The sequence below is a fragment of the Myotis yumanensis genome, unplaced genomic scaffold (assembly GCF_028538775.1).
Source record: "Myotis yumanensis isolate MYYU_CA2020_CCGP unplaced genomic scaffold, mMyoYum1.0.hap1 SCAF_2, whole genome shotgun sequence".
Taxonomy (NCBI): domain Eukaryota; kingdom Metazoa; phylum Chordata; class Mammalia; order Chiroptera; family Vespertilionidae; genus Myotis; species Myotis yumanensis.
The window spans coordinates 63,552,165-63,609,467 of NW_027223753.1; the positions used below are offsets into that span (position 1 = coordinate 63,552,165).

Below are 57,303 nucleotides of genomic sequence, written 5' to 3' on the forward strand. Positions count from 1 at the left end.
TATATATATATTTTAAAGTGATTGTTGCTGTGGCTGGTGACTCGGTTAGAGCGTTGTCCCATACACCAAGAGAGAGTGGGTTCAATTCCAGGTCACATACCTAGGCTGTAGGTTTGGTCCCAGGTTGAGGGTGCATACAGGAAGCAACTGATCAATGTTTCTTTCACACATAGATGTCTCTTTCTCTCTCTCGCTCTCTCTCCTCCTCCCTCTCTTCCTTCCTTTCTAAAATCAATAAACATATCCTCGGGCAAGGATTTTCTTTTTAAGTGGTTATTACCTCTGAGAAGTGGGATTGGTGTAGATGGCAGGGAAGAACATGTTTATTTTTTATTTTCTATCTGCCTGAATTATTTAAAAATTTTATTCAGGTACATGCACTAAAATTCAATTGCTTTTAATCCTAAAAAACATTAGGGCTGGCAGCTGATGTGTAACACTGTAGGAAGATCTCAGGAGATTATAAAAAGCAGTTATAAGAACTCAACAATGATTTGAACTAAAAAGCGACTTAAAAAAAGGCATAAACTTATTGGGTATTACTGAATACCGCAAGAATCGATTAAAGAGGTTTTATAGTTATAACTCGGTGATTTGGACAATGTTTAGTATTTTCTATTTAAAATGGCAAAGATTAACTTTAAAACTATTCTTATCCAAAGTAATATAACAAATAAATGTGGCCCTTAAAGTATATCGGATTCTGGACAATTCAACTTTGTACAAAAAAAAAGAAGTTATTATGTATATTTATGAATAACATATGATGGTCCAATACTTTAACACATTTGTTTAAAAATAATGGCATTAAAATAAGTAATCCTTAAAATTATTATGGTAATAGTATGACACCAAGGTTATAATATTTTAATGAAAGTTTTACATTTCTGGAACAACTTATTGCATACACTGTACATGATATAGCAAACAAGAGGAAGAAGACTGAAACAGCCTTCCTACAAATTATTTAAAGTACATTTCTTTTGACTATTTACTCAGAACATATTCCTGTCACATATTCTTTTGGTATTCTTCTAGATTGTTATACAAAAGCTTAAAAACTTAAAATTTCACATAAAAATAGTTATTTATCTGGGTATTTAAAAAAACAATTAAGTATTCAAATTAAATAAAAAGGTGCTCTATTTACCAATGTGTATTGCAAAGAAATAGTTAAATAAAATATTTAGAAAAACATCAAGAAGTCAGGTTTCCTAATGGCTGCTACATGTTTAAGTTGGTAATTCAAATTTTATTTATAATTTTAAAATTATACATTCCGTAGGTATAAAAGTTTTAAAAAATACATTCCAATTTAATAAAACAAAAGGCTTTTAAATGTACATTTTCAAACACTGCTGTGATCGCTATAATGACTACCCTGTAGATAAACTTAAATAAGTTAATTTTTAAAAATCAGTAACATGTAGTATATGGGCAAGATTTTTTAGAAACAAATGAGGGTAATTATAAAGTCAATGTTATAAATGTACTATTACAAATAAATATGATTTATGCATAATTAATTTTTTAAAGCAGAACTTAAATATGCATAGAGTAGGTGAACATTTTTATAATCTAAGTCACCAGTGCAGAAATCTGGGCACTTAATCCTTTCAGTTAGAGGATTTCAATTTAAAAGATGACTTCTCACTGGGGATACTGTGACTTTCTGTGAACCAAATATAGTCTATTTCTACTCAGCTGCATCTAGTACTTTGGTTCATGTGTTTCTATGCAATTCCTCCTTTGACTTAAATGTTCTTTCCCTGAAAACAACATTCTTAAGCTAATGATTTTGGCCTCATGACATTTATTTTAAAGATACATGTGATTCTGCAACCAATCCTCCCCCCCCCCCATTAATACCTACACATATATGCACTTATAAATATATACATATGTTCAGGATTATAAAAATATTTAATTTCCATAAGCTTAAATAATTACTGTTAATACAGAATACATTAATATTTGTATACTTTTACTTTCATTTACAAAAAGGTTCTTATATAGCAGCATTTGCATTGCAAATGAAATGTGATCAAGTGGTGTTGCAGTGTACATGGACTCATACTGCAAATCCAACTGAGCAGCTGCAATATTCCTCTAAAAGGAACATCTGTTTCAGCTACAGAAGAGCAGTTCCTATGAAGTACAAAAATCGTGAGGGGCTAATAACCTGTGAATGCTGTAAGTGCATTTAACGTTATCTCCAAAGAATTGGCAAGATTTATTAAAATATACCCAAGAAGTCCAAGTTATCTTTACCCCAAGTAAAATTTCCTAATAAGATAAGTAAAAATTATATTAGCGAATATGTGTTTTTAATTGAATCACATTAACTTATTAGAAATTAACTGAAGGCTTCAAGAATTAAAAAAAAATAAAATAAAAACTTCCCTTGTGAGAAAGATTTGAAACTTTAAACATTATGAAAAAACAAAAATTCTCAAACACTCATACTAAGCTTGTTTTTGTTGAGCTCACGCTCCAGATTTCCAATCAATGTATCAATACTTTCCTGTAGATCTTTGAGATTGACTTTGCGATCCACTGTAGACTCAATTGTCTGCATGGTCAAATACGTCTGAAATGTGCACTCTTCGGACAAGGGAATTGGCTGTTTAATCATTATATCGGGTCCATACATTTTGCTGCAATTTTCTCCATCTTCTGAAGGGACATCATCATAATCCACATCATTTAAATTTTCTTTTGTATTTAAAAAGTAGTTTTCTCCACAGCTGCTCCAGTCTCCTGCATAACGATTGCTAAGTGGACTGTCTAACCTGGTTTGCCGTGGCCTAAGTACTCTTGATGAATCGGTACCACTCAAATTTAACATCTGAGGTCGTTCCTTCTTCTTCCTCAAATAATTCAGAGAAGACTTCTGTTCTGGTGATTCTTTGACAGTTAAACGCTGCACTAGAAACAAATAATAAATGTGCTTTGGTGATAGTAATCCAGCTGGCCTTTAAAAAACAGAGCTAAGGATAAGCCACTTAGTAACTACAAACATGCATTAAAACAAAAACATGCACACTATCAAAGAAAGCATTCCATAATTATTTTTTCTATCACCAGACATAATCAAGATTAGGGACAGCGCTAGTAGAATGTACAGTGGAGCTAGTTCATGCCATATCATAACATCCCCAAACAAATCAATTTCCAATGTTGATTAACTTCTGTTAATTATTATCTAGCCATAATTCAAACAGTAGCTAAGCTGGTAGCTTCTTCTAATTAAAAGCTACAGCAAAAAGCAGGCAAGGCATGTTGATGTACAAACAAAACAAAACAAAAAGTTCCTTCGTCTGCAAATGTCTAAATAAGGCAAGGCATCTAAAGTGCTCACTCTGAAAGTTCTGACCTTTGTTTCTTTGCAATTCTATTAGCAGCAGTGTCATAATTTACGTTACCAAGCAGCCCCAATTTCACTTTGATAAAATGCACGAATACTAGACTTGACTACGTGTTACCTGAGTTTGATTATACGGCATTAGCTACTAAGAGTCTTCATTTATGGCCTGAAAATAGTACAGATATTTTATTTTCCCATTCTGGTTAGGCATCTAACAATCTCAAGTAACATTCCTCACAGTAAGATTAAATTCTCCTAAGGGTATGCATTCTGCTTGCTGTACAGATTACCACAGAGACACACATTATTCCATAACAAACCATTTAGTCTTTTGTATATATTGAACAGAACATTTGTCTGGGGCTCTTCTGTATGTAAAACAAACTTAATTTAAATATTGAAGCATAGCTGTTAAAACCTGTCCATACCTCTCTTTCGGCTTGTTTATTCTCGGTTAATAACTACCTCTCTATCTATATTTCCCTTCTCTAAGGTAAAGGGAACATATCATCATCAACAATGCAGCAACTTTCACTCTCCAAAGTGTGAAGTTGCTGCATTCCTATGGTACAAAATGCTTGCTTCCTGTTGTATGAAATAAAATAATTGAAAAACAATACAAACAGGCATATGGTTCTAGTTTTCCAGAATTACAGTGATATTACAGTATTTTTCAGAAGTCACATAATATTCTTACTTGGATTTTATTAAAATACTTGGTTACTGTGTATAGATACGTTCTTTAACATTTCTGTTTATCTGCATTTTTATTATGGTTATTATATATCATTATGAATAGCTAAAAGCTCTTTACCTAAAATTTTCCATGAAACTAAAGGTCTGGTATTAAAATTGATCTTTGATAACAGTATTAATAAAGAATGTCCCATGCCATTAACTGATGTAATGGCAGAATGGACATCTGAATTTTTCCACTGTTTAATTATTCATATTGCTTTTTCTTCTCTAGCTTCTTATCTCCACTAAGTCTCCTTGCTTATCTCTCATTTTCTGTGCTATTCCTGTTCTTACTGCTTAAGTGCCATGCCTGTTGTTTTCGTCAGCCTATTACAGTATTCTGCTTATCTTGAGGTCACCTGGTTTGTGATCCAAACCAAAGTAAAACATTTTTGACTCTGTGGCTGAGCTTGTGTTACTTTTCTGACATTCACCTGCAAACCCTATATTTATTTTACTAATCAAGTCCTTATTCAAACATTATTTTTGTATATTTTCTTGGGAAATATTTAAGAAACTGATTATAATAATAGTCATATCTTTTAGACTAAAAATTCAATTTCTGAAAAATCAACCTCACTAGGTTCTTAAATTACTGATGGTGGAATGGTTTCCTATTAATTATGCAGAGAAAATGGCTAATTGTATTTATTTTTTTTATTTCAGAGAGAGGAAGGGAGAGGGAGAGATAGAAACATCAATGATGAGAGAGAATCACTGATCAGCTGCCTCCCTCATACCCCCTACTGGGGATCAAGCAGGAAACTAGGCCATGTGCCCTGACCCGGAATTGAGCTGGGACCTCCTGATTCATAGGTTGATGCTCAACCACCGAGTCACACTGACTGGGCAAAAATGGCTAATTTTAACCACCCCAAAAAAGTTCTAGTTTTCCCAGCACTGCTGACTACCCACTTCAACAGAATAAAAATTATTTATTTTTGTCTTTTAGTATATTTTTATTGATTTTAGAGAGGAAGGGAGGAGGGAGAGATAGAAACATCAATGATTAGAGAGAATCACTGATCGGCTGCATCCTGCAGGCCCCACACTTAGGATGGAGCCCGCAATCCAGGCATATGCCCTGACTGGGAATCAAACCATGACCTTCTGGTTCATAGGTTGATGCTCAACCACTGAGCAACGCTGGCTGGGCAACAGAATAAAATTTGGGGCAACAGAATAAAATTTAAAATGCAGTCTATATGGTGCTGGAAACGTTTCACAATGTAATGATAAGTACTATGAAACTTTTCTTATCCTATTTTCTACCAATAGGTTTATATCTTTAATCACCACTTTATTAGCCTTTTATCTACAGTGCAATTGCCTAATTTAACAAAATACATTGTCTAATTAGTGCCAAGCACTGTGTTAGGACTTGGGAATACAAGTCCCTGACCTCATGAAGCTTTGTCTAGTGAGAAAAATTAAACAAAAAGGATTAGGGAAAAATCAATAGCTTTTCCAAAAAAACCTGTCCCAAATCTACTCATCATAGAATATGCGATATAGCAAATAGCTGGTCTAGAGTTACACTCTGTCTAAAGCTATTTCCCCACCTGTAAAGTGAAAGAGTGGCCTATCAATAATTTTCAATATTCTTCTTAAAACAGCAAATGTATTTTTTAAAAGCAACATTTTTAAAAATCTACTATATTAAAGAAAAGAGGTAAAGAAGACTGTTTTGGTCAAAAAGGGAAGTGTGTTTCCATTCTGTTCCCCAACATGTTACCAATCTGTCCGTGAAGCTGCTGCTTCCAAAGAATTGTGGAGCTTTGGCAGAAGGAAAGCTGAAAACCACTGGCGGGATGATCTAACCTTCCAATGCCCATCGGCCAGGGTTCTAATGGATCACTCTGAAGACAAGTTTATCAAATGGAAAGCTCAGAGGAAATTATAATCTTGCCCAAAATGGAAAAAACAAACAAGCCCACAAAACAAAAAGTTAAGAAAGCAAAAAGGAAGGGTGGAACCAACTCTTCTTACCTCTGGAGTAGGGGAGATTCCAAAAAGACAAATAAAATATGCATAGCAAGGAGAGCGCAACCCTTCTATTGAAGGTATGATGGGCATTCACCAAGTTCACATGCTGTGACCCAGTCTCTATGTCACCATCAATTTTCTCAGGCTCAGCAACTGTCTTACATCTACTTGACTTCTCCTTTTTCTTGAATCCAAAAGTAATGATTTAGAGGGCAAAGCTAACTGCTGTTTCCTCTCATCTTTCTACCCTGTTCTGTCCTTTGTCTAAGATGGTATAACTAAAGAAAAATAAAAGATTATAGAAAAGGGAGCAGTTATTGCTAAATCCAACAACACAAATCTCTGCAATAAGGTATTAATACACTAGGAGTCAGTTGTTTAAGGATAGCATTGAAATACAGTGAATCTGAAAACTACACCTGTTTTTTTTTTCTATAACGGAGGATATAATTTAATTTTTACTTCTACACCCAGAACTAAGTTAGCTATTACAAAATAATGAAATGACATTAACCTCTGGTACAGAATTAATGATAAAGGACTCAGGTACTGATAGTAATTTAATGATATCTCCAAGCAAGCAAGTTTACATGTGCGATTAGAATGATAAGACAGCCTGACCTGCTTGGCTCAGTAGTTAAGCATCAACCTATGAACCTGGAGGTTACTATTCGATTCCTGGTCAGGGCATATGCCCAGGTTGTGGGCTTGATCCCTAGTGTAGGGTGTGTAGAAAGCAGCCGATCAATGATTCTTTCTAATCATTGATGTTTCTACATCTCTACCCCTCTTCCTTCCTCTCTGAAATCAATAAAAAAATATATATTTTTAAAAAGAATAAGATAGCTCTTATCCAAATTCCTGATGTTTATTATAATTAAAGCAGTTTTAGGAAAAGCTAAGAAACCCACATTTAAAACTTTAACCTGAATGATTCCTTATTTTAGGCACCAAATGTAGTATTCAGACCAATTGTACAGAAAATCTTGACTCAGAATTTTAAAATAACAACACATACTAATTCAGTTAAAATGTCAATTAGAAATTATTTTTAGGTCTGTGTTTAAAAGAAAGCAAAAGTTTTAACTTTCCAAGTTTAAGAGCTGAAAATTTTAGCTTAAATTTTAATTCACTTTTAAAAATTAGATGCAATTTAAAAGACTGAATCAGCATTCCTTTGTACTTTAATCTCTTCTTCTCATCTATATACAGTAGGTCCTGGGGTTATGTGGGAGATCCGGAAATCCATTCCTATGGCACTACGTAATGCGATTTTCGCTGTAAGTAGGAACCCACCTACATAAGCACCTATGTCACTCACATGGAGCACATACACAGCAGTAATGAAGTGAAACAGTAAAAAAAAAAAAATTAAAAGAAAGATAAAATAAATAATAAAAAACATAAAACACATATGTAGATACGTTGAAAAGACGGAACTTTTTTTAAATAAATAAATGGGAGATGGCGACGTGACCACAAAACAATGTATGAGTCCGACATAACCCGAGGACTGTCTGTATATAAAAGTCCAGCAACCATTAAGGCGGAACGATCAGAACAACCCTTCGCTATGATGCACACTGACCACCAGGGGCAGACGCTCAACACAGGAGCTGCCCCCTGGTGGTCAGTGTGCTCCCACAGTGGGAGTGCCGCTCAGCTGACCAGGATGAGCAGCTGCTCCCGCAGCGGGCTGATCCCCACAGGCCACACCCCACCAGTGCACAAATTTGTGCACCGGGGCTCTAGTTTGTCTATAAGAGAGTAACAGTGCACATTTACTGAGAGCTAACTTTATGCTAAACACTCTCTTCATTGCCTTAGATGCTTTATCTCAATCTTCACAACCCTGAGGTAGACACTATTTACAGAGAAGCAAACAGGTCTCAGGAAAATAAAGTATTTGCCTCAGCCCACACTGTGAGTGAGTGCCACAATCCAAATCTGGATCCAAGCCTGACTCCAGGGCCAAACACTTTCACCACTGTGCCTTCCACTAGGCATCTAATTACTGTGCAGTGTTGGGAAGTGAAGCAAGGGTTACTTCAGGATAAGAAAATTTTGGAACTTAAATACAGGATTCTTTATGGAACATCTAATTAAATACATATTCCTTTTAGCTCTGCAACTACACAAGAGATACATGAGGACAATAACTGTCAGCATTTTGTTATTGACTGCTTCAAGAGATGGATAAGAAAGCTAAAAAGATCAGAGATAATTGTCAATTCAAGCCTGGATAATTTGAAGAATGACCATAAATGCAGTGAAGATGTCAAGAAGAAGAATTGATTTAAGGAGAAAAATAAATTCTCCTTCATACCAGTTGAACTAAAAATGAGAAAAGAAATTAATATTTACTTGAGTAGCTATTATGTGCCAAGAACTGGGCTGAGCACTTACATACATAATTTTTAACTTAATCCTCCTATAAATCCTATAAACATACTAAATCCATATGACAAACAGTGATGCTGAGACTCTAAGATATTAAGGAACTTGCCCAAAGGTCAGACAGCTAATAAGTGACACAGCCAGATTCAAATCCAGATTGAACCAAATCCAAAATGTGTACATTGATCTATATGTCTATCATTATCAGCAAGAGCAGACATATTAAATTGAGAAATCTAAAGGGCAGGTATCAATTCATAAATATTTCCAAAAGCAAAATCTAAAAAAGGTGTTCTTTAATCACATAGGAGTATATTTAATCATCAACGAATTAAAATATCCTATTATTAAAAGAGAAAAATATTTCCATAGACTCATTTACCTGGCCAGAGCTGAAGTAAGTAATGAAGAACTTCAATGTGTTTTTTAAAGTCCAAAGCACTTGCAAGTTCTTCTGAATCGGTAAAGACTCTGTTGTTGTGGTTGGAAGTCTCTTGCCTCTGACTTAATAATACTGGTCCGAAGCACACAGCCAAGTTCTGGCAGGTCATCTTATTCACTTCATGGTAAGAAGCCACCAATTTCAAATGATCCAACAACATCTTTAGGGTTGCCTAAATGAAATCAAATTACATTTCACCTAATATAGTTACACAAGGGGAAATTCAAGAGCACACTGTATAGCAGAAAATATAGACAGGCATCCTGTTACTCTTAAAAGGTTATTTCATGAACAAGCAAGACAAACACTCATAGACACAGACAACAAAATGGTGGATAGCAGAGGGAAAAGAGAGTAGGGGAAGGTAGTAATGGGTAAAGGGGGTCAAATATACTGTGACAGAAGAATATTGGACGGTGGGTGCTGAACATACAATGCAATATGCATACATTAGTAATGTATTATAGGACTGTACACTTGAAATCTATGTATTTTTATTAACCAATGTCACCCCAATAAATTTAATTTAAAAAATAGAACCCCCCAAAAAATAAAAATAAATAAAAGGTTATTTCAAAGACTTGCTTATAAGTTGGATGTTTGGAACTTGAAACATTTTATTATAGAAATGTTATACAAAATCCTTAGGTTCCAATAACATAATTGGATCCATTAAGTGGTTAAAATATATACTCTTTATAAAATGTTCATGAATGAATTCCAAATTTCAGCTGGAATCCCTGGGTAAATATATCAGCAGCATTTTCCTCTCTTCCCTCCTCTAAAATGACAATAGCAAAAAGGCTATGATGGAAATGGGATTAGAGTAGGAGTGTTCATTTTTAAGTACAGATAAATCCTGCAGTCAAAAGTAGGGTACTATCTAGGAAGCTGAGCATTTCGGAATGTGGCCAGGTTCTTCTGTGATCTAGATTAGGAAAATGACCAATGTGCTTCTTAACTAATCAATATTTTAAGTGACAAACCATGGAAAAGGGAAGAGTGGTATAGTTAGAAATCAAAGCAAATTTATTGAAAAAAACGTTTTTAATCTTTGAAGAAAATAATCTCATAAAGGCAATTTGCTCAAGAAATGGAATGGTTATTTAGGTTTAGGCAATAATGAAAAGGAATTATGTTTTTTTGAAGTAGTGGCATATAATCAATCACTTAACAAATAAAATGAGTGTGTGATGTCTTCTTCATAATTGTACTGAAGAAATAAATTCCAACTAACACTGTAATTTAAAAAATAACAGAAAAAAAGAGAAAACAAAGTTATATACTATTTCTGGAGCTCTAAGTTACAGAAGGTCATTAGTAACCTTACAAGAACAAGTCTACACAGAGGGGGGAGGAAGCCAGATTACAATGTGTTGAGTAATAAATGAGTGCTAAAGAAACGATGACAGCTGAAAGAAACAGGCTAGAAAGGGTCAGTGGGGGAAAAAGGGGACATCTGCAATACTTTCAAAAATAAAGATAAAATAAAAAAAGAAGCCATTAGTAAAGGAAGAGCTAAAACTCATGAGTGCCACAAACGTCAAAATATCTAAAAAATTATTTGCAGCTCTGGAGCTAAGTATATAATTCATTACCTGGCTTTCAGGGAAAATGTACACTAGTTATGCTTACCTTCTCAACATCAGGCAGGCAATCCAACAGGTCCACAGTGTACTTAGAGTCACTTGGATCATTCTCACAACTGTTTGATGACATTTTCAGGGGATTTTTAGCCATTGCATCTAGCACAGCCTCATAAAGCTGCTTTGTTATCAGCGGAGAAGGAAGTTCTCTTAAATAATCCTTAAGAACACCTTCAGAAAACAAACCAGAGACAAGTAGCAATTGGTCTTCAAAGTGAAATAAAAACTGTGGTGATTTTTTTTAATTCAAGTATTATACAGCCAACTTTTAATATTCTGAAAATAATAAAAGCAATAATTTTTAAGAGTATTATAACAAAACAGTAGCTTTTATAGTCTTATTAATTGCTTCATTAACTGACATTTTGTTTGAAAGCATGCTAAAAATGCACATATAATTTCCAATTATCATACATATTAGGTTTGTTGCTCATAAAATAAGTCGTTTGATACATATACCCTATTGATTCTGCCCCTCATAAAAAGCTACTCTAAGTGCATGTAAAAAAAAGCAAGACATTAATATTAATCCTAAATTATTCCAATTATATGAATTTTGAATTTCTAGACTTTCAATTGATAGTGAAAGAGTACCAATGACCCAAAGCCCTTGCAAATAACTGAACTATACAGGACATATGTCTTAAACATAAGTACTGGAGAGTTGGATTAACCCTAACGCTACACTGTGGGAGAAGAAAACCATTCCTAAAACTGAACAAATGAAGCCAAAAGCCAAGACCAGAAAGCATCAGACTTGTCACAATAATAGGAAAGACGTCGATTTCAAAGGCATCACAATTGGTTATGAACTAAGAGATATCACCTGAAGAAGAGGAAACAGGAAAGGGTAATGAATGGTTGTTACATACCAGCAAGCGAGGTAAGATACTCACTAAAGACTGGAATGTGATCACAAGGGAAAATAGGAAACATTGCTGACACCAAAAACCCAAATATAATAGACGATATTGATTCAGAACATTCTCTGAGCTTAGAATCTATTTTGAAAGCTGAGTTGGAACTTCAACATGGTCATATAGAAAGCTTCCCATCTGATACTCTTTTAAATTTTGATAGTAATATGTTTCATTAGTTTCTTATGCATCCCTCCAGTGTTTACAAAAATATAAACAATATATTAACCATATGTGTTTATGAAAGTATAAGATGTATTACTATACTCCTCTTTATTAAGTCAAATATAGGATATATAGCCTGTTCTGTTATTTGCTTTTTTATTTACCATCATATGCTTGAAATCTTTTCAGTACACAGATAGCTTCCTCAAACACTGAGAACAGTGTTTCTCAGACTTGGCTGCACACTGAAATGGGTGATATGAGTGATATGAGTGATATGGGTGACACGAGATTAGAGGAGAGTGAGAAAACATTATTCCAATAAATCATGGATGTCCCATTATCAATTGTTACAGATGGATACTTGGGTTGTTTCTAATCTTTTGTTATTCTAAAACATGCTACAATGAATAACCTTGCACATCAATACTTTGTATATGTAGGATAAATTCCCAAAACAGGACTGCCAAGTAAAATACGCATTTGTAATTTTGAGGAGAAAGAAGGAATAAGGCCGCTTCCTAGGTTCGGGGTTTTGGCATCTAGGTGAATAGTAGCGCCATTACTTGAAACAGGGGGAAAAGGAGGAAAACCATGTTTTAAGGGGTAGAAAAGAGTTTTATTTTGAACATATTAAGCTTAAGGTATCTATGAAACATTGAAAGCTGCTGGATATAAAAATCTGAGCCCAGCCAGAGTGGCTCAGTTGTTGAGCGTCGATGCATGTACCAGGAGGTCACTGTTCTATTCTGGTCAGGGCACAAACCCCAGTGTGGGGCATGCAGGAGGCAGTTGATCAATGATTCTCTCTCATTATTGATGTTTCTATCTGTCTCTCCCTCTCTCCCTTCCTCTCTAAAATTTTTTTTAATCTGAGGCTCAGGAAAGAGATGGCTGGAGACACGGATCTGAGAATGATCAACTAAAGATGATAAGTGGAAGCTTGAGAATGGCAGACTATCTAGGGAGGCATGCGGAGTGATATGAGAAGGCCTAGTGATAAGAGGAGGCCCTGAAGAAGGCTCTTAATGGGTTGTCAGAAAGAGGCTCTCCCAAAGGTGACTAAGGAATAACGGCTAAAGAAGTATGAGTGGTAAGAAGAGTTGGAGAGGGGGTGAGGGGGCAAATATGCTGCCGAGGAAGTCAAGCAGAGACTTTCTTTTTCAAGAAAGTCTACAGTATCCATTGACACCCAACAATCGTTAGGTTAGACAAGAACTTTTAAATACTATGGAGAACAGTGTTTCTCAAACTTGGCTGCACAATGAAATAAATCTGAGAAACTTTAAAACAATGGACTCCAGAGCCTCCTGTCAGTCCTACTAAATCAGAATCCCCAAGGGTCAGGGCTCATGTCCCCGTATTTTTCACAAATTCCTGTTGTGGTTCTAAGGCAGCAGAGTTTTATAAATAGGGATATGAAACGATGAGATAATTTAAGACACAAGCCAAACCAGGTACACCCAAGAAGTAAATCAGCAACCTTGGTAAGCACAGTTTCAGGAGACTAAAGGACAGAAGTCAAGCCGCAGTTGGTTAGGAAGTAGATGGATGTTAAGGAAATGGAGAAAGAGAGGGAAAGATGGGCAACCTGCTCCAGAAATCTGTCTTTGAGAGAAGGTGAGGACCACAGACGCGCAGAAAGAGTAGGGGTGAAGTAGGATCAAAGTAGGAATTATTTTAAAGACGGGAGAGACTTCAACATTTAAATGCTAATGTAAAGACGATGTTAAAATGGTTTTTAAGGTTTAAGAGAGAGAAATATAATCAATTGAGCAAAGCCCCAAAAAGAAAGGAAGAAGAGACTCCTGAGGACACGTGAGAGAATTAAAATTAGTCCAAAATGTGAGGAAGATCATTTCTATCCTGTTACAGAAAGGATAGCAGGAAAGTGAAAAGGGATGTATGCCGCCTAAGAAGGCAGGTGGCAGGCTGAGCCACAAGAAGTAGAGGAAGTTCCCATCTGATGGCTTCTATTTTCTCTGGGAAGTTAGGGGTAAGGCCATCACTAAGAGTGACATGGGTGACACGAGAGAGAAGACATTAAATAGATACCCTGGAGAATGGGGGAGAGGGAGGGAGCAAGGGAAGGAGTGGAGGAAAGGAGGGAGAGAAATAGAATAAGAAAACATAATTATTAGCTATTTTACTTTCATTTTAGCTTCTTTTGTCTATTGTGTTCACTTCCATCCTTCCTCTACTCCCCCAGCTCCCAACACTAGAATGTAGCCTCCATGAGAACAAAAATCTTCTGTCATTTGACCCCTGCGTTCCCAGCACATTAAACACTCTCTGGTGCATGATCAACTCTCAATTAACCAAACCAATGGCCTCAGTTTCTTTCTTAAGAAACAAGAAAAAGAGGAGCATATTACACTCAAAGTAAGCAGAAGAAAGAAAAATATAAAGATCAGAGTAGGAACTAATGAAATAGATAACAGAAACCAATAACGAAAATCAACAAAACCAAAGGTTGGTTCTTTGAAAAGATAGGCAAAAAAGACAAACCTTCAACTACTGTGACCAAGAAAAAAAGAGAGAAGACTCAACTAAAATCAGGAATGAAAAGGGGGAACATCATTACCAACCTCACAGAAACAAAAAGAATTTGAAGTTAATACTATAAACAGCTGTATACCAATAAATTAGATAACTCAGATGAAAATAGAACTCATTGAGAGATATAAACTAGAAAGTTATTTAAGAAATAGAAAATCTGAATAGACTTATAACAAGAGATTGAATAATTTTAAAACTTCCCACAAAATAAAGCAAACCAAGATAGTTTTACTGATGAATACTACCAAATATTGAAAGAAGAATTAATACCAATTCTTCACAAATTCTTCCCAAAAATAGAAGAGAGTACACTTCCCAACTCACTCTACAAGGCTACTATGACCCTGATACCAATACCAGACAAAGACAGCACAAAAAAACTACAGACCAAAATTTAGGAATATAGACACAAAACTCAACAAAATACTAACACATAAAATCCAGCAAGGTATTTTAAAAAAATAAAAAAGATACATCATGACCAAATGGGATTATCTCAGGAATACAAGGTTGGTTTAACATCTGAAAACCAATTAATGTAAGATACCAGCCGAAACCGGTTTGGCTCAGTGGATAGAGCGTCGGCCTGTGGACTGGAAGGTCCCAGGTTCAATTCCGGTCAAGGGCATGTACCTGGGTTTCGGGCACATCCCCAGTAGGAGATGTGCAGGAGGCGGCTGATCGATGTTTCTCTCTCATCGATGTTTCTGACTCTCTATCTCTCTCCCTTCCTCTCTGTAAAAAAATCAATAAAAAATATATTTTAAAAAAAAATGTAAGATACCATAGCAATAAAATAAAGGACAAAAAAAAAAAAAAACATGGTCATTTCAATAGATTCAGAAAGGTCACTGAACAAAATCCAACATCCTTTCATGATAAACTTGGGCTAAAAATTAGCATTTCAATTCTCTTTCCTGCAGATATAGTCTTTCCAAAATGTGTACATAAAATAAAATCTATTACCTGTTATTACATTTATATCTGGGTACTGGTTTTCACACAGAACAACAGCTTTGCTATCTCTCTCAAAAGCCTCCCGAAGTTCTTTCTTGACTGCTGCCGAACCACATAATCGGTACAGGCCTACTACCTAGAAATAAAATTATGGCCATATTGTGGTAAGTTTGATAAAAAGAAATTGTAATTATACAGTATGTATAAATCCCATGAGCTTGGCCATCAAATATGTTCTGATGGCATGTAATTAAAAATACCTCAAGCACAGCTTTTGAATTTCACCATAGACCATGTTAACTCATTTAATAAGAACAATCTACTCTTTCATTGAAATTCAAACAATATATTATGATTTCTGCAGTGCTGGATACAACCCATTCCCTTTCAGTTTTATATGCTCAACCAATATCTCCATGACATCCTTTTGGCTCTGGACTGAAATAACACAGCACAGTGGTTAAACAGGGTCTTGGATTCATAAAGCCTCACTCTACCCCTCCTTCCTTGATGAATTTGGGCAAGTGATTTAATCCCTTTAAAACTCAGTTGATTTACCCACTTAAAAGTATAGAGTTGAGCCTTAAGGCCAGAACCGCCATCTTCCAGTAATTTGCCAAAATGACTAACACAGAGGGAAAGAGGAGAGGCACCTGCTATATGTTCTCTAGGCCTTTTAGAAAACAGGGAGTTGTTCCTTTGGCAAGAAAGGTGATATTGTGGACATAAAGGGAATGGGCACTGTTCAAGACGGAGTGCCCCAACAATGTTACCTTGGCAAAATTGGAAGGGTCTACTCTGCGATGTCACCCAGCATGCAGTGGGCACTGGCTGTAAACAAGCAAGTCAAGGGAAAGATTCTTGCCAAGAGGATTAATGCTCATTTTGAGCATATTAAGCACTCTGAGAACTGAGATCACTTCCTGAAACGTGTGAAGGAAAATGATCAGAAAAAGAAGGAAGCCAAAGAGAAAGGTACCGGGGTTCAACTGAAGCATTAGCCTACTCCACCCAGAGAAGCACACTTTGTGAGAACCAATAGAAAGGAGACTGAGCTGCTGGAACCCATTCCCTATAAATTCATGGCATGATAAGTGTAAAAAAAAGACCTCTGTACTGATAAAAATGTTTCTCTTAAAAAAAAAAAAAAAGTATATAGTTGAAGTAAGGTTCCAACATAGTATTTGTATAAAATTATCTTTTCAGAAAAAAAAAAAAAGAGTCTCAGGAAGAAATAAAAGCAAACCTAGGATTTGTTTAAATTAATTGATTATAGAGTGATGGAGGAAATGCAATTAAAATAATATATTAAAGGTAAAATAAAACCTCCAGTTCAAAATGTAAATAAGATGCACAGAAACCTCCCATCCTCCCCTCGACTTACATTAAAAGGGTCTGTTTTTTAAACACTGTTAGCTCAGACAGGTTCTAAAATATTATGGCTGAAGAAGTTCACTATAAATTCACTGAGAAAAAATGAACATGGTATCTGTAAAGAAAAAGCATGCCTGATTAAGCAATCAAAGCTTTTTAAAAGAATAAATCTTCAAGAACATGAAGGGAAAATAAGTGGTTGGCACCTAGACTTCCACATCAAGGACTACTTAGCAAGTTCAATCACCTTGAAGAAATTATGGATAAAGAAATTACTTCAAGACAGAAATAAAGTAAAAACAGACAATGGAGACCCCCAAGAATTTGAACTAGAAATCATTTTAAAATGTTATAGTCAATATATTTAATGATTTATTAAATATAATCAATTTAAATAAATATTTTTTAAAATAATAAAAATTAAAAATGTTATAAATAATCTAGAGGAAGGAGTACACAAATGAAATTTCTAGGTTTACTTATGACACTAACCTCTTGTGAGTAATTAAATAACTGATAGAATACACTACAGAAGGTGGGTCTCAATATAGGAAAGTATCAATAATGGATACAGAGAAATGTTATCCAAAATATTTGAGGTGACAAGCTAGCAAGTATTAACTGAAAGATAATAAAGAACCTACAACTATTTCTAAGAGAAGGTAATGCAAGATGCGGTTATATTCAAAAGGATCAACCTACTGTGGGGAACCAAGTAACGTACATGGGAAGAAAATCCAAATTTCCTACTTTATCCACATTCATCGTGCATTCACATTGAGAACAGTATGTGCTATGCTGGTCATCACTGCAAGAGAGATGTGGTAGAACTGTAGATGGTCCAAAAAATGAAAGTAAAATATTAAACAGAATCAAAGGAAATGCCATCACATTAGAAGAAATTAACTTGAGTAGAGCCCTTCTCATGTGAGCACAATTAAGTGTCACAAATCCCTTCAACTTGAGAAAGAGATAAATCTAGAACAAATTAAAGAAAGTAATAATACTTCAATAGTAAGGAATAAATTAATGGAACATGCTATCCCAAAATTCTAAAATGAAATTATAAACATATTTTTAAAGGTGAATAAAGGGGGAAAATCTAATAGAGATATTTCAAGGGAAGGATATTTTAGAATATATCCCTAACTTCAGAGGCTGACTTCTTGAATCAAACACTTGAAGTACATGCTTGATGCCTCCATCAGAGATAGAATCTGTACTAGGTGCACCTAGTATAGAGTGTGATTTCTATAGTAATTTTTCCCATTGGAAGCAAGAGATGGGTGACAGTAGCCTTCGGAGCATTTGGAAAATGCCATAGACTATTTTTGCATGACTATCAAAACCTGATTTTCATAGTAAAAACAACAACAACAACAACAACAAACCACAAGAAAAATTACTGGCTAAAATGGTAAACAAAATTTAAACAGTATGCTAGTCTGTAAAATATAGACAGAACAAACCTCTCTGGAGAGCGGGGATTGGGGAGAAGCAAAAGACACACACACACACACACACACACACACACACACACACAGGTTTAAAAAGTACAATTCCAAATGTATAACTATGAAATTTACTTTTCAGCTCACAGAAAATTCTTTTTTAAAATGAATCTTTCTAAAATTTAAGTATAGAAATAAAAGGCATTGCTAAAAATGCTTTCTTGGCATTTAAAATAAGCTTCAACAGTCTTATATACCTGCTCTTTATAAAATATTTCAGAGAATGGACCATAAAAGTACAGTGCTACTTGAGTTACTACTTATTTTACTACTCAATTGTAAAAGTTTCTGTTTAATAATTACCTTTAAAATGTGACTAATCTCTCTGGAAGAAGAAAAAGAAGAAGAAAGGAAGAAGAAAGAAGAAAGAAGGGGGGGGGGAGAAGGAGAAGGGGGAGGAGAAGGAAGGGGAGAAGGAGGAGGAGAAGAAGAAGGGGGAGGGGGAGGAGGAGGAGAGGAAGGAGAAGAGGAAGAGAGGAGGGGGAGGGGGAGGGGGAGGGGCAGGAGGAGGAAAAGGAAGAAGGAAGAGGGAAGAGGGAAGAGGGAAGAAGGGAGAAGGGAGAAGGGAGAAGGGAGAAGGAAGAAGGAAGAAGGAAGAAGGAAGAAGGAAGAAGGAAGAAGGAAGAAGGAAGAAGGAAGAAGGAAGAAGGAAGAAGGAAGAAGGAAGAAGGAAGAAGGAAGAAGGAAGAAGGAAGAAGGAAGAAGGAAGAAGGAAGAAGGAAGAAGGAAGAAGGAAGAAGGAAGAAGGAAGAAGGAAGAAGGAAGAAGGAAGAAGGAAGAAGGAAGAAGAAGAAGAAGAAGAAGAAATGGAGGGAAACAGAGAACCTTAAGAAAAAAAGTAACTGGACCGAAAGTTGGATTAGAAACTAAAGGCTTCACTCCCACCTAGAAAAAGTATCATATATCTGAGAAGAGGTTTTAAAAGTTCAGATGTCCTACCTTCAGCTTCAGGAAGCTACCACATCTATTTTTGTAGATATAAGCGCATGAGACCCACAGAGATTAAATGACTTGCCCAACATCATACAGCTATTAATGAAGAAAAAACAGAATCCAAGTTCCCTGCATTTCATTACGAAACTCCACTAACTTATGCTGTTTCCATATTTTCTATAAATTCATGGTAGATTATTTTAAATTCCTTTTTATGTATAAAGAAACCTATATCAGATTTTGTGATATTTACCCTTGATGTTTTTAATCAATGTTATAAATTTTAGCACCAAAAGCAGAAATACCTCAGAGCATAATGATCTTTAGGCTTAATTTGTGTTACAAAAATAAGTATAAATAATTACTTATAAACCAGAACAATATCCTCAGTGATATGCTGTTTCTCATTGTCACAGTCCATATGTATTAATGAAAATAAAGAAAAATAAGTTCTACTAACTGGTTAACATTTACATATCTTGTTACAAATAATACCAGGCTTTTTGTTCGTTTTAATGGGCTGCTTTAACAACTTCTTATTTAAAAGGAATAGAGAAAGAGATGTGTTTTTATTAGTGGGACATCTCTTCATCCTCCATGTTTTCCTAAAGTTAAGAGACAGATAAGCTTATGCTTTCCAAAGAATGGGACTAAGGGAGAGTAGGGAATAAGAGTAGGGAGTTAATTTTAGGAGTGAAGCAAGGTGATTAGATTTACTGTCGGAACTCTCTACCTTAGGAATCAAACCATGGAGACACATTACTTAAATTAATTATTTGCCTACGTTATCAGCTCTGACTTATCCTAGAAATGATACTGTAACACAATCTTGATCTTTGGTATAAGGCCCATCAGCTTTGCATTACAACATAAATTGCAGAACCACCTAACATGCTCTCAATGATTGCCAACACAGGTTAAGGTATGAATTATACCATAACCAATAATATAATAAAGAATAGAAAAGAAAAATGTCTGAATTAGATTATTTTTACCTGTAATTCCTCCCCCAAGAATTACAATTAATAAATTTAATTAATTAACCGCTTAGTTCATTAAGGTAGATAGATAAGTAGATAGACAGAGGGTAGAGAAACAGTGAAGTAATACCTGGCAGCCTCTCTTTACAATTTCCATAATACATTTCTGTATCAGGAGTGGCACCATCAATCCTGTATTTTCTTTCTCTACAACTTTTCGAATATCAACACCAAACATGACTGGCTCCCGATTTATATCTAGTCCATGAAGAGAATTCTCCCAGTGTTCCAAAAGAGTGACTTTTACATAAATAAGACCTCTAGGCTCAAGTTTGACAGCCAACTGATGTGTCTTTGTCACTCTGAATAAGGTGGGGAGAACAACAGTCCCATGACAGCACACTCGATTTTTTCTTGGAGTGGGTTCCCAACTAAATACTACTAACTTCAAATGCTGAGCATTTTCAATTTCTATGTTGAAAGTGTGATCCATGTCTAAAAATGTCGTCCGACACGTGAGCAAAGCAGTTCTGGCTTTGTTTACTGAGTCTACCTGAATGGCGCAAAAGACATCTTTTGAATCTATCCGAGGTGGTTTTAAATCCTCAGCACCATAGAAATGCACACTCATGAGCCCAGATATGTATTGTGAACACTTAGGTTGATCAGAAAAGCTATAATGTCTAAATGCATCAATGTCAATTTCATTCTTGCTACAGCTATTTGGAATTATTTCTTTTCCCTTTCCAAATCTGTTTTCAGATCCATGTTTGCTAGATTTAGTTATAAGTTCAGGTGAATCTCCATCACTGAGATAACCACCTCTGCAGGAATACTTAGAACTCATAGAGGGTTTCTTCCGGTAGCTGTGCTGAGAAGACACACTGGTATCGAGGTGGTACCGACTTATAACATTCCTCTTAGCAGCTGTGGTTGTGTTCCCAGAAGGCAGCATAACAGTATGATGAATTTCTTGATAGTCGCATTTAGACAAGGAAGGGGTGTTATCTGGACTGTTTGTGTAATTCAAGTTTCCTTTAACACTCAGTTTTCGGCTAAGTTCTGGCAACCTTTTCATTTTCATGGAAAGTTTCCTCACAGTGCGTGGAGATTTTATTTTATCTGGGAAAGACCAATTAATCGAACTGCCTTTTTTCACAAGGCTAGGGCTTGGAGAAGATGGTTCTATAACTCCCAATTCAGTCTTATTTGTAGCAGCTAGGATACCAGGACCTGTTAAAAAAAAAAAAAAGGTATTATAAAGTGATATGTTTTGATTCCTACTTTACAAACCACCAGCTTAACAAGCTCTCACATGCACAGAAATTCTTCTCTTGTCTCATCTCAATAGGGAGATTTAGTTATAAGTTAGGTGAATCTTCATTACCATGTTCAAGTAGAACAGCAACAACCTCCAAAATGGCTTACAGAGGAAAGAAGCACCTCCCTCCCTTTCCAACCACTTTTCTATTCTGAAAATTTGGAGGAAGGGTAATATAGGCTCCTTTTAGATCTTTCTACTGTGATATATTTTAGTATGTTATTTTATAGCTATAAAGAGTGAATATCAGAGGAAACTAGGAAAGCTTTGTGTTTGAGTATATTAAAAACATATATTAACATATCTCCTATTTTAATATTTCTTTAGAATGTTTCCTCTATATTTATAATCCTCTAAAAAATAAATTTTGGCCCAGCGATTCCACTTCTGGGAATATAGCCTAAGAAACCCAAAACACCGATTTGAAAAAATATATGCGCCCCTATATTTATTGCAGTGTTATTTACAATTAGAGGCTCGATGCATGACATTCATGCACTGGGGGGTGGGGGTCCCTCAGCCCGGCCTGCACCCTCTCGCAGTCCAGGACCCCTTGGGGGATGTCCGCTGAGGGGTCCTTAGTGCTGCCGCTGAGGCAGGAGAAGCTCCCGCCACGGCCGCTGTGCTCCCCAGCTATGAGCCCAGCTTCTGGCTGAGCGGTGCTCTCCCTGTGGGAGCACACTGACCACCAGAGGGCAGCTCCTGTGTTGAGCATCTGCCCCCTGCTGGTCAGTGTGCGTCATAGCAACCGGTCATTCCACTGTTTGGTCGATTTGCATATTAGCCTTTTATTATATAGGATAGCCAAGATTTGAAAGCAGCCCAAGTGCCCATCAGAAGATGAGTGGATAAAAAAGCTGTGGTACATTTACACATTGGAATATTACTTGGCCATAAAAAAAAAGGAAATCTTACTTTTTTGGAACAACATGGATGGACCTCGAGAGTATTATGCTAAGTGAGACAAGCTAGTCAGAGAAAGACTTGGAGATATACTAGTAGAAAGCAGATTAACAGCTATAAGCAGGGAGGAGTTTGGGAGGCACTGGGTGGAAAAGGAGAAGGGATTAAGCAATAAAACCATCAAAAAACCTCACAGACATAGGCAACTGTATGGTGATTACCAGAGAGAAAGGGAGATGAGGGAGGCATAAGAAGATAAAGGGGTGATAAATGGTGATGGAAGGAGACTTGACTTTGGTTGGTGAACACACAATACAACATATAGATGATGTATTATAAAATTGTACACCTAACCTATATAATTGTACTAACCAATATCACCCCTATAAATTCAATAATTTTTTTAAATATATATAAACATATATATGGTAATAAATATACAAAATATATTGGGGAGCCAGAGAGTGATTCCTCTGTTTTTGTTTTAGGAAATCAATTTATAATAAAAATAATCTCCTCTTAAAAAAGTAAATTTTATCACATAGCTAGTTCTAAAAGAAGTTAAAAATCAAACAAGTTTATAATTCTGACAACTAAGAGGCCCTCCTTGTTCTAAAATACTAGTAGAACATACCAGCAAATATTATATAGAACTAGAGGTCTGTTGCACAAAGAGATTCGTGCAATAGGCCTTCCCTTCCCTTGGCTGCTGGCACCAGTTTTCCTCTGGCACCCGGGACCCAGGCCTTCACTCTGGCTGGGCTCTGACCAGAGCCTCATCCCCCCACCCCCCCACCCCCCACTAGCCGTCAGGCCTCGCGGCTCCGGTGATCCTGGGGCCATGAGGCCTCGCTGCTCAATGGCTTTGGGTATGTTTGGCTTTGCTCCACCGCTTGGAGCCTATGTATGCAAATTAACTGCCATCTTTGTTGGCGGTTAATTTGCATATTGCCCTGATTAGTCAATGGGAAGCGTAGTGAAGGTACAGTCAATTACCCTTTTTGTCTTTTATTAGATAGGATGTTTCCTCTATATTTATAATCCTCTAAAAAATAAATTTTGGCCCAGCGATTCCACTTCTGGGAATATAGCCTAAGAAACCCAAAACACTGACTTCAAAGAATATATGCAATCTAGTCAATCAAGATTAATGGAATACTGAATATCAAATCTAACTGAATAATTTTCAAAACTGTAAAAACATTTTCTTCCTGGTATTACTTCTATACAATAATTCCCCAGAACTTCAAAAGCTGAATCAGGGACTTTCCATGCAGTTTCAATATATTAAACAGACAACACAGAGATATAAACAAGTTTTCTTATTTTTTCAGTTTTCATAAAGAGCAAAGCATTGAAATGTTTTTAATTTTTTTCCACACAGAAATAGCTTTACTTTTTCCTGAATGTCAAAATTATCCAGGTTTATAATTAAAAAGTTTTTAGAAGATACAATAAAGTACCAGTATATAACAGCCCAAACCTCGTTACCATCAAGTGATTAACCATTGTAAATATTGTGCTCAAAATTATATTAAAAGTAGTTTAATAGAACATTATTAAATATTAAAAATAATACTAGCCAACATTTATTGAGTTACACAAAATATGAAAAATTAATATAATACTTAGTATGCACAGACCCTCATTCAATTCTCATTATAACCCTGTAAGTTGAAATACCACTAGTACTTCAGTCTCCACATAAGGAACCTCATGCACAGAGCTGTCTAATTTGTCTAAGACAACACAGGTAGTAGGTGGCAGAACCAAAATTCAAAACTAGCCACAGGCCTTCAGAGCCTATGTTCTTCAATACTACACTTTCAGCCTCCCCATCCTTGTAAACATTTCTCTCTGCATATATACAGCCTCCCCCATCCTTTTAAACACTTTTCTATCCATACATGGGGCAAAAGTTGGTTTACAGTTGTGAGTGGTACGAAACAGTTTATTTTTGTATTATTATTTATTAACTAGTAGCCCTGCACACAAATCCGTGCACCAGTAGGTCGCTGCTGCCCTCCTGTAGCTCTCCGCTGGCTGCCACCCTCCTGTAGCTCCCCCCGCCACCCACCTCATAGCTTGTTGCCCTGCCCTCTCCTGTAGCTCTCCACCTCCCACTTGCTTGCTGCCCTGCCCCGTCCTATAGCTCTCTGCCACCCGCTTGTAGCCAGTAGGTCACTGCCGCCCTCCTGTAGCTCTCCACCCACTGCCCTGCCCTCTTGTAGCTCCCCCTGCCCCCCTATCCCCTACCCCCCCCCCCCATGGCTTGCTGCCCTGGCCCCTCCTATAGCTCTCTGCAGCCCGCTTGTACCTCACTGGCCCACCCTCCTGCTGATCCGTGATCTGGTCATGACACGCACTTGGTCATTACAATGGCTAATTAGCATATTCCTCTCTTATTATATAGAATTACTAGAGACCTGGTGCACGACATTCATGCACTGGTGGTGGTGTGTGTGTGGGGGGGGGGGGAGGGGGTCCCTCAGCCCAGCCTGTGCCCTCTCGCAGTCCAGGACCCCTCGGGGGATGTCCAACTGCCAGCTTAGGTCAGCAGCTGAGCAGCACTCTCACTGTGGGAACACACTGACCACCAGGGGGGCAGCTCCTGTATTGAGCGTCTGCCCCCTGGTGGTCAATGCACATCATAATGACCAGTCAACCGGTCATTCAGTCACTTAGGCTTTTATATATATAGACTAGAGGTCTGGTGCACGAAGTTTGTGCACTTGTGGGGGCCCGCTCCCCAACCCTCCAATATTCATGTATTTTTGTATATGTGTGTATGTATGCATTGTTCGTTATTTTGTTAATCCTCACCTGAGGATATTTTTCATTGATTCTTAGAGTAGAAGGGAAGGCGAGAGACAGAGAAAGAAAGATGAATGTGAGAAAGACACATCAATTGGTTGTCTCCTGCACCCTGACCAGATCAGGCCAAAACAGCGCTGCCGACAGGGCTGACTGCTGGTGGCCCACTGGGGCTCAGGCACTGAGCGTATGGCAATTTTCTGTTTCTGCTTCCACATCTGGTAGAGGTCCCGCTTGTAGGAGCTGCTGATGTAGTGACCACTTTCTGTCTTGTTTTTCTTCTGGTCCCACTTGAGCTGCTGCCGGCCCCTGGTCAGGTTCTGGGCCTTGTCCCCCATCAGGTCCAGGACAGAACCAGCCACCTGCTGCTCAAAGGCGCCCCTGTCACCACCAACGCTTAGGCCCTATTCACTGTAGAAATCCTTGAGCCAATAGGGGACATAGAAATTCTGGTCCAGCAACCAGGCCTCCTCTTTCTACCTCTTGGCTCCCCACTCAGGTCCTGGCTGCTGCCATTTCTGGCCCACGACCTCTGTGGAGACATCCTCCACACTCTCTCCCGCGGCCTCCTCCTCCTCCTCTTCCTCTTTCCCAGGCTACTCCGCCTGCCACACTGGGCAGCTCAGGGCTGGGCCAGCCAGGCCCTACTGCCGCTCTTGCCAGCCCTGCTGGAAGCTGGTGATGGCCTTGCAGTCCTTCTGCCACTTGGCCCGCATCACCTGGCTGCTCAGGTCCTGGCTGGAGGCGTTGATCTCAAAGACGGACGCCTGCGAGTACTGCTTGATGCTGTCCACCAGCCTCAGCCACTGCCAGCTCCTCCTCCTCAAAGCTCGAGCTGAAGAGCGGGTGCAGGCCCAGCCCCATGAGGTCCAGCTCCTTGGCCCGCTTGATGGACTCTGGCGAGTGCACTGGCCGTGAGCACACGTACTGCTGCTGGGCATTGTCGGCCACACGGCCCAGGCCCCACAGCTGCAGCGATGCCTCCAGGGTGTTCTGCAGGCCACAGTCCTCATCGTCCACCACCCTCTGTGGCACCCGGCCCAGCACACCATCCATGCCAACCACACCTGAAGGCTCCTCATGGGGGTGGGCGAGGGTGAGGAACAGGTAGGAGACCTCATCTGGGGCCACCAAGGAGTAGGCTGTGCCACTTCGGCCAGCCCAGGCCACACGACCTACGTAGTGCAGGAAGAGCTTGCCCTTGGCTGGGAAGCTGAAGTTGATGACGTTATCCAGCAGCAGGATGTCCAGGCCCCGGGCTGCCAGGTTAGTCACAGTGAGGATGGAGCACTGCAGGTGGGTGAACTTGGCCAAGTTGGTCTTGCAGGCCGTCTGGTCCAGGGTGCTGTAGATGTGGGCAGAGTTCACGCACTGGAGCGGCCTCGGTCCCGCAGAGACCAAGCGGCTGGGAGGAGGCAGATGCTCAACACCTGAGCCCAGGGTGGGGGTAGCCAATCAGGGGTGGGGCCGGCTGGGGGGAGGGGTTGATCAGGGCCAGGTCCAACGGTTGGCCACCGCAGGGCACTTCAGTGCACATCATAGCAACCAGTTGTTCCGTTCTGCCATTCGGTCGATTTGCATATTAGCCTTTTATTATATAGGATTGTATTATTTTGCAAATGAACAACTATAAACCTACTTTGGCCCTACCCTGAATATATTAAATTGATTTTTAAAGTTTTTTCCTCAACTCTTAAATAGTTAAAGTATTCTATTGAACCTTAAATTTTCATTCCCCCAGTTTAAAACATTATACGGACTGATCAATTTTATTTTCAAATTTGAACCTGGTTCTAGTAAGTTTTCAAATTAATAAAGTGAAATGAAAATGTCTTTTAAAATATAATATTACACAAACTTTATTCCATTAAAGAAACAATCAGATATTATCCCAGTTATTTAAAATTTAAATTAACTTTTCATACTAGATCTTACCGTTCCTTATAAAAAACCCCTAATAACCCTAGTATCAGAGGCTATTCTATGTAATATTAGAAATGAGGGCGGGGGGGGAGTATTTATTCATTTTAAAAATCAATAGACTGAATAACCTTTCTTTAAAGTATTAATATAATACTCTCCCCGCCCCTCTTTATTTGTCCTAATGACAAATAAGTGGTTTCTTCATAGAGAAAGGACTATTTTAAGTATGACTGCTGGGTTTTTCTAGGGAGCAACTAATAATAAATGGAGTGTTTGATAAACTAGACAAAGCATTCCCTGTACTGTAAATTGTAGTGCAATTCTACTGGTTTACTGGTCTAAAACATTCTATAGTAATTGAAATCCTGCTTTAGACTACAATCTATTTTGTCATAGCATAAAAAAAGTTACCCAGTATATTAATTTGCTCTAGGTTTTATTAAATTATAAAGGAGTTAATCTAACATTCTGACTTTTTTTTTGCAGTACAAATATTTAATTGTGCATTAATTTCCTACTGAAGTCCTTAACTAATTATTAAAATAAAATACTGTATATGTTAGCAATCTACTATAGACAACAGTGAATTTATTAAAACAAAAATGCTTTGTTTTTTTAAAATTCAAGAGTGGAAATATTACCAAATTCAACAATCACTTAAAACTAAACCGCAATTTTACTAATAAATCACAGACTAGCATTGAGGGGGAAAATATAAAATAAAAATGTTTAAATATAAATTTATGAACCAGCCAGAATCAAGTGAAACTGGCTCACTCCCTCATCACCTAGAACAGTAACTGGCCCACAGCAGAAACTGTGTTTACTGAATAAATAAATTAATCAACCAATTGTTGCCTGTAAATTGGTAAACTTTTTAGAAAATACAATATAGAAATTATCTACAGTTGTTCCGAGCCATATAGAAGCAGTAATAAAGCTAGTAATCAATCCTAATGAAGCAAAAAAGATAGTGATGAAAGTCATGCAATTGTAATAGAAATAATCTATTAACACCCATTAGGGAACCAGTCACACAGATTAGGGCAAATCAGCCCAATTAAATACTATAATGATTAGGAAAGACTGTTAACAAAATGTTAAACATGTACAATACCAGATGAAGATATAAAGTGAAAGTAACAAAAACCAAAAATAGTCCACTGATGGCAACTATGTAAAAGACACATATACATCTAGAAGTTAATAAGCAAAAAACAATACTTCAGTTTTCCTATTCCTATATCAGAATTTGTTTTGAAATTCAACCATTTTCTGCCATTTCCTCAACAGCTTTCTGGCAATACTGCTAAAGAAAACAGATCACTTTAGGTAACCTTTCTGATCATTAGGATTGTGCCTATTATATTTTAACTAGAGGCCCGATGCATGAAATTCATGCATTTGGGGGTAGGGGGGGTCCCCCAGCCTGGCCTGCTCCCTCTCGTAGTCCAGGAGCCCTCGGGGGATGTCCGATTGCCACAGAGGTGGGAGAGGCTCCCGCCACCACCACTGCACTCGCCAGCTGTGAGCCGGCTTCTGGTTGAGAGGCTCTCCCACTGTGGGAGCACACTGACCACCAGGGAGCAACTCCTGTTTTGAGCGTCTGTCCCCTGGTGGTCAGTGTGCGTCATCGCAACCCATCATTCCGCCGTTCAGTCCATTTGCATATTAGCCATTTATTATATAGGATAGGACTAGAGGCCTGACGCACAAAATTCCTGCACTTGGGGTGGGGGGAGTCCCTCAGCCCAGCCTGCGCCCTCTCGCAGTCCGGGAGCCCACAGGGGTATTGTCCGACTGATGGCTTAGGCCCACTCCACCCAGGACATCCTTAGCACTGCTGCGGAGGCTGGAGAGGCTCCCGCCACCACTGCTATGCTTGTCAGCCATGAGCCGGGCTCTGGCTGAGCGGCACTCCCCCTGTGGGAGTGCACTGACCATTAGGGGGGAGCTCCTGTGTTGAGAGGGATCAGGCCGAAACCAGCTCTCCGACATCCCCCGAGGGGTCCTGGATTGTGAGAGGGCGCAGGCCAGGCCAAGGGACCCCACAGTGCACGATTGGAGCCAGGGAGGGACGCAGGCTCAAGGGTATGTCTGGCCCATCTCGCTTAGTTCCAATTGGCCAGACCAAAGCAGCAAGCTAACCTACCAGTCGGATCATCTGCCCCCTGGTGGTCAGTGCACGTCATAGCGAGCGGTTGAGCAGCCTTAGCATATCATTAGCATATTACGCTTTGACTGGTTGAACAGGTGACCAGACACTTATCATATTAGGCTTTTATTATACATATAGAATATGTTAAAGGGAAGGAAGACATTAAGGAAAAAGACATAAATGACAGTGCCACCGTATTCTTAAAAAATGTCTATTGGTCTTTTCAGGTTCACAAATTGCCACAAACAGAAAAAAAAGTTTAAAGACAGCAATTTAAAATGTGTAACACTTTATAGACGCTGGCTTTCTAACTTTGCTCTTATCCTTATGCCCTCTTGCCTTTTCTGCCCCATTCCACACCCATCACTACTTGCCACACACTTATAAGCTTTCCCTATCACGCCACCCTGATCACAACCTGCATTCCAAATTATTAGTTTATATAGTATTTATTCTTCTCTTTATCCAGATTACAAAAGAAACACAAACTTACTCTGGAAAATCAGTCTATAATTAGAAATGCACACAAGCTGTAGCCAGGCTAGGTGTGAATGAATTAATGAATGAAACTAAATAAGATTTAAACAAAAAATATATCTTTCTCTTCTACTTCCCATCATGCCATTCTTTTCAACTAAGAGAAAAAGAATTACTATCTCAAAAGATCAATACACTAACAAACCCAAGTGTATAAAAACAATCGCCATGTATATAAAATGCTTATAAATGATTTTGAATTTTATTTTCATGAAAAGACATTCACTCTGTAAGGAAAAGTACATAGCTACAATAGACATCTATATTTAGTTTTAACTACCACCAAACAATTGAAAAATGGGAAGATGGGAAGAAAAGGCAGATATATGATCATCTTTACCTGCAAACGGAGATTTCAACGTGGGATTGTCGTCCACCAATATACCGTCTTGTGTCTTGTGTCCAAGCCTCTGCTTGTACTGCTGCACAAATTCTGTGGAATGGATAGAATCTACAGGCTTCGCTGCATTTGACTGTGTGGTCTGAACACTGCCTGTGTGTTCAGAAGAGCACAGCAAGTCGTCAGGATGCGGCTCTGCTTTTAGTAGGTCGCTACTGGCTAATACTCTCAAACTGACAGCAGGAAACTTCAGAACAGCAGAGTCTGCCTCACCCAAACTCAAAGCATTTGATATGCCAACGTCATCATCCTCAGGAATGGGGTTGTACCATATTTCCCCTTCATCATCTGCATCATTTTCCTCATTGAAGTCTAAAGAACAGTTTCTTGATAACGAAGAATCTGTATCATTACACCCCACATACCTACAATACTCTTCAGATGATTTGAGGAAAGGTTGTGATAGCTGATGTTTACGTGGAGAGACAGGTGAGATGGGTAAATGGCTTATATGTTGGTATTTCTTATTTTCTTCTTCCTCCAAATTAAAAGGTCGCAGAGTACTCTGATATAGCCAATTGCGTTTCTTTGACACAGTGATACTGTTAAGTGGCTTATGATCTCTGAATCCAATATTACCCTTCAAATCATCAAGTTCTCTTCTTTTCATTGTAGAACCATAAACATTTTCAAATAAATCTGTTTTGAAGAAAAAAAAAAGACGGTAGAATATAATGCCTGGCATACCAAGAAAGACATGTCCCTTGAGATCAGTTATTCAAGTACTATTTTTAAAAGGATAAAAAGAGCCCTAGTGGGTTTTGCTCAGTGGATAGAGTGTCGGCCTGCAGACTGAAAGGTCCCAGCTTTGATTCCAGTAAAGGGCACATACCCAGGTTGTGGGCTCAACCCCCAGTAGAAAGTGTGCAGGAGGCAGCTTATCAATGATTCTCTCATCATTGAGGTTTCTCTCTCTCTCTCCCTCTCCTTTCCTCTCTGGAATTAATAAAAACATATTTTTTAAAAAGGATAAAAAGAAAAGTAAATATTAATCATATTCGGAGACTAAAATTGAACAAGAAAAAATTTGGATTTTCCACCTAAAGATTATTTATATTATTTATAACCTAGACTGCGAGTATAATTATCATAAGAATTCTAAGAAAAAGGATAGACAAACTTGAGACTGTCTTTATTAACATGCTAGGGCTGACAAAGCCTTACCCTAAGCAAAACATACTTCATTAAAAGCTAATATAGAATGCATTGTACACAATATGCCTTTAATTTTGAGTAATTTTCAACTCACTACACGGACTAGAAGTTCTTTAGAAAACACGAGTAATATTCCTACCTTTATGAAGATTAACTTTGAGCAAAATAAGTGAGCCTTACTCATTATTAAATGCCTTACTGATTGTTAAGATTTCAACAGTTGTTTCTTAACCATATAATGCAGTAGCATCTCATGCAGTGTTTAAGTTCTAAATATATAAGGCAAAAATAACAACCGAAAGATTACTTTGTGCATAATCAAGGCTTTCAGTAACCTCCCTTCTACTGAAAAAAAAATCCTTTAAAAATGTAAATTTATCTTTTTTAATTATAAACATTACCCAACCAACCAGATGAATAAACAAATAAAATATCTTTAACAAATTGAGTTTCAAGTTCAATTATTTCCAGAGACATGAACAGAATCAGAAGGGAAGAAAGCTCCCATGAATGCCTACTATGCCAGACATTTATTTGCTCAACACATTTACTGAGTGCTTATTTTGTGCCAGGTATGAGAGATAAAGCAATAAGAAAGCCCTTAACCTCATTTTACCTTCACAAGAATCCTATGAGACAGGTACGATTACTTTCACGAGCCTCAAAAAATATGTGGAATATGGTCAAGGTGGTAGCCTTAGAATGCAAAGGTAAACCTCTCTAATCCTAAAATCCATGCTCTTTCTGATCCCCACTAGAAGTAGAAGTAGGCAACCCTCTTTGGACATGGTGATAATATTAACCCGGCTAACCTTATAGGGTGGGAGCTGCTAGTAACATTATAAAACTGTATAATACTATTCAGAAAGGTCAAGTAACTTGCCCAAGATCACCTGGTGGGAAAATGGAAGAGGCAGCACTCAAACTCTTTTGACTTCAAAGTCTGTAGTAGTACACCTGGGCTACGAGGGAGGGCTGCCCACCTCCGACTTCCAGGATTTAACATGCAAACATCTAACAGATGTTCAATATATATCTTGAATTGATCTAGTTTAATTTCATTAACAAAAACCCAAAGATTCAAGGGTCGTTCTTTGGTTCTGTCTCCTTTACACTTAAAATTCAGAACTGAAATTCAACACATACACAAGGATCACTGTAGTTTCTGGGTTTTTAGTGAGTATATCCTTCTGCCAAGTGCACTAAAATCTAGATCTATTTTACATTTAAGACCAAGTCTCATATTATTTAATAACATTTCAGACCTTTACAGGATACCATATGTAGTTTCGACACAGTTATACATTTGAAGCACAAAGTGTAAAATTATACAACTCACAATTGCTATGATCCACATCTTATTTTACCTTTCTCTCAGATGTCTCTAAAAACATGCAAAATTTTATATAGGTTAACATATCATTTTGAATCCTACTATAGTACAATTACACTATCAACATACTGCTACTTGTACTGCTACATCCCAAGAACTACAATGAGAAGAATAAAGCAAATTTAATACTGCTATAAATATAAGCATTTAATGAATGTGTAATATTAAAGGGAATAATTACACCATGAGACATTATTTTTCATGAAACTACACACTGCAAAAACTTGAAACCAAATAGTTTCATTGCTATTGCTGAATATTTCAAAATATGTGAGAATAGAGTTTAAATATAGATAGACAGGAGCATCACAATAATTTCTGATAGTCCAATTTTTTCAGTTTTGAAAGTGAATATAGCCCTGGCTGGTGTTCTCAATGGTTAGAGCATCAGCCCACGTGCCAAAGGGTCTCAAACCCAGTCAAGGGCATGTACCAGAGTCGCAGGTTGGATCCCCAGCCCAGGAGGCAACCAATCAATGTATCTCTCTCACATCAATGTTTCTCTCTTTCTCTCTCACACACACAAAAAATCCTGAATATAAGCAACACATTAAATTTTAATAATAAATTTTACTTCAGCAATTACTTATAAATAATTTAAATCATTTCATTTGCATCACAGTTCGTTAAATGGATGCATATGAATGTACATTACACAGAAATGGAAAGGTATTTTGAATCTTGCCTTCATTCCCTTTTTATGCTAAAAGTAATGTTAAACCTTATTGACATAAACTCAAAACTTATCTCTAACTTCAGATTTTATATCTGTGTATATATTTAAAATAAAAGTTAAAAAATGTAAAAACAAGAAAAAATATAAAAATAAGTATGCAAAGTTACAAGGCAAAAAGTCTTTATTCTCTTATTAGTACACATGTTATGTTCTGATTATCAGATTCTAATTAAAGTCATTTTACTTTAAATACCTACAAGAAAATCCAGAAGTGGTAATTAAAATTTTTTACTCAGAAAAGTATTTACACAGTGGTGAACTACTCAAGCCAATTTTGTGCTCTCAACTTTTATTTCATAATAAGTCTAGATGACTCACTATTACTAAATATTTAATCATCAACAAACTTTCTGAGAAATTATGTATTTCAACTCTCACTGAAAATATATAATATATACAGATTTCTCTCCATCATTTTAAAATTCCTACTACAGAAACAAACTGTGCTTTTGTATACTTCTCTTTTAAAAACCTAAGTAAAAGTATTCTCATGAACCTTGTATTTAAGTTTACATAAATACAAGCAGCCCCGCTTATGGAGTCAAGTCTGATAGCCCAGAAGAAATGTCTAGAATAAAAGCCTTAGCCTTAGGTAATAATCTTTTCCAGATAAATCTAAATGGGGAGAGTACAATGAAAAGGGGAAAAGTGCTGTTTCTATCTTTTCTTTTCCCTCCCTTGTGACTAGCAATAAAAACCCTTAAGAAAAAAGCTGTGTGTTAGCTTTCGGGACAGGAAAGTAGAGAAGAAAATGTAGAGACTGTTTCCAGATCCACAATAGTAATGAGGAGGAGCAAGAAAAAAGAAGCCGAAAAGGAAAGATGAGTAGAATAAATAAGTGCCCCTAAAGGAGTATACTCTCGCTCAATTCCCAATGCTCTGCAAGGCAGTACTCCTCAACCTCTGATTACTTCACTCTCCATCCAGAATCCCAATGATCTGGGCAGGGCAGTATGCTCACAAAGTCTGTTTGCCTTTCTCTTGATAGCAGCTAAGCACCAGGCATGGTACCAAATAGATGATCTTTTTTCAGTCTCACAGCAACTGAGGCTTTGCCAAGTTGAGTAACTTGTCCAAGGTCACAAGCCTGGTAAGTGGAGGATCTGGTTAGGAACCCAGAACCTCTATGGTTTACCACCATACTATATGGTTTGCAGATTCCAAAGTCTCATTTTTATTGGTGAAAGATCAGACCAATATGGCGGAAACTGCTTGAACTTGTCATATATAAGTAGTAAGTATACTTATAAAACTAAAGCAGAAAGAGCTCAAGTGCTTTTCTCTAGTAAGGGTTAGTATCAATATCAGAATAAAGTATGGTTTTTCAAAAGTTTAACAAATGTATTAAGATAGGTGATTAGGAAGACTGAGAATTGTAGAAACTTACTAATTAAAATGAGTACCAGCCCTGGCCAGCATGCTCATCAGCACACACACACTGAAGGTTCTCAGGTTCAATTCCCCATCAAGGGCACAATACCTAGGTTGCAGCTTCACCCCCTCTCCCCCAGTCGGGGCGGGTGTGGGAGGCAACCAATTGATGTGGCTCTCTTACATCAATGTTTCTCTCTCTCTCCTCTCTCTCTCACTCTCCCTTCCACTCTCTCTAGAATCAATGTGAAAAATATCCTCAGGTGAGAGTTAACAACAACAACAAAAAAAGAGTACCAAACAGCAGCATCCTTACTGGGAATTCATCAAAATGCAGACTCTCAGGTCCCATGCCCACACATATGAAATCTGCATTTTAACAAGATTTTCAGGGGATTCATGTGCACATTAAACTTGAAAAGCACTGCTCTATAACTGAAACACACACACACACACACACACACACACACACGAGTGGCAAAGGTCTAGAAAAATATCCTTAGTGATTCTCAAAACAGTAACACTACTTAGAAATGTAGGACTTCCCAATCAACACAGGACCTTCTGCTGAATTTGTAATTCTCGGTTTTCCTTCCCCCAGCAACATCAATGTTCTACGCCACTCTTCCCCAAACAAACACACAGAAAAACAAAAAACTGAACTTGCTTCTAGGGCCACACTGGCAGAATTTTTCGGAAAGGAATTTAAAACTAGAAGACAGTCAAAATGTATATGCCTATAGCTACTAATCTCAAAGGGCAGATGCATAAAAGAATTTGTTGGAAAAATGCATAAAGATAATTTATCTCATAAAGGTAAGAAATTAGGTGCGAAAAGAGAACAGATGGGTATCTGCATTAAAAGTGTCAACTTCTGCTCTGGCCAGTTTGGCTTAGTGGAAAGAGCGTGGACCTGCAGACTAAAGGGTTCCAGGTTCAATTCCAGTCAAGGGCACATGCTTGGGTTGTGGGCTCGATCCTGTGCAGGAGGCAGCCAATCAGTGATTCTCTCTCATCATTGATGTCTCTCTCTCTCTCTCTCTCTCTCTTTCTCTCTCCCTCCCTTCCTTTCTGAAATTAATAAAAATGTTTTTTTTAAAAAGTGTCAACTTCTCTTTAAGATATACTGCACAAGATCATTCCTGCTAATAACATTTTAAAAGAATTGTCTAAAGATTACAGACAAAATATTAACAAGTTACATGTCCTTAATTTTTTCTTTCACACATCATGAATCAAGAAAAATGGAGTCAAAGTAAGGCTAATTATTTTTTAAAGTGGTAAAAGGATGAAATAGCTCAACCTGAAACTTCTGAATGAATGTATTTCTGAGTACTATATACTAATTAAAAACTTATTTATAAAGACTTATAATGAAGTATAGTTGGCAAATAGGTTAAAATTCCTTTGTAATATCAAGACTTGCAGAAACTTGACAATTTTTACTATGTGTAATGACTTTAGATTTCGTAAATAATCATCTCAATTAGGAACAAATTGGCCAATCTGTGAACATTACATCCTAACTGCATCAAATCGCTGGCATTATTATACTACTAAAAGTTTTAGTGGTTCTTAGTAGGAGCCAGAAATCAAAATAAAATACCATTTTGACTCCCATTTGACATGTGGTCTCAAAAATTTCTAAAATACCTACATAGGTATCTCTATTCTAATATATAGTTATTCTGTTATAAATTCTAAATAGAACTGTATTTTGAAAGAAAACATACTCATAATATTGTATAGAAAAATGGATATAAACCTTTTAGGCAATTTAATATCTTTATACAACCAAGAATATACTGATTCATCTGGACTGCCCAATTAATTTTTTTTATTTATTTTTTAATATTTTTATTGGTTTCAGAGAGGAAGGGAGAGGGAGAGAGAGATAGAAACATCAATGATGAGAGAGATCATTGATTGGCTGCCTCCTGCATGTCCCACACTGGGGACCAAGCCTGCAACCCAAACATGTGCCCCTGACCAGAATCAAACCCGGAACCCTTCCATCTGCAGGCTGATGCTCTATCCACTGAACCAAACCAGCTAGGGCCCAATTAATTTTTTAAAAGTAGAATCCAAGTAACATCAATTTGAACTAAGTAAGCATTTAAAGGTAAAGATTTAAAATGGATATAGCAGTTGATGAAAAAATGTCTTAAAACCTAGTCTACAATGTCCCCATCTTCTTTGCAAATTTGAGAGAGTTACTTACCCTTCTAAACCTTGTTGAAATTCCATCCATCTCTTCAATCCAAGCAATTTAATAGAATTAATTGACTCAAACCTCTAAAGAACTTTAGAGTCTCTTGACTTTATATAAATAGGGGTTTGGGAGTCATAAAGACCTGAGTTTGAATCCTCATAATAGTTTGAATCCATATACTAATATATACAAACAATACACTAGTTTGAGTGACCTTGAGCAAACTACTCAACCCCTCTGTTTCTTTGGCTGCTGTTCAGTGACAGTTGTCATACCTTCATGGGGGGGAGGGGGGTAATAAAGATTATATGCAAACCACATAAAGTATCCAGGATGATTTTAATAACTTTGACTAACCTTCAAAAATATAGTTATTAAAATAATAAACTCTCCAAATCTACACTAGATATGTAAACATTGCACAAGTTATTTTTATATTTTATAAAAGGTGAATTGATGATTTGATAGGAAGTAACCAGAGAAAGTTGTTTAAACCAGAGATTAAGCTTTTGCTTATCTTGTAAAATATCTAAAACACCATCACAAAGTATTTCTAACGTTTCATTTTAATTTCTTTCTTTTTTCAAAATATATTTTTATTGATTTCAGAGAGGAAGGGAGAGGGAGAGATAGAAACATCAATGATAAGAGAGAATCATTGATTGGCTCTGCCTCCTGCATCTCCACTACTGGGGGTTGAGCCAAACCAACTAGGGCTCATTTTAATTTCTTTTAAAGTTTGTTTCATTTAATTATATTCACAATGAAAAGATAAATCAATTTATTTGTAAAGGTTACACTTATTATTGCTTCTAAAATCCTTGAATGTTTACACTACAACTGAGGCCATTAAAAGCCATCTGATGGTAAATGTTTAACCTTTGCCACAAGGATAAAAAATATATTTGAAGTTTTATACAGATTGTTGTTGTGGCTCAAATTTAACTGTCCTACAAAGAGTTAACTGAACCAATATCAGGGGAGGTAAAGTTATAACGGCAATAAACTGCAATAAATGATTACAAATACTTTGCTCCTGAAATGTGTATTTTAATTTGAACTTAGCATAAAGTACACCTCTCTTCTCACACACACACACACACACACACACACACACACAGATTGCATTCTACTATCCTGATATTCAAGTGAAACAGAATAAATTTGAGGGAAATTTTTGACAGGTGTGGGGTAGAGATTTATAGATTCAAAGAAACTTCAAGTTTCTATACACTTTAAATGAATCATTTGATTTGTTCTCATTGTTCGACTAGAAGGTTTGTGAACTTTGCTTCTCCCCACTGTTTTGTGTTTATTGGTTGAACAAAGTTAATGTGTACAAACCCAGTCCTGTAAGATTTGTAATTCTTACCAGAGAAACTGCCAAGTACTGTGAATACTTTTTCCATTTCAGCATTTAATATTTTAAAAACTCCTGACTTTTTAAGGAGTTTACTAAAGTCATGTTTACTAAAATCTTTATATTTAAGAGTGTAATTCAAAAGATCATCTTGTTTTGGGCTCAATCTGAAGGTATCGTACTTCTTTCAGAAGAGAATTTTTGCTATTTACAACATAATTAAGAGATTTCTAGAACTGATAACCTAAGCCTTCCGTGTAAATTAAAAACCACACACATAAAAAATAGGCATCAAAATCCTATTATAAGGACAAGTATATTTAAGTTTACAAATGACTTTAAATGCCTACAGTTTCTTAAGAAGTGTGTAAGGGACATTTTCCTTTTGATTGAAATACTAGTGCCCTTGGTTTTCCACAACAAAAAAATTACTTTGTTCGCCGAAACCGGTTTGGCTCGGTGGATAGAGCGTCGGCCTGCGGACTGAAGGGTCCCAGGTTCGATTCCGGTCAAAGGCATGTACGTTGGTTGCGGGCACACCCCCAGTAGGGGATGTGCAGGAGGCAGCTGGTCGATGTTTCTCTCTCAACGATGTTTCTAACTCTCTCTTCCTCTCTGTAAAAAATCAATAAAATATATTTTTTTAAAAAAATTACTTTGTTCGTTGTTGTTGTTGTTGTTTGGGGGGGGGGGAGGGGGGGAGGGAAAAGTGGAGAGAAGTACTAGAAATCCTACCTGACTAAAAAGAAATGTTACTATTATAGATTTTGGTTGGTTGGTTGGTTGGGTTTTGGTTTGGGGTTGTGTGTATGTGTGCACACGCGCCTGGGAGAGAGGAGAGAAAAGGTATAATGAGCAAAATGACAGTTTATGAAACCTGTAAAGTCTATCTTGGAACAAACTCAAATGCACAAACTCCACAAGTCTACGGATTTGCCTAGAGCTACAAAGAATAAAAATCAAGGCAGCACCGCCCAACTCCAAACCTACCAAAAGCGTGTGGTGAACTTAACCTTTACTCACTGTTGTGCTTAGGAAGTAGGCACACTGGTTCATAGAGAAGAAAAAAACAAAAGCCCCCAAGTTCCTCATGCCCGCCGTCTTGAAAAAAGAAAAGCAAAACGAGTGAATGCATTCTACTAAATAAGCCCGAAATCGCATTAAGCTGCCACTTACATGACACTTACTCTGGCACGGGCACGTACCTGTCCGCAAAAACATACCTTATTCTTCGCCCTAAAGACAGAAGCCTCGTTAGTAAACACTGAAGTTCGGAGTGTTAGCATTGTGACTGCAAACTGTCCTACCTGTCAGCGTAATTCTTTCGTCTGGGGGCACCGAGAGGACTTGGCTTTCCCGCATTTTCAAAGCTCCCGGACTTGGAGAGGTGTCCTGCGCTCCCGTGACTTTGGGGGGTGTCCCCTCGGCGCGACCCTTCATTCCCAGGGACAGCAGGCGTCCTTTGTACATCCACTTCTGCAGCTTCTTGACTGTCACTGCGGGCGGCTTCAGGAAGGGGAGCCCCTCTTGGTCATCTCCTTTGCTGTCTGTCACAGGGGAGCCCGAAGAATCCCTTAAAGTGCTTCCCGGGGAACGGCCAGGGTCCTTGGAGCGGGGACTCGGGGGGCCGTAAGGCGCGGCGGCCGGCGGGCTGCCTCCACTCCAGCCGTCCATCCCGCCTCCACGTGGCGGGGGCTCGTCCCGGTCCCGGCGCGCGCCGCACCTGATGCAGCTGTCGCTCGGCCACCGCTGGAAGGGCGCCGGCTTGGCACCTACCCGGAGGCTCTCGAGGCTTCTGCTGCAGGACAGGCGCATCCGAGGAGTCCGCAGGCGGCCTCTCCACGGCTCCCTCGGAGGCGCCCAGGGCAGGGACACCTGCTGCCAAGGGCGGCCCCGGGCTCCCGGCTCCCAGCCTCGGGGGCCGGCTCGGCGGTCCGCAGCGCCGCAGGCGGAAGGCGGCTGGCCCGGAGCCCGGGCTCCCGCAGGGCAGCAGCGATCAGCCCAGCCCCGCCGCGCGCCCGAGTCAGGGGGCAGGTCGTGCATAGCCTGGATCAGCAGATAATAGGCCTCTCGCAACTGGGTCTGCAGCCTGCCCGTCTCCAGGCGGCCGCCCTCCGCCCCCGGGGAGGAGCCCGCCGCCGGGGGAGGCGGGGGCCACCGCTCCGCCTCCGCCCCCTCGGGCTCCGGCGCGGACCGGGAGCCGCCGGGCAGGTTCTCGTAGTAGTCGGCGGCGTCCTCGTCCTCCTCCGCGCTGCCCTCGGAGTCCGGCGCGCCGAGCACCGAGGCGCGAGCCAGCCCGCCGCCCCGAGGGGCGGCCTCCTTCCCGCCGCGCGGCCGAGGCCCGTGCGCCCCCGCCGGCTCCGGACGCCGTCCCGCGCCCAGCGCCCTGGGGCCCCGCGCCTGCAGCGACGGCGGGGGCGGCTCCGGGCTCGGCGGGGCTCCGCGGGCGCGCTCGCGTGGGGGGCCGGCCAGAGCACCCCCCCGCGTCTCCCTGGGCAGCGGAGGAGGCCGCCACGGTGGCGGCAGCGGCCGCCCGGAGCCCGAGTCCGCCGGCGGCGCGGGGACCTCGCCTCCCCCGGAGCCTGGACAGCGTCCGCCTCAGAGGGTCCGCCATCCCCTCGGCCTCAGGAACCGGGATCACCCCCGCCGCGGGGAGAGGTCGGCGCCCCGCTCGGGAGAGAGCGGCGTTGGCGGCTCCCCATGGCCAGCGCGGGCCCTCGCGGGCTGCTCACATACTTGGCATAACTCTGCCGCGGGAAGGGGCGGGGGCGGGCGGCGGCGCGCAGAGCGCATGCCCCAGGGCCGGGCCGCGACGGGGCGCCCGGGCTGCGCGCTGCCCAGGTGCGGGGCCGGGAAGGCGGGCCCGGGAGGTGGGGGTGCTAAAGTACACGCAGCCGGCGTGGGGGTGCAGTGGGAAGGCAGGAAAAAAAAAAAACAAACGAGGTGAGTCTGTCTAGGCTGGAGGCTGCAAAGTTTTTGTTAGGAAGACAGAAAGGGAAAGTGCCCTCCTGGCTGCCGCCCATCATGTTCACCGCCCTCCCCGTTGCCACCATTGCAGGAGCAAGCCGTAACTTGAGAGAAAACAAAGTTATGAGTACAGGTGTATCTCGGTACCGTGTGTTCTCGAAACGTTCCCAATCATTTTATTTGCACAGAGAGTTAGCTACTTCAAGGACCTTGGCAGTGATTCCTTTTCTTCTTCTGTGTGTGTGTGTGTGTATGAGGAAGGGGGGGAGGGAGGGGGGCTGGGGGCGGGGAGAAAGAGAGATTCCTTTTCAGCCTCCCCCCCAATCCATGCGAACACAAAATTAATTCAGACATCAACCAAAACTTGTAAAATGGAGCTTTATTTTTATTAAAGCTGGGTTGAGGAACAGTTGGATTGAAATATAGAAACACTGTCATTTGGAAATGCCAACTCTCGAACATCTTCTATGGAACAGTTGTAAGCTAAAGCACCTCGTGTTGGAATCAGTGTTGCATCATCTGACTTCAGTAACATTTTTCAGTGTTTGCATATTAGAAAGGGCCTTTGTGAGTTGGCTCATGAATGTACTTCTATCTCCTAGCACAGTACTTGCACACAGTAAGTACTCAAGAAATATTTGTTGAATAAAAGCTTGCACAACTGAATATGAGAATTTAGCTCTAACATACTTTCCAAGTATATTTCTCTTTGTATTCTCCTCCCCCCCCACCCCCGCCGCCCCCCCAAAGGCTCCAGTCAATAAATGTGCTTTGATCTATACTAACTTTGTTGTTACCTGGTCTCTGCCTCTTTGGGATATTTTTGCCTGCATCTCTATCTTAGAAATCTTACCCATCCTTTAAGATTCCACCCAACTAGCCCTGGATGGGTAGCTCAGTTGGTTAGAGCATTGTCCTGATATGCCAAGGTTGGGGCTTTGATTCCTGTTCAGGGCACATACAGGAGTCACGCCATGGCCCTAACCCGTTTGTTTGGCTCAGTGGATAGAGCATCGGCCCACGCACTGAAGGGTCCTGGGTTGAATTCTGGTCAAGGGCATGTATCTTGGTTCCTGGGCTCCAACCCCATTGGGGGCACGCGGGAGGCAGCTGATGAATGTTTCTAACTCCCTCTTCTTTCCTCTCTGTAAAATCAGTAAAATATATTTTTAAAAGTAAATGAATGCATAAATGGAATTGATCTCTCTTCCTCCCCCCCCCCCCTCTAAAATCAATAGATAGAATTTTTAAAAAAGAAAAGAAGATCCCACCCAACTTCCTTCTTTATAAAGTCATCTCTCATCTCCCAGATGGACATGATTTCCATTCTTCCAAACTCCAACAGTACTTTATTTATTTGTATAGTATATTTATTGCTTTTGCTTTATGTAAAACATATCCTATCTCCTATAGAACAAAATTCATAAACTCCTGAAGGGGAGCAACTATTTATAATTGACATTTGTATTATCCACAGAGTATAAAAACGGTATCTTATGTACTAGACATGATAAGTAAATATTTTAAATGTCAACTTCAAAGGAAATAAATGACTCTAATTTCCAGTCTATTGCCTAACTCTCCACTAGACCATACTGTTATTGGTGTTGTTTTAAAATTCTTTCAGTGATGGAGAAGAACATAGTTTGTTAAATTATCTTACTTCTGATCTAGGAAAATAGCATGAAATGTTACATTATAATTTGCATACATCACTATTTTTAGTTCTACACTATGTTTATTCCATGGAGCCAAGGCCATTTGATGAATAGTAACGGCATAAAGTTATGTTCCAGTGAAATATTCCCACAGGAAATGACTGATAGTAAAGCTGCCAATAATGGCATCTATAAACAATTTGATCTGTATCTCAGAAATTGTTTCCATTCCAACTCTCAGTTGCAAGATCTTTCACTTCTTTGCAGTTAACATATTTGTTAAGAATAGCATAAGATCTGTATGTAAAAATGAATGGAAACATATAACCTTGAAGGTCTAGATGAACTTCATTTTTAATTCACCTTGCCAACATGTTGAGTTTAGAAGTTACAAAACGTATTAGCCAATACAAAATACTGTGCATTGTTCCAGGCATTACTCAGAACTAGTTTGATGCTGCACAGCACAACTGAACTTAATGCCACTTTAAAGCTGAGAGGGTTCCATCACATAAATTCACAAGTTTTAAGAACTCTTTTGGTCACAACAGAAATTAACAAGGCAGCCATGGCAATATGACTCTACTTAATAACCTTAAAAATGCAAGTCCCACTTTTCTACATGTGCATTACTCTTCAAAAAGTTTATTAAAATTTCATTCTAAGAAGATAGTGTCCATAGAACTAACATTATACATATTATAATTAAGGCGGTGACCGAACAGAAACAAAAGAAGCTATGCTTGTAAAATCCTGTTTTGTGTTTTAACAATTTATAACTTCTTCCTCCAGTTAGCTGAATTGTCATATATTTCTAATCAACAGATTCCCATGAAGATCAGGTGGGGGCGGGATGATACATTTTCTAGTGTGTGTACTTGTTTCTCACTGACTTGGAAATCATTTTGATGCCCCATGAGTGAACAACTATGTGTCAGCGGCACTGTGGCAAAAGGTGAAACAACTCTGGGATAATAGGGCTCCAGGGAGGCAGGGAGCCAAACCAAACCAGACGTGGGGCAGGACTAACAATCTGGAAGGGACACGGGGAGGGCAGGCTGAGGCAGAGGGCTAAGTTTAGCAGTAGTAGAAGGAAATGTCTAGGTATGTCATGGTTATTTTCTAGGTAATTAAAATGCATTTCTGTCTCACTGCTGCTCGATCTTCCATTTTGCTCAGTGGAACCAAAGGCAAGTTTAACTCTGGCGAAGGCCCAGTTCTCTCTCTAAACGCCTTCCAGGGATCCTCTGGTGCAGCAGACCCGCCTGTTCTGCCATGCAGTTCCATCACATTGAGTAACATGGGCTTCAGCCTAAAGCTGACTGCACTGCCACTGCCCCGAGAATCCAAGCTGACTGCACTGCCACGATCCTCAATACAGCGATTTTTACTGTTCGTGTTTTCTTTTTTTTCTTTTTTTAAAATATATTTTATTGATTTTTTACAGAGAGGAAGGGAGAGGGATAGAGAGTTAGACACATCTATCAGCTGCCTCCTGCACACCCCCCACTGGGACGTGCCCGCAACCCCGGTACATGCCCTTGACTGGAATCGAACCTGGGACCCTTGAGTCCTCAGGCTGACGCTCTATCTACTGAGCCAAACCGGTTAGCAGTTCGTATTTTCATTATTAGCAATATCTGGCAATTGGCAACATTTCTTTTTTTTTTTAATATATTTGATTGATTTTTTTTACAGAGAGGAAGGGAGAGGGATAGAGAGTTAGAAACATCGATGAGCGAGAAACATCGATCAGCTGCCTCCTGCACACCCCTTACTGGGAATGCGCCCGCAGCCAAGGTACATGCCCTTGACCAGAATCGAACTTGGGACCCTTGAGTCCGCAGGCCGACGCTCTATCCACTGAGCCAAACCAGTTAGGGCGGCAACATTTCTTACTTCATCCCACCCCTAATCAAAGTGATTTGAGGGGTGAGGTGGGGATGGGGGAAAGAGGCTTTTGCTAAATGTACTTTCTAACTTTTTAGAAATCTACAATGTTTAGAATGTTGGCTAATACTTCAGGTTCTCTTATTATATAGGTACACAATGCAGAGTAGTAACTTGCTCAAGGTCACCAAAAGTGAAGGGGAATTCGAACCTTGTCTGATTGCACATCCACTACACCCCTGGCACGTTTCCTCGAATAGAAAAAGGGAATTGACACTTGCTATAATAATAGCACTTGCACTGACTTGAGCCTTCGTTTTTATAAATTATTTAGGTGGCTGCCTATCAGAAAAGAGTTTAATATTTTATGATCTTTTGTGAAATGCAGTGGAACATTGGAAAGCTGTTTTGTTGAACATTTGAATGCTTCTCAGGGCAGCCCACTTCAAGGATGTGAAAACCAAGTCCTATAACCTATTCCCATTTAACAGTAAATTTGTTCATTTTTAAGCCACGATGTGAAACTGCCTCCTGTAAATGTAGCCTAGTTTTAAAGGTAAGACAAGCTACAATTAAAGACCTTAAAAGTAAAATATATGCATCCTTAAAACCACAGGAGCTGTCAGGTAAACCTCTTTCAAAAGTAAACTGATGGGATAGCCTGTCTCTCCTGAATGACTTGTACCGAAGGGTAACCCAAGGTTGATGAAGGCAAGTTGTTCTCCTTCAAAAATTGTCAACCGCATAAAAAATTGATAGAATATTACCATTCAGCACCCTAATGAAGTGATGGATCTAGGCTAAAACTACCAGTGGCTACTAACATCACAAAGAGAGAGACGCACCTGGTGTTGTGGTCACTGATCAAGCACACATCACCCCTATGAGGTATTCTTCCCAAAAATGAACCTGTGTCTGCTCAGCCGCAAGATCTGATTACCAGTTTCCAGGAATTTCAGAGAACAGAGGAGCAGGTAAAACAACACTGTGGGACCCGGGCCAGTGTTTTCAGTGGTTAGAGTGTCGGCCTGAGCTCCAAAGGGTCAAGGGCACATACCTGGGTTGCAGGTTGGATCACTGGCCCTGGTCCGGGCACATGCCGGAGGCAACCAATTGATGTGTCTCACTTCAATGTTTCTCTCTCTCTCCCCTCCTCCGACCCACTCTCAATCAATAGAAAATATATCCTCGAGTGAGGATTAATAAAAAAATAAAAACAACACCATGGAAATACAATAACAAAATCCAGACTATGGTAAAAAAAACAACAGGTCAGAGATCCAGTTTCTTCATTTGCAATGTTTGGACTTTACTTAAAGCCTAATTTAAGTGAACACCTGTGTTAAAAAAATATTATGACCCAATCAGGGAGGTTTGAACACTGAGTAGATATTTGATGATGCTGAGGAATTATCATTTTAGTTATAATTTTTTAAATAGTTCTTTATCCTTTGAAATAAATACTGAAATCTTGATAAATGGCATGCAATCAGAAAACTTGTTTTAAAATAATTGAGGAAGGAGACCTGACATAGAAAAATGAAGATGAACTTTGAGTTGATAATTGTTGAAACTGGGTGATGAATACTAGGGGTTTGTGTTACTAGTGTCTCTACTTCTGTACATGCTTGAAATTTTCTATAATATATATTTTCATTTTAACAGGAATAAGACTTTTAAAATAGATCCTTGCAGCTGTTTACTACAACACAACTTTGAGGGCGGTCAAATGGTTTACACTGCAGGGATAGCAAGAGAATATTGGAATGTAGGCCCAAGAATTATCCTTTCAATCCAAATCTGAGCTGGTATAATGGAAATGATTTGAAATCAGATGAACTAGTTCAAATCCTAACTTGATCAGTCATACATATACACAAGAACCACATATCAAGGAGAGCTCTTGTTCACCTTTGCCAATTCCTAATTGTTCTTCCTTCCTCCTAAAAATCCACAGCTCTTTTGAAATACATGGCATTAAACTTTACCACCTGCTGCCTCTGCTTTTTATAGTCATCTACCAACTTCCCCTTCATTCATTCTAGTATCTACCTCACTATGCCTTTCTCTCTGCCATTTTTCATGTCATCATCTTGGGTAATTTCATTATTCACAAAAAAAGATCCGTCCAATACCCTGGCCTGTTGTGTCCTTGAACTTCTCTTTTCCTCTACCACCTCCGTCACCCAATCCCAGAGTCACACGTTAGAATTTGTCATAACGAATAACTGCAAATTCTCCAGACACCAATTCCAATTTTCTAGCTCACTCCCTCCGGCACCCAGACTCCAGCAACACTTTAATCCCACAATCTCTCCAGTCCATCACTGTCCTTCAGTCCTTTCTTCCAAGCTTTCCCAGTTTAGATTGCATGGTCTTTGTAAAATCACTCCCTCACATACAATCTCAACTCTCCTGCCCCTCTTTCCCATGGTCCTACTCACTTAGCAAAACCTCAACTCTGGTGAGGAATAACTTTCTGATATACTAGTACTTTGCATTGACACTTGGATGGCTTAATGTAGGTGGAAAAGAACGTCACAAACTTCAAGTGGTCCCTCAGTGATACTCTACAACTCCACGAAGTTTCCTTGTCTACTCATCCTCTTCTCTTCCTCAACTTTTTGACACCATCACCCCCTCCTCCCTCTCAATTATGACCTTTCTAAGAGAGAACTTCCTCATCCTTCCACCACCAAATCTACCAGCTGGCATTATTTGTTCTCTGATGCTCCACCAGCCCCCCTTTTCCAGTCCCCCTGATCATAGCTGAGCTGCCCCTGCACCTGAGGCCAACTCTCTGGTCCCCTTTCCCTCTCTGTTCTCCTCCCTCCTCAATGACCTCTAGCCACACTGGCTTCCTAGTTCCTCCAGACACACTCCTGCCTCACAGCCCTTGCCTTTGCTTGTGCCGTTCCCTCTGCCCGAAATGACTCTGCATTGAAAGGGCGAGGGCTATGCCCTCCATCTTGCCTGTATCCTCCATGTTGGGGCCACGTGCGGCCTTCTTCCCGGAGGCCCAGGCCTCTGCTGGCCACGCCCGGGATTTTAAACTAACCAATGACAATCAAGGGAAGTGCGCGCCATAGATATGACCACATCCTGTGTAACAGGACCCGGCTTGCGCCTGGCCAACCGGCAGAGCACAGTCCTTTCTCCTCCCCTTACTCCGACCCCCCCCTATATAACCGGTCTCTGGGCGGGGTTGGCTCTCTCTTGGCCACTTGGCTAGCAGATGTGTCGGTGAGTCTGGTGGATGGAGAGCTCAAGTTAGCTTGAAATACAGATTCTTATGCTTTTGCATCGGATTGGATGGCTCCCTGATGTGGTTTCTTGGGAATCTTGAAATCTGGGCATAACATTTGGGAGCTCGTCCGGGATTCCCAAGACCATGTAGGGACTCCCCCAATTCGTAGAATCTGCGTGGCCGAGGTAAGTGTCTGTATTCTGTTCTGTGTGCTTTATCTGTTCTGTGTAAGCTCACTTCTGAAATCTGTATCGCCTACATTGATCGTGGACGCACATGGGGATCAAAGGGCGGGAGGAGTCGGGGGATGCCTCGATCCTCCATCTGTATCTGTAGGGGTGTAATTTTGCTTCCGAAAAGGCGGAAGGTCTGTAGAAACCCCAATCTGAGACGGGCGGGTCGCACCCGCTGGTTGGTCTGCAGCTACTGGGTGGCGAGCAGCCATTGTTTTCGGTTTACAGGCGGTTCGCTCCCGCTTCGGTTTTCGCTTCCATCGAGTTTGGAAGACTGTATTTTCGGGCCAGTTTGTTGTTTATGTTTGTGTTTTTTCTGTTTTGTTTTGTGGACTTACTGGACGGACGTTATGGAATGGACTCAGACTGCTCCTTTGGGTATTGTGATTGATCAGTTCAAGAATATTGCGGGAGGCTTTAGAGCTCCCTCAGAAATTGGGAAGTTGTTAGGAATTGAATGGATTATTTAAACTCTGAATGAATGTCTGGTAAAAGTATGTGAGTGTAAAGGCAGGGGAGGGGTCCCCGCCCACCCGCGCGCCTCCCAGGCAGGGAAGGTGAGCAGGGATCACTGTGCCTGGGGCCGCAGGAGCCGCTTGCTCTGCAGTCGGGGGGCAGGCGTGCGGGAGCGCGGTGCGCGGTGACCGCAGCCCTCGCCCCGGAGCCCGGCCGCGCCGCGGGCCCAGGCGGCTTGGCTGCGGCGGCAGCTCTGGGGGCTCGGCCTCTGGCCCGGTCGGCGGCAGGCGCTGGGCCAGAGCTGGAGCCCGAGCGGCGCAGCCTGGAAGAGGCCGGAGGCCGGGAGAGGCGGCGGCAGCCCAGGCAGCCCGAGCCCCGCAGCTTGGGCCTGCGCTCAGCGCCATGAGCGGCAGCGCGCCTTCGGGGGGCGGCCCTGGGGGCTCAGGCCGGGCGCGGACAAGCTCGTTCGCGGAGCCTGGTGGCGGCGGCCTGCGTTGGCCGGCGTTGGCCCCGGGCTTGTGGCGAGTGAGTGGAGCCAGGTGGAGCGCGGGGGGTGGGGCCGGCGCGTCGCTCACGGGAGGCGGGAGCAGCGAGGCCCCAGTTGGCATCGGGTCCGGGGGAAGGTCCCCCGCGGAGCCTGAGGGCCGGACACCCAGGAGGCAGGGGGCGGCGGCGGCTCTGGATGCGAGCTGGCCTCTTCCCATGGAGATCGCCCCAGCTAGAAATGTAAAAGTTTTAAAATGCATCCGGGATTTCTGTGCACGTGTAGAGGGAAAAGGCCAGTTTAAAAACAAGTGCGCATAGTTTTGAGCTGAACCTGACCTTTTGCTGTGTACAGAATAAAAACCCGAGACTGTTTTGGCCTTAAAAATGGCAGAGATGAACCTGACAAAGAAATGTTCGGATTGAATTGGGAAAAATTGTGTTATTGTGGTAACTAAATGCCTTTGCTTATTGGTACAGCCACCATTTTGGGCTCCAAGCCTTGGCAGCCGTGGCCGCATGGTTTGCTGCTCCCCTGGGGGCCGCCATCTTGAAACAGCAAAGGCCCCGCCCTCTGATTTACTCAGGGGTGGAGCTTTAAGGCGGAGTTTTATGGGGCTGCAAGCGTGCTTGCTTCGAGGATTTATTTTTAAGCTAATCTCTTAAATCTAGAAAACCCTGCTTTCCTTAAACTAAGGACAATCAAAGGTTATGTCAAAGTCTTTAAGAGGGACTGATAGCAGTAATCTAATTTCTAAAGTACGATTATTTCAGGTAGAAACTGGTTTCTGTAAATTGATCTGTCCTTATTGCTTAAATATGTATCCTTGTTGTTAAAATGTTAATTATTTACATGTCACCTAAAAATTAAGGCTAAAAGTTTTAACTGGAAAGCATGGCTTTGGTGTGATGGGAGGAAAAAAATGTTAAATGAATAATAGGCCAGTAAGCTGGAACTGGTCACTGGTGGTGGATTGTGAGAAGGGCTGGACACTGCCTAACTTCTCCTTCCTTGGTACCCCTAAAACATCAGAGGGTACTTCTGGCCTTGATTTTCTTGGTTTTGGATTTGTTTGTTTGTTTGTGATAAAAACCGTTTCTATCTGAATAAGACATAGGTCAAGAATCCTGTCCTGGGATGTGGGAAAGGGAAGACCCCCACATCTGTTCCTGTCAGGCCCCCATCAGGGGACTTGGGCGGTGTCCCTGTTATCTGCTCAAGAGCCCAAGGCTGTAAAAATACTTGTTCACTGAAAAGGTGTAAGTATAAATGTTTATTTGATGTTTATAAGCATCTCTGTTGTTTACTGGGAACTTTGATTTTCTATGTAATATTCTGTGCTGGGTTGGGATTTTGGAATTCTAGTCTGATTGGGACATTTAAGGATGGGGCTCACAGTTCCTCAAGGCAGAGACTTAATGGGCCCTTCCCCCTGCCTGTGAAGGAAGACAATGGGCCTTGAAATCTGTAAAGATAGGCGAGAATGAAGCTGGTCAGGCCCCACCCCCTATCATTCCTGACTTTCTTGCTGCAAGAATTGTCTCTTTTCTTGAGAGGGCTCCAGAGGGCGCACGAGGACATTTGGCTGCGCCTTGGCGCCACCCAGGCAAAAGGCACCTCCTGGAGCCTCGATGGAAAAGTCCCTACACCCAACTCCGTGGTGCTGACGACCCCCACCGCTCTCAAGATAGACGGCGTCGCGACCTGGGTCCATCACACCCACGTCTGGTCAGCAGACCCATCCGAGATCCGGAAAAACTTCGTCATCGATCGAGAACAACGCAACCTGCTCAAGCTCAAACTACGGCGTGCTCGACCTGCCTGATGCTGGTAACATTGAATAGACTTAGATAATGCCTGCATCTTCATGGACATGGCTCCAAAGAGACAAGGACAATTTATAGGATCACATGTTTAGTAGCAGAAGATGTGGCTGCCTAAAGCGGCCATGATGCCTATATTATGTTTCATTGTATTGATGTGTTATATTGACCTTTAATTCTCTTGCAGGTTTGAATGTATGTTGGCTGTCCTGGAAGGGTACTATGTGGGGTGAACCCCAAAAAGTAAAGGGTGCCTAGCTGCCAAGAGGGCAGGTGCCCACCTGGGCAGGGAACAGTGCCCATCAGGTTTTGGTCTCTGTTGAGAGACAGCTAACAGTTGGCAGCCTGTGTACTGCTTGCAGGCCTTTGTGACCATGCCCATGTCAGGGGTAGTCTGAAAAAAGCCTGTTTAGAGTAGAAGGTCTGAGGCATGGTTATGCATAGAAAGAAAATTTAATGCCAACAATTAAAAGAAATTGGCAAGGAAAGTCAGAAAATCTTAGAGTAGATCAGTATGTCTTTCTTCTTATGTAATTCCTCCGAAATTTGGCAATGCTAACATGGCAATACATTTCTTTGCATAGATTCAATAAGACCGGTTCCTAATAGTGGTTTTATTAATGGAAAACTTTGACTGGAGTATCATGTTTTAAAGAGCCCTGTCTAAGCTCTAAAGACTTGAAGCCAGTAAGAATGCCACAAAGAAAGCCTGGTATCCTGCTTGGAAGCCCTGAAGATGGCTGGCGCTGGAGTGTCAGGCCGATGCCCTACCATCACTGGCGGTTGGTAAGAGTAGAAGGGGAGCAGTAGGGATGCCTCTACGTTCCTGCGGAACCCCCACACACTCTGGACCGCAACGGGTAGGAGGGCTACTAAGATGGGCCTTAAAGCCTGGAGCGTGGGCTCAGGTGGAGTTGCTACAGGTGAGGGATTCACCTAACTCAGCAGATACTGCAGGCGGGCCTGATGGCAGCTGGGTGGCGTGGCTTCCTGGCCCTACGGGGCACATTAAGATTCAACCATGAAATTCCAGCAAAGGTAGTCAGTTACCATTCTTGTTGTGTTTATGCAAACATCAGGACAGTAGATAAATTAATCTTGATTTAGCTTTTTGATAGCCATGGAGGAATTTTAAAAAGAAAAATCCTATTTCAATAGAAGTTGTTAAAGCTAAAATGGTTTCTTTCCCTTCCACCAGACCATTTGTTAAGATATGTCCAGGATAAACCTCTAGCAATGATGGAATGGAAAAGCAGTCCGTCTCATGATTGAGCCGGAAGTTCCAAGACAAAGGGGGGAATGAAAGGGCTAGGGCTATGCCCTCCATCTTGCCTGTATCCTCCATGTTGGGGCCACGTGCGGCCTTCTTCCCGGAGGCCCAGGCCTCTGCTGGCCACGCCCGGGATTTTAAACTAACCAATGACAATCAAGGGAAGTGCGCGCCATAGATATGACCACATCCTGTGTAACAGGACCCGGCTTGCGCCTGGCCAATCGGCAGAGCACAGTCCTTTCTCCTCCCCTTACTCCGACCCCCCCCCCATATAACCGGTCTCTGGGCGGGGTTGGCTCTCTCTCGGCCACTCGGTTTGCCGTGGTGTCGGTGAGTCTGGTGGATGGAGAGCTCAAGTTAGCTTGAAATACAGATTCTTATGCTTTTGCATCGGATTGGATGGCTCCCTGATGTGGTTTCTTGGGAATCTTGAAATCTGGGCATAACATGCATGACGCCTTCATCAGGTCTCACTTCAAATGTTTCTTCCTCAGAGGCCCTTCCCTGGCCACTCTTCTAAAATAACACCTCTGACACGACCACTTATTTTGATTTATGTTTCTTCATTGTACCTGTTACTATTTAATATTATATTAGCTGTCTGTTTATTTGTTTATGGAACACTACCACCACCCTTAACTGCCATAACCTCGCCTTATAAAATAGCTCTGACATGTGTAGGTGCTCCATACATATTTGTTGAATGAATGGGTGATTTTCGTGCCCAAGAGCAAGTTAATATATATTTCTTTTCCCTCCCTGGTAAAATCAGTTTGCTATTGTTTCATGGGATATTGATAAGAAGATTAAAAGAAGTAATAGACAACTTAGCTGAACTGTGAGAACTATGCTAAATGAAAGAAGCAAGACACAAAAGGCCACATATTATATGATTCCATTTATATGAATTATCCAGAATAAGCAAATCCATAGAGACAGAAAGGAGATCAGTGGTTACCAGGGGTGAGATTAGGGGAGAAGGAAGAGTGATTGCTAAAGGGTATTTTATTTTTAGGGTGATGAGAATGTTTTAGAATTAAATTGTGGTGATGATTGCACAACCTTGTAAATATACTAGAAACCGCTGAATTGTACACTTTTAAAAACTGTAAGTTTATGCTAAGCAAATTGTATCTTGATTTTTTTAATGGAGCACTATTTTCCTTACCTTTTATCTTTAGCTATACACCAAGCTAATATTCATGAAAAAAAGAAAAAAATTTAAGGGAACCTTTAAGAGAGGATTGGACATGCACACAAGAACAGACTGAAAGCCCTAGCTGGTTTGACTCAGTGGATAGAGCGTCAGCCTGTGGACTGAAGGGTCCCAGGTTTAAATCCAGTCAGGGGCACATGCCCCAGTTACAGGCTCAATCCCCAGTAGGGAGCGTGCAGGAAGCAGCTGATCAATGATTCTCTCTCATCATTGATTTTTCCATCTCTCTCTCCTTCTCCCTGAAGATTTTTCTATCTCTCTCTCTGAATCAATAAAAATATATTTTAAAAAATTTAAAAAAAAAAACAGGAAGTTTTTGGTTTGTTTTTCCCCTGAGGGTAAGGAGTTACATATTGCTGTTTCACTCAGCAATTGCTGTCAGAAATGCTTTCACATACTACATCCTAGTTTTTCAATAGAGCTTTCCATTTGAACTCTACATATGCAACACATAAGTACCAGTGGTTTCTTACTTAAAGTTGGCTTTCCTCTATCAGTTACCAAATTTAAACCTAGACTTGCAAAATTAAATAAACCAAAAGACTTTTCTGACCCCCCTCAACTTCTCACTATCAAGAAAACAGAGCCCTGGCTGGTATGGCTTGGTTGGTTGGAGCTTTGTCCCATAAAACAAAAGGTGGCAGGCCCTGATTCCCAATCATAACGGATTGTGGATTCGATCCCTGGTAGGAGGCAATCAATCGATGTGGTTTTCTCTCTCTCTCTCTCTCTCTCTCTCTCTCTCTCCCCACCCTCTCTTTCTCTCCTTCCCTTCCTCTAAGATCAGTTAAGAAAGAAAGAATGTAGCACTTAGAAATAACTTTCATTTCCTAAGGGAAACTCATTGTTCTCTTATGTAAACAAAACCAAAGACCATTACTTACACTTATAAGCAAGAAACTACTGAGAAAAACCATAATTACACTGAGAGAGATAAGTAAGTAAACACATCTTTAGGCTTTTGTATTCTTTTACTGGAGGGTTTTCTCTAAGACACAGACAGGGTAAGGAGTTACATATTACCTAACATTTTGGAATAGCAGTGGAACCACCTCAGGGGAAAAACAAACCAAAAACTTCCTGATAACTTCTCTCCTGATTAAAATCATCTTCTGGTTATTTACTTATATGTAAAGAGGGAACTTCAGATGAGCACTTATTTATTAACTATTTCAGGTAATCCAGAAAAGAATACTACACTCTTTTTACTACATACAACCAGTTACTTTCCTCCCAAGCTCATTTTAGTTAGAGCACTTATAATTACTAATACCTCCATGGTTTTGCTTTACAACAAAAAAAATCTCAATTTTATTTCAGTTGCTATTTTAAATTTTGGTACATTCATCAATTATGACACATACAAGGAAGTATATGCAAGGCCAGAAATGTCCATTCAGTGTAGAAATTGTAGATTTCAAGAAACATATTCAAGTGGTGTTATAGACTGAATATTTGTGTTTCCCCAAATTTCATATGTTAAAGCCTTAATATAGAGAAATCTGGAGATGAAGCCTTTGGGAGGAAATTAAGTTATGAGGGTGGGACCTTGGTCTGATGGGATTAGTGTCCCTATAAGAAGATGCACTATACAGCTTGACCCCTGAATTAAGAGAAGAGCCACCCTAGCTGATTTGGCTTGGTGGATAGAGCGTCGGCCTGCGGACTGAAGGGGCCCAGGTTTGATTCCCGTCCAGGGCATATGCCTGGGTTGCAGGCTCACTTCCCAGTAGGGGTCATGCAGAAGGCAGCCAATCAATGATTCTCTCTCATCATTGATGTTTCTATCTCTCTCCCTCTCCCTTCCTCTCTGAAATCAATAAAAATATATTTTTAAAAAAGAGAGAGGGAAGGGAAGAGTCTACAGAGTCATTATCAAAGCTGTGATGGTGAACAGAAGGGTCAGTACCCTATGAAAACTCAGTAGTTGCTCTGAAAAATAACTAAAGACCTTCATGCAAAGACAGCTTGATCTCACACATCTACAATAGGGTCCAAACTCAGTGCTCACTGGAATCAGGCAAGGTACTGCCAATGAGTGTACCAGTCCAGGGATAGCAACCAGAGAAAGAGGAAGCCATTTAACCATGGTTATTCAGGCCTGAGGAAGATCTAAGCCAGTTTTCCAAGCTTCTAATACAAATCCCTTCCATTTTAAAAACATTTTTTATCTGATGAAAGTAAGTCTTTCTTTAAAATCATGCATAACTTGGAAAACATAGAAAAGCAAAGTGAAAAAATCTCAGATAACCCGTCCTACACAGACACACACATACACACACACATACAGCTATTACAGTGGAACTCAACTTCATACAAAGGATAGTTGCTGCTGGGAAACCATGATTTTCAATATTTCAACACCATTAGCAGTATTAAAATGATATTCTGGGAATCCAGAACAATTATCTTAGAGTGTGGTGTTTTATTATAAACTAGAGGCCTGGTGCACAAATTCGTACACCAGTGGGGTCCCTCGGCCTGGCCTGTGGGATAGGGCTGAAACCGGCTCTTTGACATCCCCTGAGGGGTCCTGGATTGCAAGAGGGTGCAGGCCAGGCCATGGGATCCCACCGGTGCACGATCGGGGCCAGGGGGAAACACGGGAGGTTGGCCAGCCGGAGAGGGACTGCGGGAGGGCGCCAGGGCATGTCTGGCCCATCTTGCTCAGTCCTGATCGCCACAGACCCCAGCAGCAAGCTAACCTACTGGTCAACTATCTGTCCCCTGGTGGTCAGTGCACGTCATAGTGAGCAAGCGGTTGAGTTGCCTTAGCATATCATTAGCATATTATGCTTTGATTGGTTGAACAGCCAACTGGTCTACCGAACAATTAGCATATTAGGCTTTTATTATATAGGATGTTGACACATGGTATTTGCTAGTGTATCTGATCTAACATGGCTGAGGGGGAAAAAACATAAAAACTTATAATAAGAATTTCAAATGATTCAATATGGAATGCCATTTCTACCAGAATCTCTATACAATTTTATTGAAAAAGCACACCCAAAACAAAACAGTTTTTCTTTATATGCAGAAGAAGGTCACTAATCTGAAAGCTTTATCTTTTTTCTTTTTCTTTTTTTTTCTATGCATACCAGTCAGCAATGGCATAATTACATACCCAAAGATTATCTAAGTAAAAAGGGAACAAAACTCCTAAACAAAGTTCAATGCATAAGTCAAGACTGCCTAGAGGTATGAGAAGTTTTACATCTCTGTTTACCCCAGGAGTAATTAAATAAATGCTTATTCAACATAGGAATCACCATTATATTTGGTTCAGATACTACGGGCAGGGAGAAACAAGAGAATTCTTGCTCAGATAAAACGTATTAATGAAAACTGAATATACACAGGTCCCGGGAGTTTCTTCTAGACCAGGGGTGGGCAAACTTTTTGACTCGAGGGCCACAATGGGTTCTTAAACTGGACCGGAGGGCCGGAACAAAAGCATGGATGGAGTGTTTGTGTGAACTAATATAAATCCAAAGTAAACATCATTACATAAAAGGGTATGGTCTTTTTTTTGTTTGTTTTATTCATTTCAAATGGGCCGGATCCGGCCCTCGGGCCGTAGTTTGCCCACGGCTGTTCTAGACTATAGTCATGACAAGTACAAAAAAATATCGTGAAGCAATAAGGCCAACTAGTGTTTTGGGTAAAACGCACACTCTATCTCTTTTTTTTCCTTCTTCACACTCTATCTCTTAATTATCAAACATGGACAGAACGCATACATCACCTATTTGAGGACTCTGGAAAGTATATAGTAGCAGGTGGACTGGGGAACAGCAC

The 57,303-nt window shown here is 40.3% G+C and overlaps 1 protein-coding gene and 1 pseudogene across 4 annotated transcripts; both read right to left on the bottom strand.

Annotated features, from left to right (window-relative positions):
- Window positions 1-846: 846 nt before the first annotated feature.
- Window positions 847-40,564, bottom strand: SYDE2 (synapse defective Rho GTPase homolog 2). Of its 4 annotated transcripts, none has more exons than XM_070405496.1 (8): window positions 39,563-40,332; window positions 29,969-30,667; window positions 20,103-21,205; window positions 15,184-15,310; window positions 10,566-10,747; window positions 8,871-9,102; window positions 3,486-3,533; window positions 2,854-2,928 (listed from the first exon to the last, which is right to left on the bottom strand). In XM_070405496.1, exons 1-7 carry the CDS (start codon window positions 40,296-40,298, stop codon window positions 3,523-3,525), a joined length of 3,090 nt encoding a protein of 1,029 aa, XP_070261597.1. In that variant the 5' UTR covers window positions 40,299-40,332; the 3' UTR covers window positions 2,854-2,928; window positions 3,486-3,522. The 4 variants fall into 4 exon arrangements, with proteins under 4 accessions (XP_070261595.1, XP_070261596.1, XP_070261597.1 ...); XM_070405497.1 differs by having other exon boundaries at window positions 2,900-2,923; XM_070405494.1 differs by lacking the exon at window positions 3,486-3,533 and having other exon boundaries at window positions 847-2,928; window positions 39,563-40,564.
- LOC139004390 (ATP-dependent RNA helicase DDX54 pseudogene) lies at window positions 23,589-29,125 on the bottom strand (annotated as a pseudogene).
- Window positions 40,565-57,303: the final 16,739 nt, after the last annotated feature.

Coding starts and splice junctions, on each gene's coding strand:
- SYDE2 (XM_070405494.1), bottom strand. CDS start 40,298: ATGCACGACCTGCCCCCTGACTCGGGCGCGCGGCGGGGCTGGGCTGAT. Junction 10,748..15,183: donor AGATATAAATGTAATAACAG/GTAATAGATTTT, acceptor TGTTTTCTGAAG/GTGTTCTTAAGGATTATTTA. Junction 9,103..10,565: donor GCCTGCCTGATGTTGAGAAG/GTAAGCATAACT, acceptor GATTTCATTTAG/GCAACCCTAAAGATGTTGTT.